This window comes from Echeneis naucrates, chromosome 13 (assembly GCF_900963305.1).
Source record: "Echeneis naucrates chromosome 13, fEcheNa1.1, whole genome shotgun sequence".
Classification (NCBI taxonomy): Eukaryota; Metazoa; Chordata; class Actinopteri; order Carangiformes; family Echeneidae; genus Echeneis; species Echeneis naucrates.
In genome coordinates, this window is record NC_042523.1 from 19,735,183 (window position 1) to 19,807,271 (window position 72,089).

General features: G+C 42.2%; 2 protein-coding genes across 7 annotated transcripts in view; one reads left to right on the top strand and one right to left on the bottom strand.

Annotated features, from left to right (window-relative positions):
• Window positions 1-21,661: 21,661 nt before the first annotated feature.
• Window positions 21,662-54,825, bottom strand: ets1 (v-ets avian erythroblastosis virus E26 oncogene homolog 1). Of its 3 annotated transcripts, none has more exons than XM_029516755.1 (10): window positions 54,738-54,825; window positions 53,362-53,463; window positions 49,695-49,842; window positions 30,384-30,503; window positions 29,498-29,698; window positions 29,133-29,210; window positions 28,442-28,639; window positions 26,852-27,112; window positions 22,700-22,818; window positions 21,662-22,365 (listed from the first exon to the last, which is right to left on the bottom strand). In XM_029516755.1, exons 2-10 carry the CDS (start codon window positions 53,428-53,430, stop codon window positions 22,150-22,152), a joined length of 1,410 nt encoding a protein of 469 aa, XP_029372615.1. In that variant the 5' UTR covers window positions 53,431-53,463; window positions 54,738-54,825; the 3' UTR covers window positions 21,662-22,149. The 3 variants fall into 3 exon arrangements, with proteins under 3 accessions (XP_029372615.1, XP_029372614.1, XP_029372616.1); XM_029516754.1 differs by having other exon boundaries at window positions 28,442-28,687; window positions 54,738-54,805; XM_029516756.1 differs by lacking the exons at window positions 49,695-49,842; window positions 53,362-53,463; window positions 54,738-54,825 and adding an exon at window positions 41,982-42,381 and having other exon boundaries at window positions 28,442-28,687.
• Window positions 54,826-67,911: 13,086 nt separating this feature from the next.
• The window catches only part of fli1 (Fli-1 proto-oncogene, ETS transcription factor), a 30,146-nt gene continuing 25,968 nt past the window's right edge, over window positions 67,912-72,089 (top strand). Inside the window, exons 1-2 of one of the 4 annotated variants that reach the window (XM_029518182.1) lie at window positions 67,912-68,125; window positions 69,969-70,080. In XM_029518182.1, coding sequence (XP_029374042.1) covers window positions 70,015-70,080 — 66 coding nt within the window. In that variant the 5' untranslated portion in view covers window positions 67,912-68,125; window positions 69,969-70,014. The remainder of the gene's footprint in view (window positions 68,126-69,968; window positions 70,081-72,089) is intronic. The other 3 variants (XM_029518186.1, XM_029518181.1, XM_029518183.1) reach the window with 3 other exon arrangements.

Consider the following 72,089-nt stretch of genomic DNA (forward strand, 5'->3'; position numbering starts at 1 on the left):
ATGATTGTAGTGTAGCTATGTTGTCATTTTTTTTTTTTTTGTGATAAAACACTGAGAGCCAGGGATAGAGTTTGTGCAAATGTCACTGCAACCACTTTTGGCAGCTTCTTTTGAAACCTTACTAGGGAAAAGCAATTTTGACAACAAGGAAATATACAGACAAATAGAGTCTGATTCTGAGTGATTGATTGTATATATATATTGGATAGATGCAATACTGTAGACACTGTAGCCTGTCTTGAGTTTTCTATGTAGGGCTGTTATTAATTTTGAGTTATTTCTGGTAAGCATCTATTCCTGGTGAGTTGCAGTGCTCACACCACTGGCACTGATATACATTGACTTTCAAGCAATGGGATCTATTTAATATCCTCTTACGTTTTATTTGAATTACAAGGATCAGAGCATATTTATAGGATGTACTGCCAAGATGTGTGATTCTTTCCAGACCATTTGGCACAAAGCTTTTGAGAGTGCCCTGCAGATGGTTCTTTTATGCACCTTATCTGCCTTTCTTTCTCTTTTTTCCCATTTTTCTTTTATAAAATGCTTCAGCTTAGTCTTTTTTGGAGAAAGAAAGAGGAAATCCATCAGATCTGCTGTGGTGCACCGTACCTCTGGGGTCATAAATTGTACATGCCTCAAAGTAGCAGGAAGTACAGGCCTAATAGGGTGTATCCTCCAGGTTTCCTGTTAGGTTAACCCACTGGGTCTGGGGTATTCTACATTGCTATTGGATGCAGCTACCACTTGCCCTGACACTTAAAATGAATGGAGCCATAATTCAGTCAGGACGCAAAGTCCCCACTGAATAGTTTTTGTACTGAATTGTATTGTATTGTACTTTTGTACCACGCTTTTTATAGAAATATAAAACCCACCACCTCTGCTTTTTTTTTTTAAATGATGTTGTTAGTGTTCATGCTAGTTACAGAGAGCCATCAGTCTGTCAGGTGATTTTTTTTTTTTTTTTTCATCATGTCATGCATCAACGTTTAACTTTCGTAAAAGAATGAACAAATCGCACTTGTTGTCAAAGCGATTGGGTTTCCGTATCGTTACAGGAGTCTCACTCATTCAGATGCACACATGCACACACTTTTTCTCAGCTTGATTCAATCTTCAGCTCTTCACTAAATCTTTGGGGAATTAAGTGTGGCTGGCATTGAAAGGGTTAGATGTGAGCACAGAAACCTCCAGCTCAGAGAGAGAAAGAAATACTGAGAGGTGATCAGGTGCCCCCATCTGGATCCAATCCCACCTGGGTCCAGATAAAAATAGAGTATGGGCAATGTGCAATAGGCATACCAGCCCTTCTTCAAAGGTCTTAGAGGGAGGAGGGCTGTGTGGGCAGCGGTGATACTAACCCTGAATGGTTTCTAAATTTTGAAAATGGATTTTTTTTTTTATGTTAATTTTGTCTTACATGAAGACTTAAATTTAAAAAAGTCTTGTTGTAGGGAACCCTCTCCCCTCTCCCCTGTCTCCCCTTCGGCCTCCTTACCCTCCATTTCTCTCCTGAATGGGTTGCAGGTGTTGGGAGGGCAGTTCTGCATCACAATCCCATTTTTCCAGCATCTGCTTTAGTTGGTTCGGCTGGTGAGGAGACGGCCACGGTTTCGTCACTGAATTGAGTTAGGCCTTTGAACCGCGGGTGTCAACCCCCCTGTGCCTCCTTTCACAGATAAAATGCTCAGATAGGACATGTTGAAAGGATATGTTTCCAATTTGACTCGTGCCACCCTTATCCCTCTCAGCCCCCCTCCTCCCCATCATCTTTCTTCCTATCTCCCTCCCTCTGTCTGGCTCCCTGTCTGCCTCAGTGCATGTGTCAGACAGCTGATTAATTCCCCAGGGGAGAGGTGGAATGAGATAGAGCGGGGAACACAAGAGGTGGATTGATAAATCATCTTTTTCTTCATCCACAGGTAAATAAAAAAACATGGCATAGCTCAGAAATACATAGACACGCCACCCCCCAACCCCGACAACCACAGATGCACTGCATTAATGTCTTCCTGGCTTCAGTGTAAGATGATAATTTATAAACTGCTTTTACATGCAGACCCCAGGGATGACTCTTATCTGTACTGCACTCGGATGCATATGTGTCTAGTTCCTCAAGAGGAATTCTGTGTGTGTGTGTGTGTGTGTGTTCAAACTAACATCTAATTCTAAGGTGGTAGTCCTGTATATTAAGGCAAACTTTGGGCATGTTCAATAAAGCTAAACTCCTCTCCCTTCTCTTCAGTTGTATTTGTTTAAAGCCAAAGGCCCAGAAGAATGAAGCAATATTTGACTAACTAAGCAACGAAAGTCAGTACACCCTTTGTTACATTAAATTATTTTTAATAATTTATATATATATATATATATATATATATATATATATATATATATATATATATATATATATATACACACACACACACACACACACACACACACACACACACACAAAACTTTCTCATTAATATGAATAGGAGTGCCTGTCCAAACTTTTTACTGGTACTGTATATATTTTGTATGCCCACTTTTATCTCTGATGATGGATTAGATCCTCCCAGGTAAGGATGGTACTGTTCTTGCACAAATCTGTGAAGACATGTTCTGCCATTCTGCACAGATGATCCTTTTCAGCTGTTCTCTGCTTAGGGGGATTTGCCTTCTGCCTTAAAATACTCCAAAGGTGTTCTATTGGATTCAAGTTTTTCCTCTTTTAAAATCTTCAGAGATTTTGGGGATTACTGTTATGCTGGAAAATTCCCTTTTTGCAAGGATTCTTGGGCCTGGGAGCGACGCTTTCCTTCAGTCTTTCAGGATTCACACTTACATTCATAGTAAAATCTATAAATGTCATCACCACTATACCCATTGCTTACTTGCAGCCTCTTACCAGCACACTCCCACCTCCATGTTTCACTTCAGTAGTCTTCAGTTGAACTGAAGTCTCATTACAGCCACAAAAGATGCTTGATTCAATACAACAAAGACATGATGGCTGAAACTCAGTCAAAAGGGTACTTTATGAAGGTCCCAGATGAATTTCCATAGAGGACAGATGCTGCAGATGGAGAACGGGTGGGAGTGGCATGAGCATTGTAGGCTCCAAGACCTCAGACTTAAGTGAAATTAAGAAATCATTCAAGTGAATAACTAGATGAGGAAATGGAAATGACACTGAGTTGTCTTAGTTTACATTATTCGCAGACATACAGTTTATATCTAAGTACTTGGTTGTTCATGTTCGCAAGCTAACCAATAATGGAGGCTAAAATATTACAGAAGCAACAATTAAGATCAGTAATCTCACCTGAAAGGATCACTATTTTACTCTACTGAATCACCTCACAGTTAACATTTTCACTCTTTTTAATTTTTATTTTATTTTTTGCCAAACTGTCTGAACAGCACGTTTCACCTGATGGTAACTCCCCTGGGCTGAAAGGGAAATGTGTCAGTCACAGTCTGCACTATTTAAAGCAGTCTAAACTTTATCGCAGTATTCAGGTGGGGTTTTAACACTGTTTAATGTTGTAATGCTTTTATTTATGAGGCTGGAAGGAAGTTTGGTATAGAAGGTAAAAGATGAGAAGAAAGGAAAAGGTGAACGCTTTCATCGGTGTCAGAGTGCAGTTGTGCATCAGTTTCCTGGAGGCAGTGTGTACCACTGTGAACTTGATTCATACTGAAGGTGCTGAAATTCAAGAGAAGATTGGTGTGTTCATTTTGGGCCAGTATTCTGCATCTGTGTTTTGGCTTGAGTTCAACGTGATACTGATGTGCTTGAAGCTCATCCATCTTTTTAAAGACTCTGAATCTGGTTTTTATTTGTTCAGGTAATTCCTTAAAGTGTGGAGCTATTTGGCATTAAACATGAACTGGGTGCTATTGTCATTCAATTCAACATTTTTAAAATCACATTTGTCTTTCATTTAAATCCAGTGGGAAAAATTTCTGTCATCACTGTAAATCTGTTGAGACACATATTGGACAAAGCTCATCTGATGACATCTCATCACAATTAAAAACAAAGTTGTAAGTATTAATTATCACTCAGACAGGTTAAGCCTCAGGTGTCCAATCTGCACACTCTTCAATACTGAAAGCCCTTTTCAGGGGCTGAACTGCTTTCAGCGCAGCAATTACTGTTCATCGCTCTTTTGTAAACATGGACCTGTGGCTTGAATGAATGCATTTCGTGCAGATTTCTTCCTGTAAATGTTTTTCTAATTATATTTAACAAGGTATGAAATATGCAACAGGGTGCGAGTTGTGTTATGTCAGTTAATCGAAACACCCGAGAGGGTTTTGAATTTTCCTCTTGAGCAATGCATTTTTACTCTCACCACCTGCTCTTTGTTCTCTTTCACTCTCTCTCACATTCATTAAGTACAGATCATGTTCATGCTGACTGGTGTGGTCTTTTTTTCACAGAATAGAAGTGATTTGATGATGTTTTTATTCAGGAACATAAAGTATTAAAATCAGTTGTTAAGTAAGTTTGATTTGTTTGACTTGCTATAGAGTTAGCTGGAAGGATTATAGAAATTTGATTTCTGCAGGATTAGGAGGTTGGTTGTCAAAACAAGAAATGATGCAGATCTGATCCAGATTTGACATCCCACCACTTGTTCCATGAAGTGTCAGTCACTCGACTGGACTGTCAGGTCATTATGCTTAAACAGCAGTTTACTAACCCCAACCATAACACTGTTTTGGCTTCACTGACACAAACTAAACCAGAAAACTTTAAGGTTATTATTCAGTCCGAAAGTAGCAATGTCTGTATGCAACCACAACAATAATAACAATGTTATGTTTGTAACCTCTGGGACTGCACCCATCTACTTGAACTTCAACATACAGTAGTGACGGGCAATACCACACTTTTAAAGATTCGATACGTTACCGATGACTGCTCATTACTTATTGGTGAATCTTTTCTCATAATATTAGTACCTTTAAAACTAATCACAAATACTGGCCATGTAACAACTTTAATGTGCACAGTTCAAAATATAAAAGTTACACGAATAATTCACATAAATATTAATTGAATAAAACAAAACACATTTGAACTTTTGCTGAGCAGCATTATGCTCAAAACAATGAAATGGTCCTGACAAAAATGTAAATCAATATATTTACCATCAATACAATACAATAAATAATTAATAGTATAAATATGAACTAAATAAAATTGTTTTAAAAAAACAATTTGAACTTTTTCAAACTGTTTCGGCACAAAACACTGGAGTAAGTTACACAAAAAATATTTGGAGTTGACACATTCACTTTTATTTCACATCTATTAATTAGTAGTCAATACTTTAATGGAGTAGTCAATACCAAAACGGGCAAAGTGCGGGAATCGATATCTCGATACGATGGGATCAATCCGCCCATCGCCATCATACAGCCCCATGCTCCTTCTCAAACAAAGTGTTCCTCTGGCTCAGACTATTCTGTGGTGGCAGAACAAGCTACCGAATACCATCAGATTAGGAACATCTCTCTCTATTTAGAAGAATCTTTTAAAGACCCTTCTCTTCTGACAGTAGTAAGTCACTTTGGATTAAAGTCCAAACTACTGAATGCTAATTTCCCTGTTTATTTACCTTTGACTGATCCAAAACCTTAACCATGTGTTTATCACTGTATCTGTGACGACAAAGATCCACCAACTTTAAGAACTATATTTGGCCCAAACCTTGGAGCAGTTTTCAGAATGTAGGCAGAACATCTTCTATTTTTTCAGCATTCATCATCCATTTTTTTCCAATATTTTGCAAGATTGAAAATCCTATCCTGACCATAATGGCAGTTTTTTAGCAGCCTACAGCTACACCACATTTTGGATGGAGGACCCAGAATTCATTTTCACTTTAAAAGTCCACCCACCACTCTGACCACCTTCCCACGACCTCTGTGACTTTTACAATGGAACATAATAACTTTTGGAAATACAAGACCTGCTTCAAATTAAGAAAATCTAATTTAATAATCAAATTTGGAAATCCAAGTTATTACTATGCCAATTTCTAGAAGACTCGGGTCTAAATAGAAAAAAATAGAGACTTGTAGTAGTTGGTAGTGGAATGAGTAATAAAAAGGAACAATGTAGAGTAACTGAATTTGTCATGTAAATTAATTTTCAAAGAACTAAGCCCAACACTACTTGTCTACCATCAAAATCAAGGTTGTCAGTTACTTTTAATCAAGACTTCTTTGAGTGACATTGTGATTTCTCAAGCTCAAAATCTCAGTCGATGTAGCCGCCCTTATTGCTCTTAAGGCGCCTGCCGGTGTGGCCCAGCCTGTTTTGGCAGGGAATAGATGACTGTGTTGGAACATAATGTTTATACAAGCAGTGTACCATGCTGCTGAACTTACAGTTAATGAATATGCGGCTCTTTGAACTTTTATATTTCCAACAGCAACTGTTTTGTTAAACTTTTGACCAAGGTAGTATAAAAAGGAGAAAAAGGTAATTATCAATTGCCAGTCAAGTGGTCTGAAGGAAGCCAAAAGGAATTTGCCATGCTCTGAAATTACAACCCTTTTCAGTAGATGAGTGTGTAGCAGTGGTAGTATGTTTTTGTCAGTCAAAACTGATGATGTCTCAGTTTTTGTATGTATCTGTCTGTGTGTGTTTGTGTGTGTGTGTGTTTGTTTGTGTGTGTTCTTTTCTGCAGACATGTTGTTTGGAGTAGGGCTGAGGTTTTTAAGGAGGGCTGAGGAGTGCAGCAAAAAAATTACTGGGGTGGAGTTTCTGATAAAGGTGGTTTCCTGTATTTGCTTCTTTTAGCAAGGTTCTCTGTGTGTGTGTGTGTGTGTGTGTGTGTGTGTGTGAGTGTGAGTGTGAGAGAGTGAGCAAGAAAGAGCAGTTAAGAAAAGCAGTTCCAGTTCAAGCTAAACAGAAAGTGTAGAGGATTGTCAAATTAGCAGACTGTATCCTTTTGGCCATTCCACAGTCTCTCAAAGTGTGTGTGTTTCTTTGATTGTGTCTGTGTGTCAGTGCATGGAGGTACATGTGCGTGCTGACGTGCATGTGTAACTACTCCACTTCTAATACACAGTGTTTTCAACTGTGGAGTTAGTTGCTAATGGTTGCCTGGTCAATGACCCTCAAAACAAACCGCCTCCACCCTGCCTCCTCCTGCTCACCAGGCCCTATCTGTGCCACCGCCGCCGCCCACTCACACTCATCTGCAGACATGGAGGGAAGACTGAGTGTGCAGAAACTGAGAGCGCTCTACGTAGATCACACACATTGATTTCTTTAAAGAATTTCAAGAGAAAGACTGTGCTCTTCTTCACTTTAACTTTTGGTTTTACAATTTCTTTAACCATGAGTAACAGTTGGTGAGTGACTTATTGGAAACCATCAACAGAATTCACTTTAGACTCTCTATTTGGCTTATTATAAAAACAGGAAAACCACTTGCACTACTTTATTATTGAAATTTGGTGATGTGATGTAGCAATGATACATTGGTTTTTTGTCTCGTTATGTACGGCTGACAGGGTGCTGATGTTCGTGAAAGGAAGGCTCTACATGAAATTACAAGTTGTCAAAGAGAGGTTGTGTTTCACTGCTGTGTTTTCTGTTTGCTCAGTGGATTAATTTATGTAATTGATATGTATAATCATCATATGCTCCATGAGCAAAGGTGATTGATCGGTGGAACAAAATCAAAATCGGTGATTAATTTAAGAAGTACTTTCAGGACACAGATCATATGCGCAAATGTTAGCAAGAAGTCCACATGTTGTGGAGGCACAGAGTTGTTAATATTGTGCAGTTGTCAGATGAGTCATTTCAAAAGGATGTGTACAGTTTACATTTGATTATGGGAATAGACAAACCCAACTGTTTAGGAAAATGCTGATGTTAATCTAATTTAGCTGCAATCCCGACAAGATCACAATAAACATTTTATTCTAAAATTCAAGAGAAACGCCGCTCTGTTGCAGTTCCCCGTGGTTTATCGCATGACGGTGAGTTCCTTTGCACACATCGGCTGTCCTCTGACTCAGTCCACTGGGCTGACTCCCCGACCACACATTTGCCGAGTCTTTTCCCTCAACTTCGGCCATCTCTCTCTCTCTCTCTCTCTCTCTCTCTCTCTCTCTCTGTGTGCTGGGTTAGGGACTACAGGGGGAGATGGTGAGAACAGAGGGCCATAGCCTTTCCCAGCCACAGCCCAGAAGATTGCCGTGGAGCACCTCTCGCCTCAGCCCCCACCCCCTGGCCCCCAGTGATGTGGGAAAAGCCTGGGTGGGTGTCCCACCGATCATACTTAGGCAGTTGTCCCAGGCTCCAAACCTATCGCTGCAGCCCACTCAGCGGCTGCACCAGTTATCCCAAGCCAAGCTTGTAAAAGGCAACTTGTTTCATGACTGTTTTCTTTGCCATGTTGTTTCACCTTCCCTCAGACCAAACAGAAAGTGCCACACAAGTTGCAGCAAGAGTCAATGGGGTTCAGCTGTACCAGGGAGTCGAAACTTCTCAATACCACTTCGGAAGATATTTTTTAAACATCTGTTTGGCTCTCCTGAAAAAGTCACAAGAAGGCTATTGATTGACATAAAAAAAAATTGAAGTGTAATGACTAGTAGAATAATAGTTGCATGACCAAAGTCTGAGAATTATACGACATCCGTGTGGAACATGAGCACATGATGGCTTGGTGAGTAATCTCTGGCTAGTTCCAGTGTGTTAAACTGATAAAGAGCAGGAGGATCTGTGTAGTGTCAAATCCTATAACAAGGGAAACACACACACACACACACACACATGCAGATAAAACAACTTTACACTACTGCAGAGTACCAAAACATGGGAGAGAAATAAAGAGAGATCATTGACCTTCAGCTGGGTTTAGAAAACAATATAGTTTTAAGATCCTTGCATGTCTCCAGCAGAATTCATTTCCATGGGGATGGAGATGTCGTTCCACATATTACAAATCCTCTGTCATAAAGTTTTCACGTGAGAGGCAGAGCAAAACTCAAAACTGCCCCGAAGTTCCAAGATTTTTTTCCTTTTTTTTTTTTTTTTTACAAAATACATAGAGAATCATAAATCACGAGTGCTGTGTCTTTGCATGCAACACCCACATCTCAGCTGAGAGTTAGCCAACCTATTGCACAAATTCACTGTCCATATGCATGGTGGCAGATCTTGGTATGGGAAACTCTCTGACCTCAGGAGCACTGGTTGCTCCACAGCATGTGAACAGCAACCATCCTCCGTCTGTTTCCCCACGCTCCCCTTCCACCCCTTCTGGATTATGTTTTTCTTTTGTCCTCTTTAGGTTTTATTGTCTCAGAGAAGCGTGACCAGTGGGCATCCTGTGTCTGCTTTACATTAGCCCTGAGTCACCAGAAGACCCCTGTTTACACTGACTGAGACAAGGACACTTGCCAGGGGAGAATCCTCCCCCACCCCTGTCCTTTTTTTCCATCCTGGATCCTGTGAGATACATGCACTGTCACAGACTGGTTGAAAGACTTATTGTGTGTGTGTGTTTTTAACCCGTGTGTGATGGCCGGGTGGGGCAAAGGGGGTGGGGGTGGTTTGTGGTTATGTGAGTTAAAGGTTCTTGGCACATCATCATCTTCTTCATTCTCTCACACAGTGAGAGAAAAAAAAAGGGGATGTGATGTGAGCACACAGGTTGTTTTATTGTGGAGAGGGATCACAGTTGCAGAGTCACAGTAAACACAGGATTACATGGCAACCACAGAGCGTTTTCAGCCAGTTTATGTAAATATAGGTGAGGTGCTATTGACTCTGCGGGTTCGCCAGGATATTTACTGCTCATTTGAAAAATACAGTGATTTCGTTGTCCTGTGGTTGTGGGAGAAATATTCTGCTGATGCCACTTAGGGCATACCTGAACAGCACTTAGAAGGCGGACAAGTCATTCATTCTATGCCTAACATTAATTGGGGAATACCGTTTTTATTTCAAACCAACAAGGACAGCAGATGAATAAATGAAACACAGTTTTGCTAAAACAGGCAAAAGCAGTAGAGAAACTTTAGGCAAGGTCTCTTCTGGTGGGAAAAAAAAACTTAGACTATTAAATCTAGAGAGTAACTATTGTTGATATGCCTAAAATTGAAAGCCAAACACATAGATTATCATGCACCCCAGCCTTTCCAAGATAAGTTCTGCTTAAATTTAATTTAGAAACGTCTTCTACCCAGGATTCCCAGGAGCTCACATTGACCATTTCTGTCCTCCAGACCTCTCTGGTTCCCTCTCAGCTGCCAAGCAAAAACACAGTTCCGGACACGAAAAGCATTAAGTACTGGAAATTCATGTGATATCGATAAATCACATCTTTCCACACTCTGATATAGTTCAGACTGGAAATTGCTGTAAGGAGTTGGTGGTCATTGTGACACAGAGAAAGGTGGAGCTGCACAGGTGAGCTTCGTGACACAGACCACAGTGATATAAGATGAAGTTTAATGTGGTGATGTATGATTTTGTGCTACATTAACTTTGAGTGAACATGAATAAGGCTTTGGAATCATACTGGAACATGATCAGACTGCTTTGGCATAATAAAAATAATTAATCGCAGACATTATCAGCTTGGGAAAGTTGGGCTGTTTTTTTTTTTTTCTGTTCTTTTTACAGTTCAGTAATGATCCAAATGACTAAATGTTTCTATAATTGTAGATAAACTTCCACTAGTGTCCATAAAAGTCTTAGCCAGTATGCACGAAGAAACAATACTTGTAGTGTAGTTAAAACTCTGAGAAGCTGTTTAACACAACAGTTGGTGGTGCTAACATGTTAACATTAGCAGTGTTAACATCTTCATTTCATATAGCACATTTGAAATTTTAGCTCAACATATTAGCAAGTTAACATTTATCAAATTATATTAAAGCCAGTGCAGCTTAGGTTTTGCAGCTATATTTTTTTTCAAGGCAAAATATATTGAACATGTTTAATAAAGGTGCGAACACATTTATTAACACAATTATTAGGATTCATGAAAGGCATATCAGTCCAGCCAATATTTTGTCCACCAGTAGCTGTTAAGATAGTCTAAACTAAGTCTAAACTATGGATCAAAATTGTCCATGAAGCCATGTCACAAAAAATTTTAATATGTATAAGCTGCTCAAAATGTACATTGAATTTTAGATCCTATCTACCTGTGTTATACTCTTTTGGTCATTATTCTGTAAAGACAACAACTCTTTAGCTGTGAAGTCATCTGAGTACTCTTCTGACCTCTGCCTGAGTGCCAGGGGAGCAGCACTCACTTCTGAATATCTTCCTGTCTACGCTATCATGTTTCATCGCTCAGGACTCCGCATATGTACTTACTGCTATTGGAACCAAAATAGTCCATTTATTTTGTATACATGTGCCTTCACACAAACCGCGGGTGATTCTGTCCTTTCCCACAAAACTTTAACCTCTGAAGTGCCAGAGGTTGATACTGCTCATTTCACTCACTGTGATCTTTGCAGAGAAGAGTTTTGCTTAAATTCCTCGTGGGGACAAGACGTTTAGTATCTCTGTAGTTTTTCTAATCAGAGAGCGTTTCACTGGAGTTGAACCAAACCATTCAGTAATAACTTGACTCGTTATTCCCCTGTTTCCAAGCTTTCAATTTATCTTGTAAAAAATCTTAGTCTGAGATCATCTGTATGAAGCAATCACTCAGCCACCTCCTCTATAAATTTAGCCAAAACAGAGCATGCAACATGTCATGAAACACCATCATCAGCCAGTTCTCATGACTCAGAGCAAACAGTGGGACAAGCAGGTGCTGTGATCTGGCCTTTCGCTACCACCTCCTCCACCTCTGCTGTGCATATAAGGGAACCACTGCACTGACCATATTTTAAGGGGTCACTTTCTTTTTCTCCCGTGTGCTCGCTGTGCAGGGCAGACAAGGAAGAAGCAAGTGGATCTAGACAAGTGGCAGTGAAACAGCCAGACTGCAGTAAAGACCAAGGAAAAAGAAATGCAGGTCCAGGAAAGGAAGTTGAAATTGTACCAAAGGGGAAATGACTTTTCTCAAAAGTTAAAAAGGAACGTAATGAATGAATGATCGATGAAAAATTAAATCAAACAAAATGTCTCATGTAGTAATAACAAGTGAGCTCTTTTGGTGAAAAATAATCCATAGATAAGAGACTGACAAAGACAGAAAGGCAACAATATGTAATTCCTATGATTATCTGTTCTTCTATAGAGTATACCGTCAGCTGAGATATGACATTTCCTCTCACCACAACTGTAGTTATTATCTTGGATCATAATTTTTTGCCCATGAATACCATGAATCCATTTTCTATTCGTTTTTTTTTTTTTGATCATGTTGGGGAGAAAAAGAAGTTTCCAAATCAGCCAGTCACTTGTTATAACTTTGTCTCTGGAAGTCGCAGCTGTTTCATTAGTATACTTTTGGTAGTGCGGTTTCTGATGATGAGTAATTTCAAGAGAAAATTTATAAGCAGTTATGGGTATTATAAAATGAAACCTTTCCTGGAAGCTTAGTGGTGTTAACTCAAACATTATAATGTAGGAAGCTCATTATTCTTTCTCGTTGTTCTGTGACATGTGAAAAATGTTTGCATTTTCAGAGCACTGTCCTCAACAGTTTGGTCCAACTGCTGCACAGAACTGTAATAACTTCCAAATTTCACCTGACCAATCTCATAACTTCAGTTATTCCTCCCATGATTATTTCTCTGTGGGGGCCAGAGCCTATTAAGTAGTGTGCTGGCAGAAACAACATAATAAGCATTACTATAGCAAGCTATTGCTACGAACTGGAGTAACCGCTGCTTATATTTAGTGTTTTCTCTTTGGCTGCAGTGAATCATCATGCTTGTTGCCGAATTTCTGTGGAAAGTACCTGCTATAATAAGCAAGGTTTTCTGCAGTTTGTTGACTTGTTGTACTTGAAAGTCACGCAATATGAACAGCAGCGGTGACCACACAGGAGGGGCTGAGCTGTGAATGAAAGACAGAGCACTACAGTAAGGAAGAATGAAAGAATAGCAAAGACTAATGCTCGTGGCCAGAGAAGTTGACCCATGATACTATTTTCTCATGAAAAGGGTGGGATGAAGTGCTGAGGGCAGCAATTGCACAGTTTTGTTCGTTGTGTGTTCCAATGTGTGTACATGTGAAAATAGTTCTCTCTTTACCAATTTCTGCCCTTTTTGCTCCCATTCAGTCCAGTCAGATCTGATTCACAAGCACAATTATGAATAATAATGTATCATTCTGGGATGTCAAATGGTTGACACTTTACGCATGTTAAATCACTCATGTGTAAACATAACAGCTGTTGCAACAAGCTTGAGTTTGTAGTGTGCATATTACATGTTCAATGTCGCTTAAAACAATATGGCAGTTGGAACAAGTAGGTTGTAACAGAAAGGTTGCCTGGAGTGTGTGTGTGTGTGTGTGTGTCTGTGTGTGTCTGTGTGTGTGTGTAACCCAGACAGAGGGGCGAAAGAGAAGCGGTCTTTTCACTAACATTGATTGGAAGCAGATGTTAGCAAAAGCCAAGACGGAGAAGAAAATGTTTCGGAAAATTCTCAGGGCTCAGCCTTCCCTTTCTGGGCCCTGGCCCGGGCAGCCAATCAGTGCACAGAACCCCCTGGTCTTAAGGGTGAACGACGCCGTCTTATTGGACAGAGATTCAAAACGTGGGTGTTGGGAGCAGATGTCCTGGGAAAGTTGCTTAATCCCAGTCGACTCTCAGTAAAAAGAAGAGCGAAAACATTTGCCTGTTCAACTGGACAGTGACCAAAACCTGTTTTAATGTAACCCAACTCCCTCCCTCTCTTTCTGTCTTGTAGCACTTGTGCAAACACTATAACAATGTATCTGAATACCTTTGACTTGTAAAATTCAAATACAAGGTCATTCAAATAGGTATTCAATTGGCTCACAAAAGGAAAGCTAAGAATAATCTTTGGTGAGAAAATAAATTTAACATACAGACCTCTCTCCTTTCTGCTGTCTTCTATCATCTAATGTTGAGATGACGTTTCAAATAAACACACTTAAGAGTTTCCAAGCCTTCGCCATGATCACACTATGTCTTTAAACCCTTTGCCCTTCCTTTTCATACCCTCACCTTCAACCTCCCATATTCAGCCCTCCATTCCATCCCTCATCTCTTTTCATCTCCATCCCCAAACCCCTTCTCCTCTCCTTTCTATTCTCTTCCCCAGCCATCATCAACACCCTGATTCAGTCACACTCTAGTTCACATACAGTGTCACCTACACACAAAGCCCCCATCTTACGCTTTTATTCTGCCAGTCTATTGCTTATTCACAACAACGGCACGGCACAAATCAATCATCTTTCCTAATGGAAAGTCCACATTAACATGAGAGGACGCTCCATTTCCGTCGCAGAATGCCAGGTCGGCTGGTATGAGAGCCTCAGTGAGTGGAGATTGGAGAGCTGGCGGGCGCTCTCATTTCAGGTGGGATAGTAAGGTGATGCCATTGGGTCCAGGGGTGGCTCTGGGAGTCAATGGTGTATTAACTGAGGATGTGACAGTGGCAATAAAAATGCAAATCGCAAGCCAAAGCAGGGGATGGCTTGGTTCTGCCCTTTACAGGCCTGGATAATATAGTCACCACACCTGCCAAGCTGTGTGGTTCAACAAATACTCAGACACAAAAACACAATGAATGAGGGAGGGGGAGGGGAGGAACAGTAGAGTGCATAACAAAACCTCAGATCATAGGTGCCTTGGCTAAGAATGAAGCTTTTTATCCATGTTGGTCATTGTTGGTTTGTTAAATAGCCTTCATTATGTTAATTTCCATTAATTCAATAAGAAAGCTAATATATGGTATTGAAGAGCATGGACCATAAACATCATTTGTAAGTTCTCAAGGTTCAGTGAAAAAATGACTTTAACCACGTTCATTGATTTTGGGTCCTGCGAAACACAGATTGCAGGCATTACATTTCTATGTTGTGTAGAAACCTGCACCCTACCTGAACTACTTGTGCTTCTTAGTCATTTAGTGTTAGTTGATGACAAAGAGCTTTCTGGAAATAAAGAAGCAAAGGATGCGACTGATGGTACGACAGCGGGGCTTCTTTTTGCTGTTGTTATTTTGGAGCGTTCTCATAAAGGGTTGCTGTCTATCAAATGTAGGTCATATGAATGAACAACCGTATAGGTTGTTTCTGATTCAGTGTAACTTACCCACTCATGCTGTGACAGTGCTGTAGTAAAAGTTTGCTTAGGTTTAGGCGCAAAAACAATCTGGTTGGCTGTGAGGAAAAGTCCTGGTTTGGTTTAACTAAGTTTAGAGGGCATTCTTCACCATGGCTGCGGTAATAAACATGTGATCATAGTTATAAAAACAATGTTATCTGGCACAACAAACGGTTCTGTCACATTTATGTCCAATGTTTGGTCCGCTCATCCATCAACAGCAACCACTCAGTGCGGGCTCTGTCACTACATATCAACATAACCTGACTTTTTTTGCTCCCATAATTACTAAAGCCACTGGAGAGCATTGTCACGCCAGCTCACAGCGTGTTTATTTCCAATTTAAATGGTCAGTGAAGTCATGTACAATAACCAAGCACTTTATTAAGAACACCGTACCCTGTGCACTGTACACTGGGTTTCTCTTTCTTCGAAAAAGCTAAATTCTTTGAGTCATGGAATCAAGACTTTTGAAATGCTACCTTGAGGTTGTGATCCAGGATATTTTTCAGCAATTTGAGCAGTGGTTTTATCTTTGTGACATTGCTCATTCTGCTGGAGGAAGATGGTAAATCACTGCCATAAAGGGATGCAGTGGTCAGCAACAATACTCAGACAGGCAGTGAAATTCAAACCACCATTGATTGAAAGTGTTCTAACAAAACATTTTCCACAATATTACATCACAGTCAGCAGCCTGAACTTATTCAGATGTTTAATGCGAATGTAAACTGAAGTGCTTGATCTTTATCTCCAGCATCTCATGTGTTGCAATGCTGCCACACGATTGACCACATGGTAACCCCAGTGGACTGGTTTTCAAAAACCTTAACTTACTGGAAGTAAACCAGATTAGCACAATGTTTCATGAGAAGGGTCATATTTGAGAAAACATGGTTCTTCTGACTCTGCTAATGATAATCCCTGGACACCACTGGAGTCCATACTGGCCAAAGTCAGCCCGGCCATGAAGGACAATAGGACATGACCACATCCCCATGCAACTGTGTCTCTCTTCAGGCCATCAGGGTCCCCAGAGACACATTTGTTATATTTCTCAACTTCTCTGCGTAATGGAACCACTGAGTTGGTCTCTTGTGCGTCACAGGGATTCTCTTTCTATGAAGAGGACAGTAACGACGGACAGTGAGGATAGATAAAGCTGTATTTCATCCTTATTATAGCAGAGGGCACATTAGTTTGAAAATTTGAAGAATCCAGACTCTTACAAAGTTCAAAGCTTTTGCTGTAATGACGTTTGGAGCATGTGATATTCTCAAGATAAAATAGTAAAAATGCCACACGATATTTCCATCATGATTCTGGTCAGAATTTAATTCAGCTACCAGCGGCTGCACTGCTTTTAACAACTTATTTAGATGACACACACACTTAAACATTATCATACAGAGATTTATGGATCAAGCTTTGAGGATTTATAACAAGTAAACACTTCTCACCAGTCTCACCACATACACACTTCAGCACCCCTGATGAGTGTGATTTGTTGAAGAGATACAAGGACAGATTTCTAAATATATAGTAATAATAATAATAATATTAATAATACATATATATATATATATATATATATATATATATATATATATAGTGTTAAATTGAGCTGTCAGCTTAATAAAGGGTTAGTAATTGAAAAAGAAAAGCTAGAACACACAGTCATTCTCCCAGGCCTTCAGTCATAGACACCATTCGGTCATCTGTAGTGGACAATCATCATTTATGAGTCAGTTTCCATTCTCCCTTTCATACTTTCTACTCCCACACAGGCATGTCGAAAAAAGCATACTGCTCAATCTCAGTTCTTCCACTCATTTTGTCATTAACGATACAGAGACGACTTAACTGATACATTAAATTATATACAGCCTTTGACTCCATCTTTGCTGTAGTAGCCTAACCAGTTAGCCAAAAGGAGAGTCCCAAAGACGTAAACGGATTAAACACTCTGCTTTCATTGTAATGTCGCAAACATGGCCAATATTTCCCAACTTTGTGGTAACGCTAGTTCATCATTTAATCTCCCTCCCTGTCCTTCTCAGTCGTGTTAAGACTACGTGCAGGAGACAGATGTAGCTTGGTAAGACCCTTTGGATAAATATTTAGGTTTGAAATCTGACAAACGAACCGCACTCCAGTGTTAGGAGAGCTGTAAGCTGCTGACATAAGAAGGCAGAATTTATCAGACGTCTTTCAGCCTCTGTCGGGTGTGACAGTTCTCACCTTCTGCAGACGCTTCCTCGTCTCTCTGTCTCTCTCATCTGTTTTTCACTTTTAAACGTTCCTTTAAATCAGTGGAAGCTTTTTTTTTTTTTTTTTTGAATGAGGTACAACAGGGAGAAAAAGTGGATAAAGTGTATCTGCATGAGCCAGCTTTGTGTCTAGGTTTGAATGTGGATTAAGCAGGTATGAGTGGTATCATAATGGTTTGGATTTAGTTCCAGGTCTGTCGGAACATGCGCCCGCACAGACAAGTGTTTAAAAAAGTGCCGAGCCATCACGTCTGGTCTGGATCATCGGCTCGGTCAGGGCGGGGGAGGTGGAACAGGAGAGGAACCACCTGGGTAACCTCAGCCTGCCATTTGCCAAGAACACCACCAACAGATCCAGGGGAGGAATATTGGTTTGATTTTTACAGAAGACAGCTCTATCATGTTTGCTTTGGGGTGACGTGAAATGTATGAAATCTATCATCTATGTTCTCTTTTTTTTTTTTTTTTTTTACAAAATGCGGGCCTTATTTGAGCAGCACCCCATTTTCACTTCTTTTATGTCGTTTGTTAGAGACGATCCAAAACTAAATACACATTTCTAAACCTATGTGACGGTGGCCTTCAAACTGGAGGGGCTCCTGCAGGGGTGGGGCGTGTGGATGAATGCGGCGGGAAAAATATGGAGTGAAATTGATGGTGCTGTTTTGTTGTGTTGATCTTCTCTAAAAATCAATGAGAATATTTCTTGTTACTGTCATACCTAATGACTGGTAAAAGCCGTGGGATGGGTGAACCATGAAGGTTTTTTGTTTTTTTTTTTTTTTACATTGTTTTGGCTTCTGAGGGCGGATATGGCAGAAAAACCTTTAGGACCACTGATTTCAGATTTTAGATGCGCTTTGTGTTTCATTCCTACATTCAGACTGTCGTTTGTTTTAAACTGAAAAACAGCTTGATCTGTTGGATCAGCGTGTTGGCTGTAATGCTAGAGTGCTGCAGCAGGACCGAACAGCTGTGCAGTTTAGGGCAGCAGGCCACGGCCCTGTATGTTTTCTATCTGCAGTGGAATTTATATGAGCCCGGGGTTACAAGCACATGAATGGGCCCCAGTGTGCTGGTTCTGTTTTGACGTCACCTCATCAGTGCACATGGGCTTCGTTCATCAAAACTGGGACACACCACGGTCCGTATGCATTTCAAAGGCAACCGCAATCTCCTTTGAAGCAGCACTGTGTTGATTTGAACAATGGATACTCTATCATTTGGACACACAAATGCAATTCCATCAATAATTTCATATATGTGTAAGTGATTACTATCTGCTCTGTGAATGTCTCTAACGCTTAGTGTAAAAGACACATCATATAGAAAGATATATCATATAGAGAGGATGCTTGAATCTGATGACTTAAAATCACATCTCAAACCACAGGAGTTCCTGCAGGTTAGGTGTAAACTAACACCATGTTTCAATATAGGAAACTACCCAAGTAAGATAGCAGTGTATATTAGTATACAATATAATCATAAGAGTGTGTTCATGAATCGAAACAGTAAGACCACACAGAATTATGAAATCTTTTTTCACATATATTTTATAACATTTTGAAGTACATTAAGTACATTTTAGAAATAGAAGCTAAAGTTTATAAAACCTTTCCAGCAGAAATCATTGATGGGCCAGCATCAGCCTTTTTTCTCTAGCAGACAGGTCTATTCTCTATATAAAAAAGGATTAGACGACAAACAGACAAACAAACGAAAATAAATCCAAAATAATAACAAAAAAAAAAATAAATCGCTACATTATTTTGTCCTGCGCTACCTTTAAATTCCCATGAAAGCACCAGCTGTCTGCATCTCTTGTATTTTTATAAAATATAAATTATTGAAAAATATTCAAATGTTTGTGAACTAAATACAATAAAAAATGATCTCATAAAAAAAATACAGACTATAAAATATACAAAAACAATATCCAAAACAAACAAACAAAAAAAACAGTTGTTTTCCTTCTGAATCCACACTGAGATATGAATATGCCACAATCTATTGGTGTGTATACATTTGCTTGACTATGGTTTGTTAATACATAAGATCTGCAGTAATTTCTGACAGTTAAAGACAGTATAATCAAATCACTGAGCATTTAAAGGAACTGAATGTTTTATCACACTGATATCAACCATAGTCAAACATAGAACATCATAACTTTGTGTTGGGGCATTACCAACTGGTACAAATACATAAAAAAACTAAAATCTGTAAAGCTCTCTTTAACATAAAACACTGACATTAGTAAAAAAAAAAAACAAAAAACAGTGTTTTGAAACCTTGACACCAACATGCAGAACAGAATGGAGGTAAAGTGAAGCTTATTACAATTCACTCGCTGAAATTTTCTGTGTCGGACGATGGGCGTGGTGAAGGTTTGTGAGTCAGTGCTAGATGATTGTGGATGCGTTTGTTACCAATTAAACATTAAGGACATAGGCTGCATCTCTTTTCTGCACTCAGTGGGAACCCAGGGTCAGTGGAGGCGCCTCTCTTTGCCCTAAAGCTGTGTGCTTTTCAAAGAAAAGTCAACACTTCTGGTCCCTGTCTTCCAACACTTGTGGACGATACACGAAGCTCTGTTGCCAAAGACCTCACATGGGTTTTGGTTATTATTCCTGCTTTGACTGTTGCTTATTTATTTAATCTGGGTCTCAATAAAGCATTATGAAATACAATCTGTACAAATAGACATCTCAGAAGCTATTTTCATCCATATGGGTAACATTCAGCCACTGTAAACAATAATATTATATTGGAAGATGATTTTTTTCTTTGGCATTTCCCATACGGCCAGTGTACAGCCACTGTTCCCACTGTTGACAGGAAACTGTTGCCAACTTGTTCAAATCTAACCACTGAATCTCTATGCAGATATTGTGAGCAAGCAACACAAATATGGTTGGAATCCTGCATCGGTAAATCGCTATGAACTGAACTTTATTTAGTTCGTAGATAAATAACACAAAAGCCTACAAATTGAAATACAAATGTTTGTCACTGCTCCTTCACATTTCCATTTGTAATCAGGTTGTAGCCGAAAACTGCATCCAAGTTTGGTGGCAGTGGCAAAACTCAATACACAGCCAATGTAACGCAAACCTACAAAGAATGCCAACCCGCATCATTTTTGTCAGTCCTTTTCTTCACAAATGATCATTATCTGCGGGATCCACAGATTTCTTTCAGTCACCTTCATCTACCCCATACACCCTCAAATTCTCTCTAGTCTCTCTCTTTTTTCTATTGCGTGTCTCTTTCTCCAACACCGTATCTTCAGACTACACTGCAGCCACTTCTGTATGGCCAAAATGCCCCACATGACAAAGGAGACAATAATCTGACATTCTTAGGATTGTGTAAAGTCACTCTCTCAACAGCTTCACCGGTGATTGTACAGACATACAGACTACTCAAACACTTCTAAAGCAACGCTATCATGGACAGTGAACTGACAAAACGAATCTGCACATTGAACGACGTTTCTTACCAAAAACTCCTGATTTTCCCCACATCGATTGTCTACATTTTGCTAATACTGGTGGTATATGCAAAAAATGCACAGTTTCAATGCATTTTGCAAGTTTCAGTCACAATATGCATCTCGAACAAAGTGGCAAATATGTACGTAAAGGTGAAAGCATCAGTTTCAAACGCAACGGCTACTTTCAGTTGTCTTGTCTATCAGACACTCTTGGTATGAGTAACTACCACCAGGTCCTCGCACCTCATAAAAAGCACTGGGCCAGTGTCTATAGTGTTGTCTGATAACGACTCAGCACATTTCAGTTAGAGGCTCTGAGAGAAGAGAACAGTATAGACTACTGATGGCATCAAATATTTGGTTCCACTGTGATACCTTCATTGAACTTAAGCAAAAAATTATCTTTCCAATATTTGCCTGCAAAGTAGGTTTATACTGGGTGTTCTCAACATCTATAATAGAATACTGGCACAAGCTTCTGCTGCTTGATCAACAAATTATAAACAACACTTTTTGGTCCGAGCTGAAAACTCTCTCCTTTCTTAAGAGAAACAGTGAAAATAATATCTAAAGAATGACATTAAACCTTCCTTAGCTGTTTGGCTTTTTTTTTTTTTTTTCTTTTTTTTTGGGGGGGGGGGGGGGGTGTCTTTTTTTTCTTTCTTTCTTTTTTTTTTTTTTCCTTTTTTGTTTGTTTGTTTGTTTTTTGTTTTTTTGGCAACCGTTTGTCTTAGCAGGAACTCTCTCCCCATTGCTCGTTTCCCCACCGTGCTACTTAGGCAGAATGGAACCTGAACTCTACCTGACAGCACTTCATCCGCCTCGAGCTGCTAAATAATACCAGTATATATCACACATACAGATGCTCATACACACACACACACACATGCGCGCGCACACATCTCAAATGCAACAGAGTATATAGGCTTGGGTTGTGCCTTTCTTTTGAAAACATGGTCAGGGAGCCAGGAGCTCAAAGTTGACAAAAACCACGGTTAGCCATTTAAAAAAACATTTTGGTCCCCAAGAAATATGGTTTACTGATGCTATCAAACAGTTAAGACCACTTTACGAGCCCCAGTCCATGTGGCTCCTCAATGTTTGTCCTCACTTCCATTTTTCAGCTTCGCTTTCACTCGTCCGTATCGGGCTTTACGTCCAACATCGCGTGCAGCTCCTCGGGAGTGTACCCCAGCAGGCTTTTTAAGTCACAGACAAAGCGGTAGACGTAGCGTTTCCCCGATGTCTTATGGATGATATTCTTGTCGTAGTAGTAGCGCAGGCCACGGCTCAGCTTCTCATAGTTCATTTTGGGCTTGTTTTTCCTCTTGCCCCACCTCCGAGCAACCTAAAACAATACAGGGAACGTGCATGGTCAAGATGTGTCAGAAAGGGTTAGAAAATCATAAAGTTATAGTTTCATATCAGAGTCACTTGAAAAAAAAAAAAAATCTAAATTTTCATACAAGGGAAATACTTGGGTTTGTAGTGTTACTCAGTCAGTTTGAAATGAATCATTACTGACGTGAAGACTGCACGGTATCTCTCAAAGAGGAGAAAAATGCAGGCAAACTAAGCTTTCAGCCCATCTGAAAATGTAAGAAGATATCTTGTTCATCTGCTTAACTACTGAGGACCTCCCAGTGCGTGTGCCGGTGACCAGCAGTGTCGCAACCTCTCACCTCATCTGGGTCAGAGAGCTTGAACTCCCAGCCGTCGCCTGTCCAGCTGATGAAGGACTGGCAGGACTTGTCGGTCAGCAGCTCCAGAAGAAATTGCCACAGCTGGATGGGGCCACTGCCTGCAGAACAGATGTGGGAGAGAGGGAGAGGGAGGTGTTCAGTTAAATAGGAGCTGTTTACACTGTGGAGGACACATAGTTGTTGATTGCTGTGGTAGGTTTAAGTCACAAAGTGTGATATCTGGGCAAAGATATCAAGATTCAGATTCAGGGAAGACTCGGGTTCTTTTGCTGAGTGTTCAAAAGCGCACTTAAAGTTACCAATGATCTATGAAATCTAGATTTTTGCATATGAAAGTGTTACATTTCCATGCAAATTATTCTCTAATGTCTGAAGAGGAGCAAAGTAAACCTCATAATGTGGGTCCTACTGAAGTGCACCAATGGAACCGAATGTCCTCCTACATACAACGGTCCCATTCATTATGTATTCCCTTGTCTGCCAGTTGCCCTGTGCAGTATGTGAATCTAGAGTCTGAGTTCCACACTGATGAAATCACTAGTTTAAAATAAGAGACTTGAATACAGACTGTGTGTGTGTGTGTGTGTGTGCACGCGAGTGTGAAGGAGAGAGGAAGAGTTGCTATTTCATCTATAGAGTTATAACGAAATATATTTTTCAAGATCAAAGTTTAATAAGCAGGTAAAAACCAAACTTTGTGTTTTTGAGTCTCATGGAAAAATGGGGGGAAAACACAAAGAAAGATAACCAAAGAGAGAGAGAGAGAGAGACTCTGTGTATGTTTCTGAACTAGATTCACAGAAGTACACTTTGATCTTGTGGTTTTTCAGCAAGAACACTAACCCACCCACTTTTGAGGCTCGCATGTTGAAATCACACCTGCCTATGCAGTAAACCGCCTCAGCAGTACTGTGGCTCGGCAAAAGTTAGCTCTGTTGCACACCTCACAAGAGCCAAATATACCCTCGTACAACAGACACACACACAAAAAAATCTTTCAGGGGAACTGGTAGTGTGGGCTGAACACTCGAAATGGTGTTTCGCGGGCCTCTTTGCTCCTGATAGGGTTGGAGAAGGTGCATGACAACAGCCACCCCGACTCTGGAAAGGAAAGAAAAAGAGGCTCCAAAACACTGACTCTCTTTCAGTTCAGAGTTTTGACTCACATTCCAAAAGTCTGCTACTGTAACAGCAAGCCCACATAAGGGTAATAGAGTGCCCGTTTACCAGTCCCCAGTGCTCTCACGCGAGAATGCTGACGACTCGCTAACAAAAAAAAAAAAAAGTTTCCAAAAATATGCTTCAAGTCTCTGCACACAATAAGCCTCATTGAAATAGCATACACTGTGGCAAAAGGGGGAGGGTTAGGGTGGGGGCAAGCACTCACAGCAGTGTTAAGCATTCAACCCTTGGCATGCTAATTGAGCCTTGAGCATGATAGCAGTTGTTGTGACTGAGGCTGCCAATGAGGGTAAAGCTATGGTTATGCTTTTTGTCATTTTGAAAGTTTTATTAAAGGTATTCAAACTCATTAATACTATAACCAGCATTTAGTGATGATGCAAATGAAAGGCTTTGTTGTGTTTGTATTTCTGTAGTTGTGAGAAAGAGGAAAGAGGGAGCATGTTGTGATGCTGTTTGAACTCAGTGTACATTGAGGTGTAAAAAGCAAATTATAACAGGAAACCACAAAGATGACAACTGGAGCTTTACTTATCTCTCTGAAGCCTTATCAGGCTCCCTGTCCTCGCTACAAGTGTCACCTGTCACTCCGTGACTGAAACAGGAAGCTGAGCACAACAAGCTGTCGAGTTGTCATAAACATCAATTTGGAATTTTACAAAAGCTTGCCTCTCTATTTTGAGGTTTGATTTTTTATTTTTTTTTGGTTCAGGTTATTCTCTCTCTCTCTGTCGCTTGCTCTCCCTTTCCTCTCCTGTCACTTCCACCCACCCACGCATATGCGCACTGACTTGCTCACACATGTACACTCAAAAAAATTCTTCCCTCTCTCAAGAACTACAATTTTCCTTACACTAATAGCAGCTGACCAGACCAGGCTGCTCAGCGTTTTTCCTCTTCAAGGAAACTTTGAGTGTTTTTTTTTTTTTTTTTACCCCATTTCCACATTGTCTAAAAGCTCAGAGGAGGCTCCCTCTCCTCAGTGGAGAGTCGTTGCTGTGCATTCAGCTGGTGACACGCACACAAGGCTTTCACACGAGTTCTCAAGTGTTGAGGTTTCTGTCTAAATGACTGAGATGTGTCAGACGTCACAATTGAAGTGATAAATCCAGCCAAAATGTTGTGATCTGCATTTGCAAAAGTTTTGGAAGAAGATCTTTCCACATGCATTGGCCCTCATTTTCATTGCACAAAAATCTCTCTGATAATCAAAGTTTTTAGAAAATTAGAAAACACATTTGATGTTATCTGGCCATGAGTCCTGTTTATATCTGTTCTTATCTAATGTGGCATTCCTTGACTGTGTTCTTTTGTTTGTTATTTGATTATATGTAGATTATGATATTGTCCCACGGCATCATCATGGATGAATGACTCATTGATACGTAGCGTTTAAAATAATTTGTGTATACGAACTTTGGGACAGTCTGTTGAGATCTGATGTATGCATTGTTAGTGACGTTGGAGAGCTGCTTGGAGTTCCCCTGTCCCAATGTTGGCTACTTCGCAGCCTTATGACTATAATTTGAACGCGGCTGAAAAAGTCCCAACCACTTCAGCGTTAAGAGACGATTCAGCATCCGCTGTGTAACTTCTCCTCTCTTTACAATCCCATTTTTAAGCAGCAATTTGTGCCATAAAGATTAAATTAAAATTCTTTATTGATGTCCACAAGGATTTTTATGTATGGTCTTATGCAACTCATGATCTGGAAAATCTACTCTGCATGTGCTAAGCATTATGAGTCATTTTACACAATACCAGATAAGTCTACAGTTCATAGAATTGTGGAAGCAGCCTGGTGTAAAAATGCGCATCCTTGTGCTACTACTGTTAAAAGTAGTAGCAGAGGGAGGTGTTTTGTTTTTTTTTTTTTTTTTCCTTTTCATGCACATTTTCAAACCAAAAACCATGACAGATGCTAAAATAGTGCATTTGCTTTTTAGAGAAGCTTGCAAATATCTCCACATCTTAAAGGGAGATGGAGAATGTACTACACATGAACACGCTCTCTAAGTGAGTACGAGAATGAAGAAACACCACGAGATGAAGAGATAATTTCCACTTGGTGTTGTGTGCAGGCGCAGGCACCATTACTGTTTCGCCAGTGTTGCTAGGACGACCCAGAAGAAGAAGAAGAAAAAAAAAAAAAAGGTTAAGATGCAGGCTGCAGATAACAAGGAGGTAGATGATAAGTGAACAAAAAGAGTATGACAGTAAGAGAGATGGAGGGAGAAAAAAGAAGAGAAAGGGAGGTGCAAGCAAAGTCTGTTTTGTTTCCTGTGATGTGCATGACTCTGGCTGCCTTGGTAAAATGTGTTGTCGTTTTTTTGGGGGGGGTTTTTCTGTCTAAAAGAGGTGCATTAAGGATCGGCCTATCTGGGGCTTTTGCAAAGCCTCAACAATTGTGTGTTACATATGCAGTGAATATGGTGAATATCCAGTGTAGGGAATTCTGCAGCGTGTGAAAATATTTCACTCCAAACAAAAGGGTAGAGAAGTATTCACTGCTGAGAGTTCCGATTACAAACTTCAAAAGACAATTTGCTGTTTTTAGTGAGTTGTGTATATTTATGTTTATAAAGATGCATGATTTTTCCTGAGCAAAGTTAGATGCCATTGGATTTTTCTCCCACTACGTACAAGAGTGGCAGTCATAAGAAAAGCAAGACAAGTCTTCTCATGGCATGCAGGTGCTACCAGGAATGGTCATGCCAACCAAGAATTTGTAAACCTCAGTATATGTTTATAACTCCTGTAAATTAGTCCTGGGACTGTTTGGCTAACATGCAGGTCTACATCATGAATGTTATTGGTTACCCTGCACCTTTCCTGTGAAGAACTTTAAACAGACCATTTTTTAGAAAAGGCTCTCTAAAATGAGAACTTTTTGGGGTAGGATTCAACAAAAATTTTATTCCTAAACTCTGACCTCCGGGCATCTCTTACCTGTGTATCCTGCCAGTGCCGCGGCAGGGATGACGGGTTTATCCTTGCTCAGATCGGAGCGATCCCTCACGTAGTCTTTGAAGGTACCCTTGGGCTTGTGGTTGTGCAGGGCCGCGGGGTAGTCTTCCGAGTCGAAGCTGTCGTATGAAGGTACCCGCTGCAGGCTGCTGAATGAAGACTGGCTGCTCCATGACTGGGTCAGCCGGTCACAGCTCTCAAAGCTTTCAATGCTCTCAAAGGAGTCCTGGCCACCAAGCTTACCTGAAAGGAAATTGAAAAAATTGATACTTTTCTAAATTAAAAGGAGAAAACCGGAAATGTTATCCCACATCACATTGTCAGATTGATTACATAGTGTGTATTATTTATTGTTTAGTATTTTCTCAGAAAAAAAATGCACATGTAAACTGCATCTTCTGTGAATGAGCAATGAATGGCCTCAGCAGTAAAGTACATTTCTGCTAACTAAGCTATAGTTTTATGTAAAGTGCCACATCTCTCTCTCCATTTAACACCTCATTTGACTTGCACAACCACCATTTGAGTTTGATTTTAAATGGAAGACAATCGCACAAATTGTGGTGCTATTTTTGGCCCTTGGGAAAGATAAGAGAAGCCTTTCAAATGTGCATCATTAACAAATGACAGATAATGCAGCGCCTCAATTGATGCAGAAATCTTCCAACTGCTGAAATTGAAGCCACATGTAGATGTCAAGTTGCACTGCAAAATACTTTCCCACGTTGGGAAAGCAAAACATAATGCTCAGGAGCTTGGTATGTGTGATGCATGAAGACTCGACCTCATACATTGCAGGAAAATGCATAAAGCACCATGAGGGGCCTTGTATAGTGCACTTGGCACATGCTATTCATTTATACAGCTGGAGATTTGTGAGAAGAAAATCCCAGCTTAGAGACTATAAATGTAAACCATGCTGCTAATTCCTCTGTAAACTATCACTGGGAGAGAAAACAAGCCGTTGTATTCAGAAAGCAAACAGTTTCGTGAGAAAACCCCACACTTGTTAACAGGGGATGACACCTCTATCTCCTTACCCAGAACATTAAAGCTCAGTCAAGAAAAAGAGGCCAACAGCAGCAGGAAAAAAAAATCTCAAAGTTTACACCACTTGAACTGCTTTACATAAAAGACAGGCGGCAAGAAGAGAACTTTGTGGCTTTGGTTCATGCATCGCTCTGACAAAAACAATAGTTTTCTTTTTTTTTCTCTCTCTCTCAAACCAGTCAAGAGTGTATGAGGCAGGTTTCTTTGAACCACAACCACACATAGAGCCTGCTTTTCTTTTCATCTAGCACATCCACACTGATGTGGCACGACAAGATTCTGGTAGCTTCAGCACAATAACACGCACGCATTAACCCACAGAAACATTTAACATTTAGATGTACTTACACAAACAGTCACACATATAGACATATTCTTCATGCAGCTGACCTAAGACGAGTGTTTTGAGTGCGACATAAATTCAGCACATTCTTCACTGCAATGCTCTTCCAGGTTGATACTGCATTCCTGGTGTTTAAATCAAATCACAACTACATTCTCTACATCCAACATATGACTCACCTCTGCTGAGGCGTCCCACACACATGTTGTCGGGGGATACCACCTCCTGCTTGACAGAAAAGTAGTCCCCCTGCAGAGGGTTTAGGGGCGTGTCCCGCAGGATGACAGCAGGGTATTCACTCTCATACTTCAGTGTCAGCAATTCCTCCGAGCTGATGGGATGAAGCGTCTGGTAGGACTCTGTGATGAAACCGGGCTCTGAGTATTCAGAAGGAGGGACACACTGAGCATGCTCAACACCGTAGCCTGGAGGCATGGAGGAAAACAAGTGCAGATAGAAAGCAGGGAGAGAAAGCAATGGGCAAAACAGAGGAAAAAAAAAAAGATCAATCTTAAGAGACTGGGGTTATTATCCCTTCTGTGCTGACCTGCTGCACGAATGCTGAGGATGTGAGACCACAGCCTTGAGTGCATAAGAGGAATGCTGTACATTTTAGGGAAAATAATTGATCGCACTTAAACACAGAAAAACATGAATGCCACATTATTTTCTGTGATATGTGGTCTGTATGCACTGATGGCTGCAAATCTGCACAGTGGATAGCAGTTTTTAGTTTTTTTGTTTTTTTTAACACTAAAAAATCTCAATCCTCTTTCATTCATCCATTATCCCATTTGCATTCAGAATCTAGGCATGCATCTTATACTATCATGCAGAGTGATTAACAATACAAGTGTAATGAGTACTTACTGACAAAGTAGTCTGAGGTATAACGGGATTCCTGGAAGTTGGAGGTCAGTCCATTGATGGGATAATGCTTTGTATCCTCTTCATGAAAAATAGATAAAGAGCGTCAGTGACCTCGTCATTGATTTCATGTATCGTGTAACTGCATCTAGCATTATCAAAAATTTATGACCTGAGCTAAACGGTGTCTTCCTGTTTGGCTCCAGTATAGCAAATGCCAGCAGCATATTAAGCCATTTGGTATGTGTGAGCTTTTCTCACTTAAGCTGTGTGAAGTGATAAGTCTACCAGCCTCTATCATCTCACAATGCCAAAAATAATGTCATAAATAATTAGAAAATCAGTCTTCAGTTGAAATGTGGCCTCACCTTTTTGAAGCATTTCTAAATGTTCCCACAGGATGTCACCCACAAAGTCTGGAGCGAGGTCCAGGAAGCGCTCCTTCCCCATCGCACACAGGCTGGCTCCGTTCATGCGGAATTTGTCAAATTCAACATTCTTCAGAGAGAACTCGTTCACTGTCCACATCAGCCACTCGGCCACATGGTTTTCTGTCCACTGTCTGGGATCTGAAAGAGCAGGTATGGGATTGTCATATCGTTTACACAGCTTTTTGGTGCCACATTATACTCACTGAGTGATCAAACATTGGCCTTATCATGTGGCTGATAGGACAACACAGAAATTTAGACTTTTATTTCCAACTCCATGAGCAGCCATACATCAGATACTAAATTCAGTTCTCTTTTCTCCGCTAGAACACTCAGGCGTCTGGCTATACTGCAAAATTTTACGCTGCACTCGGTGGTAAATAGCAATACGAAATCAATCAGCAGCAAACAGGGAGGCAGCAGTGGTAATGACACGCCAAAAGCATAGTTTGCAGATATAACACCATTCTGAAAGTCCTGCTGTTTCCAAACAGCATGAAGAGGCTCCACCTGAATTTAGGAAGCACACTCGTGTTTTCACTGACTGTTTCGATGTTTACATGCACTGAATGTTGGAATGTCAGTCCGACTGCCTGGACAGAATGCATTTTATAGTATAACACCATTTTTGGAACAGCCAGGTTTGCCCTGCCTTTCAGTGAATCCCTCTAAGACGCACTTTCTAAAGCTGGCTATGACATATGTCTTTGACATTTGATGGGTTAAGGTGATTGCATGGGCTTGTGCTTGTCTGATAAATTGAATTTTCACGATGTAAATGTGTGTTTGAACTAATGAGAGTAAAAGCAGCTGGAATTCTTACCTTTGGGAATACCCAGCCGCTGCTGTTCCTTTGTGAAGCCACTAAAGGTGGCCTTCAGAGCCTGGGACATCATCTCTTTACTTCCTGGCGTGAGCAGGGGGACATCTCCGCACTCTGATTCTGCAAAGAGTTACATTACAAGCAACATTAATAGGATTCATGTTATCCACTTCATTTGGCACTGTAATGACTACCATGATGACTTATGTGCTGTTTTAATTCTTATTGACAACCAAAGCTAAAACACTGCATCCTGTATTGAACAACATGGCAGTAAAGCTTACTGAAGGGAAAAGTGAGAGCGAGAGAAAGAAAAAGGAGAGAGTGAGAAAGAAAGATGCAGTTCGGTTACCTTTTACACAGCAGACACACACATGCTCCCAAACACAAACAAAGTCACAGTACATCTGAGCGTGATCAACAACATGGCTCAACAATTACCTCCTATCTAACCAGACACTGTTGCTATCCAAGATCCAATTTATTGAAACAAGGGCTGTCGCACCACCAGATCTGAGCACTTTAAGGATTGGGGTAACTTTTCATGTGCTTACACATGTGCATGTGTCAGTCGGCTGAAAAGCAGATAGTGGAAGTCAGTGCCATTTATAAATTTCAGTGTGTGGTGAGTTGGGACAGATGTCATGCAAGCCACTTCCAAACATTTTTAGCAACTACACTTTTGCAGTTTAGGGCCGGCTCCTACGTAATACGCACTCCTCTGGCATTAAAAATAAACGCAGAGGTTTATTTGCAAATTCTGCAAGACTTAATTTTTCTCCAATCCACACATCCTGGGTGGGACAGCCATGCCTGCTGCCCATCACTGACACCATGACCCCTGCTAGCCCTCCTGCCATGTGGGCCCTACACAGTAGGCCTACTGTCACTGGGCCGGGGCATGGGGTCAGACACCCTGAGAGGTCAAAGGTCGAAGGATGAGGTGATGATGTCACAGTGGCTGCTGGCGGGTGACTTGGAGAAGGTGGGGGTGGGCAGTCTCAAGGGTCTCAGTCACAACACTAGGCTTTCTGTTCTCTGCTCACAGCCAGTGGGCACCCAGTGGGGAACAGAGCTCTCTTTGATGGCTTTAAACAGTGCCTGATGACTCACACTCATCTAATTAGATTTACAAGGCTGCACAAGTGTGGGATAAGGGGGCAAAACTGATGGAGATGATGAGGGTAGAAGGGGAAAGACCCTTGGGCCACGACGCTGGACTAGACTGCTAAAAACAAACCGAGCCTTCTGCCTTTGTGTCTTTCTCGTTAGCTCGGCCTCCTTATTTGTCTGAACTGCGTGTCGATTAGAATAGTCAAAAAGTCACAAATGGCTTGTGTCAAAGCCAAACTAGTGATGAGGAAAAGTCGTATCACTCTTCTGACAGCAACAGCATTCGCTGAACCCAGATGTTCTGGCATCTCCACCGGCTGGTGGTTTTATCTGCCAGCAGTTCACTGGGGCAACATACAGTTCATTCTTGTTTTCACCGCTCACTGACGTCTCGACCTCGTCTGGAATGTACAGCAGCTGTCCCTCCTTCACCAGTTGTAACCAATGTCTGTCTGGCTTTTTGTAAAATTAGGTCTTCCACTTTCTTTTTTTTCTGTCTTTGATTCTTTTTTCCTTCTGTCTTCTCCCTTAAGAAAGAAACTTCGCAACAAACCCGAGACAAAGGACAGACAAGAAGCTCTTTGCTTCTTCATGTGATTCAATTAGGCCTGTAATAACATAGACTGGTGAAGGAGCACAAAGTTATTCATTCTCGTCAAGAGTAAAAGCACAGACGAAGAGCTGAGAAAAAGCTCTTTTCCAGTCTTGCCTAAGACCTCAGTTAAACTGTTGTCAGGCACACCTCACACATATACATACAGTATTTCACAGTAAAAAATAAGAGCTTAACGAGTTGCTTTTATGCAAGAGGTGGCTCTGATGGCAAGGCTGCCCAGGCCTCTATGGAGCTAATTTTTCTTTTAAGTGTGTCGGTGGCGCGAAAATGTACACGTTGCAAACGGCTGCAAACTGGGATGGGATGGGACCGGGGGCTCAGACAGTCTGCGCTTTGATGTGAAGGCAGAAGGCGAAATGTGGCAGTTTATTTAAGCTGGATCGAGTGGAGTTTGTCTGCACTTTCCAACCATTTACACCCCTCCCTCCCACCCCATGGCTTTTATCAACCCAGCCCCAGTCTGTACTTGCCCACACAGACTTGAACCCACTTTAGCACTAAATCCTCCATCAAAGACATTCAACACCATCTTGCATGAGAACTGCCATTAGGCGCTCTAAAGAGAGAAATATATGAACCATGATTATAGGGCAAAATAAAGTGTCAACTGTGACTTGTGTGAGCAATTTTTAGAATTATTTTTGTTGTAAATTGCTTGTTTTATTGTTTAAAATTGGATTTCTTTTTACTGTCATTTCAAAGCACAACAAATATCTTCTTGGTTTTAACAGCTAGATGACAAAAGCTTTAATGCTTTTACAGTAGGTTACATTTATGTGCAATGCTTTAGTGTATTTTTTTCAACAGTGAAAGGCAAAAAGAAGACTTAAAAGTGCTATGATAATAGAGCAGTCTCCATGGTGAATGATCCATATGAAAGTTATCTGCGGCCGAGCTAATGTACAGTGTGCATCCATTAGTGAGAGAGCTGAGCCTGGATCTAGACGATCACTGGTAAATGGTGAAGTCCTGATAGGATTTCAATGCCTGTGAGTCCCATTAGATACAGAATGGTCAGTACATACTGAGAGTTACAGCATCCACAAGTCATCACTTTCCACATTAGCCCCATCCACTTAGCTCCTGAAATGTGGGAGTGGGTGTAAGTCACAGGCAGCAGAAAGACATTCTGTCTTTCCCTTATAAGACAAGGTTTCAAAACAGCAAAAAGTCTGAAATGACACAGATTTCTTCTCATGACATAGACAAAATAATAAGTCTCTCTGCTCTAAGAATCACTGATGAAGTGAGATTGATGTTTAGCCTGAATGTAAATGTACATTAAAAGGTATTGATCAGCCACTCCCCTCCTGCCATGATATGATTAATGGACAGTCAGCTGAGTGCAACAGCAATATGGCTCCCAGGGAGTATGCACCTTTACCATCCAAGCCCTGACGCAACCTCAGACAGTGTAAAGTTCGCTGTTCGGCACCTTAGGCTGTTAAACTGACACACACACACTCACACACAAACTAAATTAACAGTCTTCTTCGCCTGCGTGCCAGAGCGTGGGCGTGAAATTGGGAATTTTTTGCGGCTGGGGTCAAAGTCTATGGGGCTGGAACAGGCGGGGCAGGGCAGGGCAGGACAGGGCCGGGGGAAGATAACAAGAGAGCATCTCGGTGGGTGAGGGGTAACTATGTACGGGTCTAGGGAATAGGAAAGAAGCGGGGGGTCACTAGCTGAAATATGAGCCCATCACAGGACAAGACCACTCGGGAGGCATAGGAAGAGTGAGACAGAGACAGAGACAGACAGAGAGAGAGAGAGAGAAAGAGAGACAGAAGGATGAATGGGAGGTCTCATAATGCTCCCTCTCTTCTCGTTGTCTCTGGAGTGACATCACAGTGGGATCGTTGCCATCCCCCAGCCTCTGGCAGAGACTCAGTTCATTCATAAAGCCTGGACTGCTGCCTCCACTCAAAATGATGCAATGATACAAGCAGAGCAGGCAACCAGACCCAACAAATAAGGGACAATATGCTTTCTATCATGTGATTGAGCTATAAATAGCCCTATAGAGTTTATCTAATGAGTGGGTGGGTGTGTGTTGGTGAAGGAAAAAAAGGAGAAAGAGGATGACATCTGAAAGACTATTCAAAGCCGAGTGAAACATGCTGGGGTCAGATAATCATTTATTTATATCTGAAGTCAGAGAACGTGGCCCCCCCATTTCTCCCTCTCCTTGCCCCTGTGTGTATAGTGGGCTTTTTTTAAATATGCGAATGAGCCCATTTCCTGTGGCTAAGTTGCCATTTCCTGTGGGAAGTGAGGTGAGTGGTGGGTTCAGGTGAGGGTCAAACATTTGAAATCCACCACTGAGGCCTCACACTCTTCCAGAATATCCCAAGATGCACATGGGTGCATATCAGCAAAGGTCATGATGAGGTGCAGGGAAAAAAAAGAGAAGAGGTCTTGGCCACTTGCCAAGGGCTTATAATCAGGTCTTAAAGTCAGAGCAGTCTACCCACAGCGTACCAGGGGTGACAGTGGTATCTGAGAGAGCGCGCCTTTGAGGGAGATCTGTATCTGGACCCTTGGTCTGAGAACGCGGGGTCATAAACCCAGCGAACATGAAGGGGGCCCATTCAGCACCACAGGGTGATAAAGTGGTGGCTAAGGGCTGCAGTAGAGCAAGAGGAGGAGGGACAGAGTGGCAGTCTGGTTTTTGAGAGGGCTGCTTGTTCAGCCAGCTGCTCCGCTGTTTAGATTTCCATCTCAATGCCAAGGACCAGGAATAGATGCCTAGGCCTGGCTCAAACCAATGTGAAGAGGCCAGACCAGAGTTAGACCTAGGCCTAGTCCAATAAGAACAGGATTAACCTAAAGAGATCCAACTCACTAACCAGGAGCATCCCACCATCACTGGCAGCAGTGCTGAAGCACTAGTTTTATTCTTAGGCCTTCACCGCTGGCTTCTGGCTGCCCCCTGGAAGCACAAACCTGTGGTGGTATAAAGCAGCTGTACAGGACAAAGCCACAACTGCTGACATCTGTCTCTGGCCATGAAACTGGAGTTGTCTGGGACGATCGCTGCCACAGACACACTGGCTACTGAAGCAGACAATAAGTGAGACTAATACCCCATAGCTGCCTTGCCTTGTCTGTTTTTTCTTCCACTCCCTCTATCTCTGAAATCATATTAGCTTATGATGTGAAAGTGCATTAACTCTACTGTTTATTCCAAAGTCTCAGTGCTTTATATGACATTACCTCTGAGCTTGAAATGATCCACACCGTCGCCAACAGACACGGAACATTATTTATTTATTTATTTATTTATTTTACAAAAAGCTTGATGGAAATTCTCTTCTTTCCAGAACAACAGGAGAAAGGGAGACAAGACGGGATCTGGCTCATTGTTGCTTATTTTACCGCCAAGAAGTTTGGTTTCTGTGTTATCCGTGTCAGTGTGAAACAGCCTGGGTTTTAGGTATGCCTCGAGTATTAAAGGTTGAGCAAGAGTAATGTACTTCTCACAACGGCCCATTGCACAACGTTCAAGCCCTCTATTATTTTGACAAGGCAGACAAATAATATTGGGAAAAAGCTAAACCCCACTATGTACTAAAGCAACACACAAACAGTAGATATCTGACAAATCCCACTCAACTGGAATGTTTTCCATGACCTCCATATATGTTAAATATTTATAATGAAAGCACTTATCAGTCCAAAAGTATTTGACTGTCTTTTTTTTTTTTTTTTTTTTTTTTAATCCATCGGTGTTCTACATGCTGGTAGAGGAAAGTGAACTGAAGGGGTGAACACTGTACTTGCGTGAGTGCAGGTGCTGCTAACCTAGCTGCGTCCGGGCTAGCTGCCCTCCCAAGCCCCCGTCCTCTGTTGTAAACAGAGAGGGGATGCTCTGGGGGAACTGTTTAGGCGTTAAACCAAACACATGACACATCTGACAAACAGTTTACTCTCTGTGTTGCATTTTTTCCACAAAACACAGTGACTGCCTCAATTTTTAGTCCAAACTGATACATTCCACAAACCAGTGCCCTCATGTAAGTGTGAATTATGTGGGACAGTGCACAGCCACATATGACCATCTTTTTGGGTGAAATGTATGCACGGGTGTCTTTCTGTGACTGGCTCTAATTGTACATCATACATGTTTAAGAGTTTGTTGCTTGTTTGAAGCCAGGCTATGGGCGACAGATGGATACTAGATAAATAAATTCCCCCAAGACCACAGTGTTTTCATGTTGCATGCCTCGCATTCCACCTCTGTTTTACAATCACTAATGTGCTTCTCACAGCTTTTTTGTTTTCCTCTAATGTGACCAAAAATGACTTGTGGTCTAAGTGGCAAAATGGCTCCAGTCTGGGATGATGAATTAGCCATCTATTTTAAGCTCAGTGCAGGCGCTATCGGTAATAGGAGCGTAAAACATCAAGCATCTGTCCTTATCGTTCATCCGCAATCTTATTTAAGATAGGTTATTTTTCACGAAGGCAAAAACACTTAAAGTTCACTTGACCGTGCCGATTAAGAAGTTGAACCGCAATTTGATAACTGGAAATTTACACCTCAGTGTTTTGCAAGAAAAGACAGAAGTAATTTCTAAAATGTGTGCACATCATTGCTGTTGAGCAAACTCTTTCTGCGCTATCTTCACTCTCTCTCTCTCTCTCTCTCTCTCTCTCTCTCTCTCTCTCTCTCTCTCTCTCTCTAAGGCACACACATAAGCATGGACAAGCTGTGACTCATTTAATAGAAGAATGACTGGACTTTCGAGGTTATCATGCTGCTTTATACGACAGTATGACTGGTCATGATGAAAGCAATGATCATATCTTGTAAAATTCCTTCTGGATGACTCAGCTACCTTGTAACTGTACAACAAACTAATTTTTGAGGCCAAGAGTATAAAATCTCAGTGAGATCATTTTCCATGAACACAGTGGCATCTGTGTCAAAAACATGATGGCGTTCTGAGCATGTGGACCTAAAAGCTGATGACATTTTGTTAAAGTATGGAGGTCAGACTGGGAAAGTCAAAGCTTAGAAATCCAGCTGCTTTTACGTTCATAACCACATCTCCAACAGCAGCCTAAGACCTATTCCTGGAACTCCTCCATGGCTGCAAAAACCCACGTGCTTCACGTTTGAGTGCCACTGAGTCGCACCTACATAAAACAGCCTGCCACCCACACGAACACACCCTTCTTGATCATTCTTTCTTTTGGCAGGCCAAGCCATCAATACAAGTCTGACACAGAAAGTCTGTAACCGTGGCCCACTTGTTCACCTGATTACAAAAACAGCACACAACACACACTGACTCCAAAAACAGGTGACATGCAGCAAAACACAGACAAAAGAGCCAACCGGGGGGGATCTGGAACACAAACTGAAAAGAAATGAATGACTTGGCATCTTTGCGGACAGCTGGGCATCCATGGTGAAACAGACACACTGATTTTTTTCAGGACAGCAGGACTGATTCTCAAAGCAGGCTAAACTAGCCCATTTTCCATTCCGTTAAAAAAGGCAGCGGCTAAATGTAGAGCCACAAAACAGAAACGGCAACAATGCGAGAGGAGAAAAAAAAAAGAGGCTTCAAAGCACCCAGGACGATGTTGAGATGCGTGGGTAGTTGTGGGGCCATTTTGGGGCAGAGTCAGGCCAGTTGGGTTTCACAGTCAAGACTGGTAATGTGGTGAAGGGAGAGGCCTGTGGTAGCTGAAAACAGCGTGCGAGCCAAACAGATGCACAGTCGGACAGTCAGTGGCGTGCGGTGCATAAAGCAGGCGTCTAATGCAATGACTCAGGGATTACAAGCAAGGAATGAGTGGGGATAGCACAAAGTGCACTTCCCAGGAACTCGCTTTACACACTTCACCACATCAAGGTGTCGTGAGAGAAACTCTTGTGGCCAGTAGAAAGACATGGAAACAAGAGGAATAAAGGAAAAGGACGAGGGGAGGGAGAGAGCCGGAGGAGGAAATGTGTGAGTGGGTGGATGAATGATTGAAAAGAGTTGTCTGTTACAAAACAAGCTTGTTAATGCTGTATTTCCCCAGCCAAGGAACATATTTTCCTTTGTTTTGGTAGTTGGCTTTTTGTGGAATGTGAGTAAAAAGAGAAGCTGTTGAAGACTGATTGCTGGGGAGAGGCACTAAAATCATTTTCATCTCAAAATTTTTAGCAAGGAATATTTACCCCCATTACATCAACAGCCGCACCTTGGACGATCTGTCTCTCTCCATCTCTAACCCCCCCCCCTCCCCAACACCCACCCTGTTTCTCTCTTACCATGTGTTTGCTATTTAGCAAAGACGGCTGTATCTTGCGCTAACATGCCACAGTATGACTAAGCTTCATAAGGAAAGATAAAGGTGTGTATTCACCCTGGAGGCACCAAAATAGAACCCATGCAGTTTAATAATTTCATGATTATATGGACAAGACAGCAGAGAATGGGATGATTGAATTAAGTGCAAGCTGATTAGGGGGGTGGGGTTTAGCCCATTTGATGTAACATAGTGGGCATCGCTGAATAGCGCGGGAAGAACAGAAAGACAAGGTCATTGTGGAAACTAACAGACATTCAATTCACCCAGTCTGTTGATAAGTCTGACAAGCACAGAGAGGCCCATTCAACAAGCTGGTATCTGTTGCGTCTGGGCGCAGACGCGACCTGGTCAAACACCACCTAATGACATATGTGTGATGCACTCAACGCTGGCCTGAGTCATCAGGTTTTGATCTGGCACAACATATCGGCCTAAGTCGGACACAAGATGAAAAACTGGCCTGTTTGCTCCGTTTGGCCCAATTCATTGACAAACCACATCAAGAGAGACCTGGATCACCCAAACAGTGTTTGCACAGCTGCCAGCCAGCCACACTCAAACATTGGCATATATTACACTACACTACTGAAGGAGTGCTGACACAAACAAAGTGGATGAGAGAGAGAGAGAGAGGGAAAAAAAAAAAAAAAAAGAACCTGAAGCTTATGTAACTCTCTCTGTTCTGGCACAAGCCACCCGTCTCCACACTGTACCAACATTGGAGGCACCACGGAAAAGAAAGCAAGTGAAGCCTTTTTCAGAGTCATACGTACACTGCGGCCTGTGAGTGCCTGTGTGTGGAAGGAGATGCCATATAAGGGCTCTCGACAGGGACACAAGGCATACCAGTTATTACAAACAGCAGCATTTTGATCAGATTAAAAAAAAAAAAAAAAAAAAAAGAACAAGTCTCCCCCTCAAGCTAAGCTTGGTGGCATGCATGGAAGCTATGCTTCCATGCATGCCACCCAGCAGGGCATGCTCACAAACATTCCTGTCACTCACTGAACCCTGACCTGACAAACACAGCAGGAAAGCAAAAGGAGGGATGACTCACTCCATCTCAGACAGACCTGTACTGTAAATGATTGACAGCTCTCTTGAATATTAAATCACACTTGACCCCGGGACAATGCCAAGTAAATAATCTCTACCACAACCACATAAAGAAAGTCAGCGATAGGCGAATAAAAGAAAGATGAGGCTGTTTTGCTTTCATCTCTGCTATTATTTCACAGCAGAAACACCTTCCCTCTTAAGTAAAACTCACTTTGAAGGGCTGACAGTTTTGTTATGGCTACATGATGCCTTCATTTACAACCTACCGCGATCTGGGTTACATTAAAGTAAGTGTGCTGTGTCAGGAGTTGACTGCTACAAATAGAGAAATAAAAGCTTGGTGGAACGTTAGAAGTCTTGTTTGGGTGCAACTCTGACCCCGGCAGTGTGTGAGTGCTTTGAAGGGAATTACCTCTGGTGGAGAGAGGGAGAGAAAGTGAGAGGACAGGGCTTGGGTAAGCTGACACTGGCTGCACTTCCGTCACAAAGGAAAACAAATAATATGTTAAGGTGGGCTGAAAGCCACTTATGTCTCATAGTTGGGTCTGCACATAGGCACAATACGCGGCTGCAGGTAGACAGTAGGCTCTGTGTGTTGTTCCCACAATTCCATAGCTCTGTGCTTGAAAAGGGCCAAGCAAAATACAACATTCAACAAATGCATTCTGGCTTTCAAAGCAGTGCTTATCTCGATGAGAAAGTTGTAAACAAACAGCCTGTCATGGAGCTTTACATGCAGGCAGCACGGTGTCTTACTTGGATCAAGAGCAGGCTTGGACATGGGCAGCAGCATTTATCCTGGTAAGCATGGCAATATCAAAGAGTGAACATAAAAACCAGCCTGCGTGTTTGTGCGTGCAAGAGAGGTGGAGAAACGATGCGTTTGACTGAAGTTGTGAGCTCAACTTCTCAACTTGACCCGAGTGCACCCAAGTGAGCATAATCAGGAGGAAGAATTGCGAAATGGTTTTGCGAAACAGCACTACGCTCTGGCAACTTAACTGTAGCTGTCAGCATTTTTTATGAGTTTGTGAGATGCATGTGTGAGAATCTATGCTCTGCAGGTAACGACAGTGAAGAGAAGTTGGTAAATGTGGTGTGTCACAGCCCTTCAGTGGGTCAACACTTGCAAGTCGCATCAAATTTCCATGATGCGTCGATGCTGTTTGCTGCTTTTCAGATAGACTTGATGCCACCTGAACTGCAAAAAGCGCTTGGGGATTAGGATGTAAACAGCTGCAAAATGCAAATCATCCGATATGTGGCGCCGTGTGTATACTACTTGGCTCTGTAAAATTAGAAGTGAAACCACACTGAGTTTAAAAAACCCAACACAAATACAGCTTGCAGTCGCAGGCTTCCCCGTCTGTGCCCTGGACTACCCCTGGAGCGAGCCAAGTCTTCCAGGCAGCAGGGTCACAGAGGCAAGCCTCAGCAGTGCAGATTCATCACCTCAGTCTGTCTCGCTTTCCCTCTGGAAAGTCAGTTTGAACCACTAAGGAGGAGGGCGAGGTAAAGAAGAAAGGAGGAGGGGGAGGGGGGGGGTGGACAGTGGGAACAGTGGGGAGGGAGTAATTAGGCACCGCTGCTTGTCTCTGATACCGGCTGGGCAGAATGCCCTGGCTCTCCCAGTACGGCACCGAGTATATGGGTCAGAGGTGGGTGCTGAGATGGGAGAGAGAGGGAGGAGGTGCTGATAGATCCAAAGTGAGATCAAAGCAGGATGAAAGAGAGACGGATATTATTTGTACAACAAACCCACGAAGCATACATCAGTAGCCAATTTGAGCAACACGCGTTCAAATCCAAAAAGGAAGAAAACTGAGCTGACATAAGGACACGTGAGAAAATAAATGTGTTCAAGTAATTGGCTGTAATTGGATTACGATGTGTTTAAAAACATGCACAGCTCCAGAGGATGACAGCTACGAGAAGGAATATTAAAGCACAGGAACTGTCACAACATCCTTTGGTTTTTTTTTTTAAGCCGGTTAAAGATGTTTTCTGCTGTTTGACATTTTATCTGCATCTACGGCATCATTAAGACTTTCTCTTACCACACACTACAGAACTTTTTTTTTTTATATTGGCACCTTGTTTTACAGCAGATATTAGGAAAGGAGGATCAGAGCCTGATTCATTCAGCAGTAACAAGAAACACACAGTTACAGGACAGTCTATTGCATGACACAGGCGCCTCGGGCGTGTATTTTTCCCCTCACAAGTGTTGTCGTGTTGTCTGATATGAAGCAACCGGCCCCGGTTTTTGTTTTTTTTTTGGGGTTTTTTTTTTTTGTCCTTTCGGTGAAACACCGGGACGTCTGGTCTCATCTACCTGCCGAGGATCACCACTGACCGCCACATGAACGCGGCTTGTCAGCCGGCCGCTTCTGACACAACAACAACAACAACAACAACAACAACTGGACAAACACCCGAGGACTCACATCAGTCTGCCGTTCACCGTCAAGCTCAGACAGAAGAGTTGTGTTACTCACCGTCCGTCTTCTCAGCCTTTATGTTTATTAACGTCGGTTTCATATCGACAGCTGCCGTCATGACCATCAGATCAGTGGGATTTAATATCGCCGCGTCCCCTTTTCTCTCTTTCTCTCTTTCCTTTTTTATTCTAACAGCTCCGAGAACGCAATATGAAGGAAAAAAAAATCTCCTCTTCCTTTTGGCGCCCCGGTCAATTCTACCAGGAGATGTTTCTTTATTATTATTATTATTATTATTATTATTATTATTATTATTATTTCTTTAGCTTTCCCAGATTTCGGCTTGTCTGACTCTAAACTTATCTCTCTCTCTCTCTCTCTCTCTCTCTCTCTCTCCTCTCCGGCTACATGTACACACACTCCCTCTTTTCCTCGTTCTTTCTCACTCACTCACTCACACACTCACTCCTTCCTCTCTCTCTAGGTGTGGGCGTTGCATTTGCGAAGAGCCGGAGCGCGACGACAGCTGAAAGGGGCGGTGTTTAAGGAGAAGGAGGAGGAGGAGGAGTGGGGGGGGTGGATGAGGAGGGGGGGCTTGCCAGTTGATTCACAATTCAATTACAATGCCCCCGCCGCCCCACCCGTCTAAACACACACACACACACACACACACACAACCTGATTGTCCCAAGACCCCTTCACGTCACTGGGAGTTTACATGTTCCCGCAAATTACTGCGTGTTCTCTGGGATGAAACGCACTGAGAGCTGCATTGATGTTGAACCAAAGAGCAGAGCCGAACAACATTACCAAAAGATGACAGTAAAAAAAAATAAAAATAAATAAATAAATCTTCCCATCCCGAGAAATTACTGGGAGGTTTTTAAAAAAATGCCACCCAATAACAAAAGGATTTGCAGACTAGTGGGACGGGGTTTTTTTTTAGATTAAAAAAAAAAACAACAATTAATTATAGGGGCAGTGCTGCAGTATTTGAGAGTGAGTCAAAAACAATCTATTAATACATTTGAAGATGGTTTTAGATCTTAAAATAGCTCCAGTTTAAGTGTATCCGAGAAAAGTCACCGACTATGAGCTAAGAAAAGGAGAATCTGTCTCCGTCGTATTTTCTAAAGTTTCTGGCTTCCTCATAACATGTAACTCACTCTCATAAACACCTCAGAGAATTTCCTGTTCACCTTGTCCTGATCAATAAAAAGCAACCGTGTCTTTTTTAACAGCCACATCAGGCAGCCTATTAGTGAAATATATCTGTGCAAATAGAGCGATACTGCAACACTTTCTAAATCCCTCCCGTTTAAAAGAAATACTCAAGTTTTAAAGATAGTTTAGTAGGACAGATGCTAAAATCCATCAAAGCTGATCTCGGCTAGGGCATCGATGAGGACATCTGTTTGGAATAAGGCATTTTGCATATGATCCAACTTACACTTTCTATGCTTTCTTTAGATTTATGTGCTTTCCTATCAACAGTAATCAGACACAGTCACCATGCCTTGCTGAAAAATGAAATTGAAAATTTTCTCCCACTGGAAAAGAACAAAGAAGAATGAAAGATTGGTCTCTTTTAGCCACAGCAAGACTTCACTTTGAGCAAACCACTGCCATCAGGGAACACCTCCCGTGGCAACAAAACAGTAATAACAGATTATAGTAGTAATTCTCACACGAGTTCCAAACCTACTGCTTTAAAGTGAAGAAAAAATAAAAAGCAACCTCGAAAAAGAAGCAGCGGTGCAGACTCAGATAAAGACAACGCCATCCTTTTTATTCAAGAAAAACACAGCGAAGGCTTAATGATTTTCTTTGAGGCACCGACTATCTTTTTTCATATATGCAGGCTCTTCACAACCTTGTTAGGGTGAAGTCATATGGTGCAACCTGTGATGCGCGTCAATATGATACTCCTGGATGTACTGTACTCGTGTATTTCTAAATGGGATGATCTGGATGGAGGCTGGGGAGCCAGGGATATTGATCACACATGGATTTTTAAACCGGTGGTACTTCAATGGCTCCATTAGCAGCCCTGGATCAGGTTTCATTGGCCTGATAGGAGCCTCGTCTGGAAAGAGTGCTGGTGGGTTTTGCGGTGAGAGGAGCTGCCTCACCCGGGGCAAAGTAGTGGGGGGCAATGGAGGAGAGGAACAGAGAAGAGGGTGTGTGGGAAGGGGGTGGGGGGCACCAGCACCTCTCACTTCATCTCAGTCAGTCAGTCTCTCACTCTCTCTGACTGGTCCTCTTTGTTTTCTCTTAATGAACTCCCTCGTATCTGTTCTTAAAAGGCCAGCCTGGGTCCTTTTGTGCCTAAGGGCAGCCATTAGGGCTTTAATGGTGTTGCTGACTAATATCAAGGCTGGCGTCACTGTAACCCATTTCACCTTGGGTTTTCTGCACTCTGTTTTCACTTCATTATATCAGAATAAATAACATTTTGATTGCTGATTGCTAGTCCGTTCCATCAGAATGCATATGCATGTCAAACAGAAGTGGCTGGACACAGAAGCTGTGACACCCTGTGCACTTGTGAAACTGCAATGCAAACAGGGGGCAACTAAGTCACAACAGCGTTGTCGCTTTAAATCCCTGTTGCCAGGAGACATCTGAGTACATCTGTCTCTATCTCAGTACAGTATGTTACTGATTTGTCTCTCAGAGCAATGACCATTTTAATTGCCCTCAAACAGCCTGGTGTACAGTGACCTTGGAGAAAAACACATTTTTATGAGCAATGCGCTGACATGGGGCAAATAGTTTCAACAAAAATGTAATCTTTAAATACCAATCACAGAGTTTATCTTCAAAGAGTTCTTTGTGTCAACTGCTCATGTCAAAGTTTTGCGCAATACGACCCCCCCCCCCCCCAATGCTAAAAAAAGAACTATTGTTGAAACAAATTGTGTCATTTCCTTTTTGAGACAGGGGGGATTGTTAATTGTCTTACTCTTATAAAACAACCAGGCAGCGTATAAACCAGTACGCTTAAGGACACATGTCTCAGATCAAAGAAGTTTTGGTTTCACCGTCTTTTCTCTTCACCTGGCAAATGCTGTTGCCATGGTTTTGACAGTTAGCTGGCTTGACTCATTTGCGTTGCAGACTTGCACTCCTAGCAGCTCTCTCTCTCTCTCTCTCTCTCTCTCTCTCTCTCTCTCACACGCTCTCTTACTCTCCCTCACTTCCAAGCTGCTCTCTCATGCTTGCTGTCTGTCTCTTGCTGGCACATCTGTGTTGTCTGCCTGTCTATAATCCTCAGATGTAACCGTCACACCTGCTACTTTTCGCAGAGTTAACTGAAAGGTTATTTGATTTTAGAGCAATCCATACAGCTGCCAAGAGATGTTTAGTTGGTGGCGTCGGTGGCCTCACAGCAACTCACAAGATCTTTAGTTGCTTTAAGTATTTCGATTCCAACACATTTTTTTGCACATATGTGCAAACATTAAATCTGAAATGAAGATGGTCAAAGCATAAGAAAATCTCAGACGACCAAATGGGCCCTACAGGCTTAGGGCTTGGTATGTTGTGTGAATAGACAGCATTTAGCATGCAATCAATCAGTCACTCATTTACAGGCACTCAAGCAGACACACAGATGGGTGACGGACACGCACAGACACACACAGCAGACAGTGAAACAGTAAAACAGTGGGGTCCTTGTGGCCTCTGTCTACTAGCTCAGTCTCAGCTCTGTCTGTGGTGGATACAGTCTGAAGGTGCCACAGGCTGGATGCACTCCTGCTGAGATCAGAGGGTTAGCTGGGACATGAGCGGTGTATCCCTGTGTGTGTGTGTGTTTGTGTGTGCGCACGTGTGTGTTCTCATGCACATCTCTCTCTTGCGGCTGACATTCCAAAACCTCTTCTGAGAATATTTGTGTGTGTGTGTGTGTATGCTACTAAATTGTGTACTTATAAGTGCACTGGGAAAGTAGCAGGGCCTCCCTGAACAAAGGCTCATCTCTTTTCTGAACAATTAGCTTCGCTAAAAAGGACATCTCTTCCTCCATTAGCGGCACCACGTGCCCCCCATCACTCCATTGTGCAGATAATTCAATTATCCCCACCCCCCTCCGAGTCTCTTTGCCTCCCAGACCTCCCTCTCCTCGTCTTGCCCTCAATCCTCTCTGTTACCAGCACGGTCTCACATAAAGCTCCGCTAGCCCTCACAGCTGAAAGGAAAATACATCAGTCTGCAGATTTCATTTATTTGTCATTCAATAACTGAGGGTTGAAACATAATAGTACCACTCAAAGGAAAGATAGTAATCTGTGAAAATACAGTTGCAATGTTTTCTTAAAACGCGACATAAGCCTTCTTTATTTTGGGTGATTTTTTTTAACTTAAACTATCATAAAATGGCTTCAATGACTACTGTGTTTTGACACTTTTGGCATTCCCAGTGTACACTCATTCCTGATAACATATTACTAGGCTTACGGTATAAACAGTAAAACAATGAGAGGTCTCTCTCGGGATTTATTAAAGCGCCACCTTTCCTGATGAGCTGGCATCTGTTGCATCATCACCCGTCAGTGATTGCATGAGTTTCTAGAACTGTATGTTCTCTGAATGAAGAGCTTTGTAATTAGTCACCACACTATCAAGAGGAACTTACCACACTCCTAAACTCCAGAAATACAACTTGTGGAACTTTGGGAGGAGGGAACTTAAAAAAAAAAAAAAATCCAGGAATTAAATTATGAGGGGCCATTCTTTAGCCAGTAGCTGTTTGTATTTGGGGGGGGGGGGGGGGACTCAAATAAATATTTGAGATGACTTATTTAAGTTCAGCAGAATACTTTGAGTTACGTTACACAGAGGAGTTGTGTAACATGAAGTGATTTTAAATCATAATATGGAAACTCAACAGAACATATCTAACACTTCTGTCCTCAGAGCTATCATCGCACCCGCAGTTCAAACCAAGGACGACAGCAGCAGCGTAGCTCATTCCTCCACAGTTGTCTGTCCCTTTTCCGTGTTTCCACTCTTGTTTTGTTTTATTGTTGGAGGGGGAAGTGTGCGCCGGCCTGATTAGCATCACTGTTTCCTCCTTTCCCATAACCCCCCAGACCCCCACAGGCTGCCTGTTTACTTTTAGAAATAAAAAATGGGCCTGCGCCCGTGAGGACGTGCCCCTCATCAGAAACGAAGCCTCCCCTCCCCGTTGCTTGGCCAAGACTCCAAATCTCCGTTCCTCCTCCTCTCCCTTCATCACTTCTCCTCCCATCAACGCCAGTTCTAGTCCTGTGACTTATCCCTCTCCTTATCCGTCTTCTCTCCTCAAACTGTATTCCGCCCACTCTCCTCTGCCTTCCACCCCGATCCCCTCCTCTTCCAACTGTCCAGCTGTCAAATCACATCAAATAAAACACAGGCCAATGGTCCCTGAGTGCCAGATCACAGCTGTGTCTGTGTACTAAATGGGAGTGCATGTTTAAATGTACAGTGAACCCACGAGTGCCTGGGAGTGGATGTGCGTGTATATGTGTGTATTTCCGTGTGTGTGTGTGTATTTGCCTGATTTACTGAATGGGAGGATGCTGTAATACAATACACACCAGAGTGCAGGGTGTGAATTTAATGAATGAATATGTGGAGTGTGCATCACTGTAGGATGTTGTTGGAGTGTGTATCCATCTTTGTGATACATTATCTGCGCCTGGATTTCAATGAGATCGCACAGAAGAACAGAATGAGATCCCCACAGACACACATACGCGCACACTTGCTCAGTGGATTTCCACAATGGAAGTTTACACCCGGCCCCGTGGTGTGGTGCGAGTTGGATAGTGAAGAGTGGTGCTAGGTTGGTGTAAACATCACAATGGCATGGCTGTTGTCAGGAAGGAGTGTGTGTGACACTGGGCTCTGGGCCAAATATGCGATGGTCCTTTAACATCCAACATCCACGCCTCACATCTGCTCTGTGCTTTTTCGTTCTCACACTAGCACAATTCATTTCAACAGCAAACGATTCCTTCTCATAAAAAAGAAAGGTGACTTTGGTTCTCAAAACCTCAGTTAAATAAAATATCTCACACTAAATACCTACGACAGTGAATTTAGGTCAGAGATTGCTCAACTCTTTGTCCCGTGGTGCTTTAAAAAGTTTCTGATTTACTTTTATGCTGATGGCCATGCTGTGATTTAGAAACAGCTAATTTACTTCATTTTTGTCACCCTACTAGCGAACACCTAATAGTTTGCTATATCCCATGAATCCTCAGTTTGATGCCAGAGATAGAACATTAGTTTAGTTAAACACTTAAAAACTGGCACAACAAAAATGAAGCTGACTTTAAAAGTACTGAGCTCAAAAAACTTTTACCAGGAGGATCCTACTGAGATAGTTTCCAATTTTTAATAATTAACCATGTTGAAATCTGAAGGAAAGAAAGGAAAGAAATAAAAAATGGAGGAGAGCCAGTGTTTCAGTTTGAGAGAAATGAGTCAAAGCAACGGCTGCAGGGTGTGAAGACTGTGTCAGAGGTTACTGAGCTGCTTTTGAGGTTAGCAGAGACTCATAACACCATATGCTGGCAGCACAAAAATCTCATATATATGACACAGGCTACAGGAGCTAAATGACTCTAACGGCATCTCCAGGTGGCTGAAATGCTCTTAGACCTGTAGTCTGCATCATGTAGGATTTAGGAGGAGGACGAGAAAAGAAGAAGAAGATGAAAAAAGGAAAACCGAAAAAGGTCAACGCTCGGTCATTTTTTTCCACTGAGCAATGTTTATGTCAACGGTTTAGCGTTGGGAGCAATGAAGTGAGGGCTCCAAAAGAGTGTGTCTGTGGCAACAAACATCAGCAAATCCCATCAAATCCTGACTCCCTCTCTCCCTCTCTCTCTCACACACACAAACACACACTCAGACCCCTCCACCTCTCCAGGGACCAAACCAGAGGCTTGGGAAAAAGATGGCCGCCCTTTGGCCCCTTGTCTTGCCCCCTGCATCCAGCTCAGGGAGGTGACGGAAGAAAGCTTGTGCCCCTCAGCACCCCTACCCTACTCCCGTGGCGTGCATCCCAGTCCCCTAGCATCAATCACTTTTGAGGACGAGAAGAGGCCAGAGTCAAATGCACTGGAAGGATTTTTTTTCCCCAGTTTGAAGAAAAAGGCATTTGGAAAAAAAAAAAAAAAGGGCAAAGAAAATTAGCAAAAGACGATTACGAGTAAGGTAAAACAAAATAAAATAAAATCTGGGGATTTGGTTGTGGAGCAGAGAGCAACTGAGAGACACAGTGGAAAGCAAATGACAAGGGGTGTCTGCTAAAGGCATTGCCCTCGGGGTCAGCATCATCAACGTCCTTGGTGCAGCAGACACAGAGCAACAGGCACAGTTGAGACTGTGTGTGTGTGTGTGTGTACATGTGCTCATGTGTTTGTGAGGGAGTTGAAACATGTTTGTCAAGATTGTGGACATGAACGCTAGAGTGTGACCGATTGTCTGCTTAGCATTCGTTTGTTCTGACATATTAAGCCACAAGGGACCACAAAGTATTTTTGGTCATTAATATGCTGTAGTGTGGACCGTATGACTGAGTCTTACAGACGTACAATGAAAAAGTTTTTCTAATTAAAGGCTGACCTTGTCAGAAAAGGCTCCACTTTAACGCAATCATATCAACCACCAAATGCAGCATATTTGTAAATATGGGCAGTTACTGATTATGCACTTGGCCTCTTCTTCTCTTCATGTCTTGTTTGGGTTGGACTCTTTATGTTAATTCCTTACCAGTAGGGCACACGTCGTGTCCGTTGGGTACCTCCTGCAGGGGTATATCCTGAGGGTAGAGGGGCTGCGATGGGTAATACTGCTGCTGAGGGTGTACCACACCTGGAAGCTGGGTCTGAGGGCCCAATGCCACCCCTCCGCTCTGCCTCTGGAGACGAATGACAAACGGTAAGGTTTAGCCAAAAAATGAACCGAACACCATTGGCAAAGACACATGCTGTGTACAGAGCTGGTGTTTAAAAAAATAAATAAATATGGAAATAAAATTTATTTTCTCTTCATGTTTTCCAGAGTTCAAACAATAAAATCAATCAAAATCACACATAATAATTGGTGCGACAGTGCAACATCTGTTTTACTGTTTAAACTAAATTACTTTGTTTTCCTGTAATAAATAATTTTGGACAGGGTTTTATTTCTTAACTAATGAAAGACATTTATTTTGTGCCTGGGGATGTGGTGAAAGATTAAGCTGAAAACAGCTGATCAAACTATCAAGTGGCTTTAGCTAACAGTGCAACCTTGGATTTTGAAAACATTTTTTTTTTTTTTATTGTTTTCCCTCCCAGATAACCCCTCGCGGCTAAATTTGACTCATTCAGTTTATCTTTGCACTGTTGTTTTATCCTGCTTATCACAGAGCTGTTCACGGAAGAGGTCGCAACAAAGTGGAGGGAAATCTGAAGTCAGCGCTTGACCGGGGGGGGCAGCGGAGATATGAAATTCTGTGTGGATACAAGAGATAGTAAGGAAGAAGATAGCCGCTTGGCCATTTATAGCATATCAAAATCTTCATTCCAGAACAAAAACAAACTTCAATAGATATTGTTGGAGGTTTCAGACTGATGTGAACGAGATATTTACAGTTTTCTCACAGCGCGCTTAACCTGGAATAGTGTAGTCTTTAACTTTGCTACGGTACATTTTTAATTATTGATATGAAATGTCTTCACATATGGTGCTTGTATTTCATATAATCTGCTTCCAGAGTTTATGCTCATTTCTCATTTCTCATGTCACTCAATGTGGAAGAATGGCTCATTTTGCCTAGGAACATGTCAAAAGGAGAAAAAAAGCAGCACCAGAGTTTGTCTTGCGAATGTAGCTGCCACGAACAGGGATGCTAACCTGCCAGACAGGCTGACGGAGTGATTGCCGATCTGATAAGCAGCCCCTGTTTAAGCACAGCGGCGTTTATCAGCACTCGGCCAGCTTTATGGATGGCTAACATGACCGGAGGATCAGGGAGGCCAGTTTACGAGGCTCCTCTGAGCTGTGCGTGGGACGCTGCCGGCCCCTATCAGGCCAGTCAGCGAGGGGAGAAAGTTACATAAGCATGGAAGGAGCCACAGACAGGTAGCCTGACAGATAACAGTGGAGATACCATCAACACAAGAATATTTATTTCTATTTAAATGTAGAACAACTCAATGGAGAGGTCAGTTTGTGGCTCGGACGACAGCCTTGGGCGGGGCCTTGTATGCCTCCGCAGTTTGAAGACTATACTTCTTAACTTGCCTTCCTGCTTGTTGCGATTATCTCTTAATATTCTAAATAAAAGTTGGCTAGTGTTTCAAAAGAAAGACAAGCGAAAGGCCATAATATAATGTGACTAGAACGGGAGCGTACTGCCACCCATTTTTTCTGACCAGTCACTGCCCCATTTTCAATGATGATAAAATGATGAAATACACATTTTAGCAATATTTCTAATAATAATAAGGCAACATTTGAGTAGTGTTTTCACTCCTGTGAGGCCTGAGTAAACTAGCACAAGGACTAGTGATAATCATCTTCTCACTTGCAAATTCAAACATCTGACAGATTCTGTTGGAAAACAGGCAAAGGCACAGCATTCTTCTGTTTCTATATGCTATAAATAGGTTATTGAATTTGATGTTGTGCCTCCTGTCTGAAACATTTAAAGCTCGTGTAAAAATCCCAGTGTCATCAAAGTAGATGCATCCTTATCAACATTTTCATCACCTGCCTGTTCACCTGCAAAGTATGAATAGAAAAGAATGTATTTTTTGAAATGACACAATGTCTCTTGCAACATGGGAACATGAGGCACAGTTGTAAAAATGACTGAAATTTCCTAATATTTTCCCAATGCTGTGCAATTCCATTCAGGTAAAACTTTTTTTACACAACCTCTCATGCTTAAGCATGCATATTTTTTCATTAATTAATGAATTCTCTGGTCTATCTGCCACCTAGTGGTTTGGGTGCCACACCTCTGCTATTCCTGGAATGGGAAATTTAAATATGTGCATTAGGAAATCCCTTGTGCACCAAATTTTCCCCACTCACCCCTCCCCCACAGAAAAAATGTTCTTTCTCCTACCCGTCCCATGATGCAATCTGTTGCATTTTATAGATGCAAGAATTGCATCGGTGCACCTCTACATCGGCCAGTGGTGATGCAACATGGCAGTGATTCAGAGGGTTGATTTGTGTGAATCCAAACCTGAGCTGAATCAGGAAGACTCCTCTGCTGTGCCATATGTTACATGTTTTTTGTTTTTTTTTAGAAATGAAGATCACCTTGATGCAACAAAAAGGCCACTTGTGTGTTTTAAGCTCATACAGGCAGCTAGCTCATTGTGTTTTGTTTTTTTTTTGTCTTCAGTCTTTGTAATTCCTATAGAGGACACTGACCAAAGTGGAAAAAAGAACACATAACAAATAAACATAACATCAAGCCCGCTGCTTTTTCCTGGTAATTTGTGGAAATGCAAGAGAATAGACAGACCGAGGTGACAGAGTTCACCCTTTGACCAAGTCTGTCCTAGTATACCGTTCACTCAATTTCAAAGGCAAGCCCCGCCACCTGAGCCAATTACGACCCATGGAGCTGTATGCTTCTATGTTTTCTATCAGGTCGGGGTGGGGTTGACATTTGCATATAACCTCACTCTTATCCTAATGTGCCGGCGCTCTGCATACAAATGGAGGCATTTATTTTGTCGCTCCTTGGCCTTCACCCTTGAAATGTTCTCCTGACAGGAATCCCAATGTTCCCAGCTACCACCACCGTCTCTGACTCTGTATTCAGCGCTTTCATTTGGAACTTATTTAGAACTTTTTTTTTTTTTATTTGTTGTTGTTTTTGTTGTTGTTGTTGTTCTTGCAAACAGATTGCTGCAAAGCACTGTGCGGGTGGCTTCACTAAGAAAACTGTTATTCAGTAGTTATGGTCTGACTCCAGTTTGATTGGTTAGTGGCAAAGTTGGAGGCCTACAGGTCTCAATATTTACAATATCACTCGCTAAAGAGAAGTGCATTTTGGCAGCAGCTGGTTACGCAACAGAAAAAGGGTTCAGAAGGGCGATTTCACAGACTTGTAGAAAATCTTCTTGTTCAACAGCTCGGTTTCCCAACTTTTGACGAAATCACAATGAACACCATGTACAGATGGAGACACTGCAACTAAACAGGAAAAATTTTAAGATAGAGCGTGTTCTTGTGAGATGATGGAATCCAGAGTTGCACACACACGAGCGAACCATTCATTCCTGCAGTACCATGTGCCTGAGTGGCTACACATACACACACACACACACACAAACCACGCAAATGCTCATTCCCTTACACTCATTCCTGGCTGTGTGGTAGGTAGCTCCACAAGCCTTAACACAGAGGTAATTTACGAGGGAGGTCTTACCATTGCGCCCAGACGGTCACAGGGGTGAAGGGCCGGGTAGGAAGAAACTGGATCCATGTAGTAACTCATCACGGACGCTGTGGACAGGAGAAGCAGGGCCTGCTGAAGGGATCAACACACAAACAGATGAGGCAGGGTGGAGCGACCTATCTATCACGAGCTGTTTACACTTTGCTGTGCAAGTGTGTGGCATATGCTATGTGTGTGGATGGGTGCAGTGTTTATCTGGGTGTAGAGAGATGGACGGACGGGGGAAAGGGTCAAAAAGAGTGAGGGGAAGAAATTTGAGCCCAGTATGCTGCAACATCAGATGCACAGTGTAGACGGGTGAAACAGGTTTGAGGCTTTTTTTTTAATTATTATTAATTTAAGAAAAACAAAGGAACAAATGTACGTTGTTCTTTTCAACTTTTGTCTGATTCAAGTTTTACAGCTCACAGGATCTTTTTTTATTTGTTATGTGGGAAGATTCAGCAAATCCACCCAGAGGCTTGACCGCCTCACATTTCCATCACTTCTCCCTCACTGTATCCCTCCCTTCTCCGCATGAAAAAAACTGTCTCCTCCTCTCCTCTGCCTCACCTCATCCTCTCCTTCCTCCCCTCCTACACACTTTGCTTATCACTTAACGTTGTTTACCCGAAGCAGCATCAACAAAAAGAGACTAGAGACAGAGCTAAAGGATTACATTAAAAAGAAAAGTGGCATACAAGTCCCATTTTGCTCACATTAATATGTTAAAGGATTTGGACTATCTATTCTGTCACATCTGCTGATAGATGTGTCAATGTTCAATGCTAGCAGATGTTCACCCAATTAAAAAAATAATAATAAAATAAAAATCGGTGCCATCATTCAGATCATGCACTACCTTTAGACTTAGCAAAGAAGAGATCAATGCTAAATAAAATGTAAAAAAAAAAGCAGCACTGACATTCATTAAGCCCTAATTGTGTATTCTGTCATATAAATAGATTCTATTTATGCATAATATCATTTTGAATGCTCCATCTGAAGTCTCAAGTGAATAAAATGGAAAAAAGTTTTAGACATTTTTCCAAACAAAAAAGTCGCCATGAAACAGTCGAAAACATCTCCCTCTTTAAAAAAAAAAAAAAAAAAAAAAAAAATAAGGGCGCTGCAACAAGAATTCCTGCCGGGAAATCAGGATAAAAAAAAAAAAAACTTTGAAGACGACACCTTCACTTTACGCGATCACCGAAAACAGCACACAGCCTCTGAATAGATCAACGTTTTTGTTTGTTGTTATTTTGTTGTTGTTGTTGTTGTTTTTGTTTTTTTGTTGTTGTTTTGTTTTTTTTTTTTTTTTTTTTTTGCTGCACACACATGAAAACAGAAAAAAAGTTATCACTTACCGGCGGCGGTGTGAGAAGTTTGGTGTGAAGTGGACGCGGCTGGCAGCTGAGGCTGGACTGCACAGATGCTGTACCTGCTCGCAGCGAGTCCCGCAGAGGAAGGAATATTATGCACACTTTTTAGTCCCTCCCTCCGTCGCACGGTGATCCTCTCCAAATCCTTTCTCCCCCCCCCCTCCTCCTCCTCTGCATGTTCAGCCTTTGGGGCTTCACGGTGCAGCTGAGGTTCACTGTGCACAGGTGTGAACTTGTGCAGAGTCCGTGGTGCTCACAAATGGGTTTGGTTGGACACAACTTGTCCTTGTGTTTCATTTTTCATTAATGAAGCATCCCCCTAATCTTGTGGGGTTTTTTTTTTTTTTGTTTGTTTTTTTTTTATCCAATGTAAAGTCAGCCATTAAGTTCTTTTGTCTTTTAAGTGTTTTTGTTGAGGAATCTAATCACCCCTTAAACAACCCAGAGGTATATTTCTGCCCTTGCCTTGTGTAAACAGCTCGTTAAATTTGGTTGAAGTCTGTTTGTTTGTTGGTTAGTGTGCTTTCCTTTCGCCAGAGTCTTACTGGGAAAAATAGCAGGAAAGGGGGAGGAAAACGTCACACGGAGACGTCTGTAATGACAACAATAATAGCTGATCTTCCTGTGATGTTGTCATCAGAAAGAAAGATCAGTGTGTGTGTGTGTGTGTATGTGTCATATCAGGCAGAGGTCTATTTAAAGCGCCGAAATGCAGAAATCAAACATGAATAAATATGATAACATATTAAATATGCTGATATATCTCTCCTGGATCCGCCGTTGTCCCGCACGGTGAGCACCTTGAAGTCTGGCATCAAACCTGGTTAAAACGAACCCTTTGAGAAACCATAGCTGTCAAATCAATTTGTCTCTGGTTTGCCAGAATGCACCTGAGAAGCATCAGCCATCAGAATTTATTTACTGTAGATGACTGACTGTCCTATCACCCCCACCACACACACACACACACACACACACACACGCACAAACCTCCTGCCCCTTAACCCCAACCAGCAGCCAGTACATGTGAGACACTGATTAGAGCTGTGACAGAAACGCTGACCACTCTTCTGCGAAATGAGAAGTTCGACAGAAGATCTACATCCACCTGCTCTGATAGGAGTTTGTGATAACCAGGTTTATCTATTTGCTTATTTATCCTTATATTTGTGTATTTATTTCCACGCTGCAAGCTCTCAAGCTTTCTGCTGCGTAGCTGCCTGTATAGCATAGAGCTCTCTCTCTCTCTCTCTCTCTCTCTATCAGCTTAACACTCAACACTTGCGAGTCATCTGAAACACCTTGTGGCTCCATGATAATTCTGTGACCCCAGTGCAGCATTTGTTTGAATTAGAAAGTGCACGGTTCAAACCTCCTGACAGCCACTGCTCTTAACGGTAAATCTTAAAAGTCTCTGGGTAAGGAGGTGTGTGTGTGTGTGTGAGGGAAGAGCAGAGGGGAGGGAGGGGGTCAAGTCCAAGGTGAGAGGCGTGAAGAAGTACCATAAGGGGCTCCATGGCAGGCAGCCTGTATTTTCTCAAGACCTCGTCTGAATCCCTCTGCGTTTTGTGGGCCTCAGCACCAAGGGCCCCCGGGGGACACAGATGGGCAACACGTCGAGGGCAAAAGGCTGGAGTATGACTTATCGCCATGTGGAGAGAAAAGCACGGGGCGCGCCCCCGTGATGAGACCAAATTGAATAAGAGCAAGGATGAATGCGATCCAGATCTTCGGCCGATGCCCTGGCAATGCTGTTTCAATTAGACGGCTCACCAGTTCAAAGGCGAGGCCCCTGGATTCACTTCTGGTCCGCATGAAGCCACTATCATTACGTTGCCCCCTTTGCCTTTCACCTCCCCGTTATGGTGCCACCTTTCCGCGCTCAGAGCCTCCTCCTCTGTGCCTGACGGACTCATGTTTTGCGTTAAACAGATAGTGAACGCCCTGCCATCACCACCAGTAAAAGCTATCAATCAAAAATACCTGCGGGGGTTTATGGCCCTCACCATCACTCTCCTTGTAAAAATCTCTGAGTGTTTTTGCATCTGCGTTGATTCAGAATTTAACTGATATGAAAACGAGGCTTGAGTAATCTGTCATCCACGTGCTCTTTGTACCCCCCCCCCCCCCCCCCCAGTGTTTACAGCATTTAATACCCACTAGTCCCAGCAAAACTCTGAAATAAAGTTGTCATGACACACATGAAGTTGATCATCTCTTGAGGTAAGAAAGCCAAATGTTTGGTAGATTAAACAGAAGTTATAAAATACGGGACTGCTCTCCAGATCTTGTTTTGCCTTCACCTTGGGACATCGATGTCAAACCAGTCCTTTTTTTTTTTTTTTTTATATATATCGGTCCACCAAACCATCCTGCTGTCTGTCCTCCTCTGGTGCCTCGGTCTTGGTGAGCAGCTCCGGACTGCGAATCCTTTTGTCTCATTTTCTCATTTTGGATCTTCCAAAGATAGCGCTGACAGGTGATATTAATGGTCTTTTATTAGCATCATCCTGATTGCTGCAGATTTTGGAAGCAGGAGAAAAGGAGCAAGGAGAGAGGGGAAAAAAAAAATGAAAGAGGGAGAGAGAAAGAATATGGAAGTCCTCCGCCCACTGCTTCTCACAGGAGATCGCCTCTCTCTTTGATAGCCTGCCCAAATCTGTTCCCCCCATAGAAACTGCCCTGCAGATGTTGTTGCTGAATGCCGACTACAAAGAAGGAGCCCTTTATGAGGAGAACATCTATTTTGGGCCTCAGTGTTTCCGAGCTGTGGCGCTCAGTGAGAGAAGTACAGACCTAATCTTTCTGCCGCTGAAAACTCTGTTTTATTCCCTGCCCGTGATATTTTTAGATTAAAGCCCAGTTCTAATGAATAAAGTGAGGATGTAATATTTTATGACAGTATCAATATGCCCTCACTGCAGTGGGCTTGGGCCTGAAAAAGCCTGCGTAGCTGTTGGCATGAGCAAAGAGAGCGAGCGAGAGCGGAGGACCATGGGGAAGTAACCTCAAGAAACATGGAGATGCCTTTGTGTCAGGCCTGACAACATTCATTTAGGAGTGTTTGTGATTGCAACTCTCACCCTCACCCACAGAACCGTGACTTTGTTGCACTGTTGACTGTGAGGCAAAGGTCTTGGGGGCAATATTAGCTCTTGATATTATCTTTAATTAAAGCACCAATCCCTCAGCCAAGTTGTCCAAACACTCCTAAATAGGCTCTGTAAATCAGACAAACATCCTCAATATTTGATGGGTCGAGAGTGCGCACTATGGCCTCCAGATGGTTTGAGTTTCTTAAGCGTTTCACGAGGGATGGTACGGGACAGTGATCTTCTGTTAGAGTATGCCTCTCGACAGAGCGAGTTCTTCCAAATGACACGCTGAGTCGTTGGATTCCTGCCGAGGTCGCTCTCTCTTTCCGTTTCTGTGCTCAGTCTCCTCTGTGTGTGGGTTTCTCTGTAGGTTATATGTGCGCGCTTAATACTGTAACGTTTATTTTTTCTGCTCTACAAATGACATACCCACAACTACCTCAGTCTACAGGCAAAAGTAACACTGCACATGCTGCATAATGGTTATTCAGAACGCAAGGACAGCACATGGTACCGATCATGCATTTGCATGTATTTTACATCATACTTCAAAAGCTCAGATAGTAAGCGTCCCTTTCAAAGCCTTTACCATTCATTCATCTTCTACCACTTATCCGTTTCCAGGTCGCTGGGGGTCCTGGAGCCAATCCCAGCTCACATTGGGCGAGGGAGGGGTCACCCTGGACAGGTCCATCACAGGGCCAACACACAGAGACAGACAGAGACCAACAACCACTCAGACCTAAGGATCAACCTAAACATGATGTCTTTGGACGGTGGGAGGAAACCCACACAGGCACGAGGAGAACATGGAAACGAAAACAGAACTTGCAATCTTCTTGTTGTGGGGCGATTTAATTAAACATATAGTTAATGTTATTGTGTGTAGTGTCACACCCATACACTGACTTTGGCAACTTAAAAAATGTGTGTAAAAAAGATGAAAGGAAAGACCAGGCTGGTGATGAGTCCAACATGGTCTGCTTGATAAGCTGCTGGCGAGGCGCCAGAATACACCCCCCAATGCACACAAACACACAAACACCCCACCCAGTGTCTAGTCTGACCCCCCCCCCCCTTGCATCCCATACACACACACCGCCACCATCACAACTCCAGTGGCGTCTCCAGCTCAGTATTCCTCTCCATTTAGTGTCCCAGAACAAGATGCTTGTCATGTAATTAGCAGAGGAGGTTTTCTGAATGCTTGTGTAACATCCACTCTCATTAGAGACATAAAAGAAGGCTGCAGCGAGAAAACAGAGGTGGAGACACAGGCACATAGACGGCAGAGCGATCAGACAGACAGATGAGGTGAGAGAAAGAAAGAGGGATAGAGAGAACATGCCAGGAGACTCAGGAAAAAGTGTGGAGCATGAGGAGAAAAACTGAAACTTATATGACGAGGTTGTTCTGCACCAACCAATGGCGTGAGTGGGCAAACATTATAATGACGGACCTCAGTCTACTGGTATTCTTGTTAATATTCATAAATTCTTGCAGAGCAATCAAATTTAAATGCGATGTGTGCGAAGAGAGACATATAATATGATACTTGAACTCAGTGCCCCAATGTTTTTCAAGAGTTGTTCCACGTTCAAAGTCTTTTGCTCGCCTTACAGATTGTGGGGGTGGATATCTCCTCTGAAGAGTTACAGATGATATCTTCTTTTATCTGTCTTCACAGTTTTGACCTATCAAAACACATCCTGGAATAATTACAAGATTGCTAATCTGGCGTGAGGTATTTACGGACGCCTCTCTGAGTTAGCCTGTAGATTTCGAATATGCCGGTTGCATATTGTAGGAGAGCAGCGTCGTTACTGCCGCCACGTCCCGATTGTGTTTTCACTGATAACAAAATCAACACCGTCAGCAGCCTTGTCAGCATCGTTCAGTTCTTCCAGTCTGTGATGAGGTGTGGTTCAGGCTGCAGAGGAGGGCTTATCGGGGTGATGAGAGGGAAGAAGGAGCCACTTGTCAATATCCGGCTTTCAATGGAGTCTGTGTTGTGTCCCAGCAAGCAAGAGTCTCATTCACATCTCCTGCACCACGCCACACTTTTTCGAGAGGAGAATATCTTTTGTGCTTTGTTTTATAGCCCACACATGCGGCAGGTGGGCAGCGTACAGAGAAAAGGGCAGTAACTAAAGTGTACTTTTCCGTAATGCACAGCTTTCTTTACTTACTGTTCTGATGCATTGTGGAGCTCCACTGTTGAAACAAATGCCACGAGATATATTCATTTCACTGAAATCTAATCGAAGTTTCCGGTCTATCATCTGGGGAAGCAGAATCCTTACATTAGCTTATCTACAATAGCTTCGTACAACCTTTTTTAATACAACTTGTTTCTTTCTAAAGCGCTAACTGTAAGTCGTGCTATTGGCACTTGGCCAACATTAACAGCTCTTTACTTCACCAGTATTGGTATTGCATTAGGATGACAAGAAGTTACAGTCAAACTTCTAGGTAACAGTACTTCCTGATGGCAAACTGGATGCTAAGTGACACTCTAGGCCAATGGACCTAGCTGGGTGGTAATTTTAAAAGAAGAAAGAAGAAATATCAGCCCTCCATCTATATTTAATTCAGCTGCTATCTGAGTAACGCCACAGAAAATCACACCATTGTTTATGCTTTGTATGAATATGCTAACAGTGAACTCTTCAGAGTCAATGAAATTCATTTTTGATCTTAAATGTGTAACATGAAATAGTGCACTCCGGAAACAAGTTTGCTTCACCGCTGTGCTGAAATACATTGTTGATCTTAAATCCACGGTGGATCCGAGCTGACTGTGACAGACGGATATTTTTACTTAATATCCAGTTACATATGTTCATGTTGTTGACTTGATAATATCATTTCTTCAGGGAAACTTAATGAGAGATTTGCCACAGCCAGCTATTAGTGAGCAGTACGTCCGTTCTCCTCCAATACGGAAAATATGCACAGAAAGAGGCGCAGACAAACTGTCAATCATTCACCCAACACGACACAACGTGTCCTCAGGGAGCTGCTAAACTGGCCGGATTTAGTGAGTTTTGGTTGAGTTCATTCACATCATGTTGATACTTCCAGTCCCTGATGGACTGTGAGAAACGCAGATTGTAACTACAGGTGTCAGATAAATGCCTTGAATGTGGTAAATTTACAGTGGAATAGAAAAAAAGTCAGCAGGTGAACACGCTCCTCTGCTGCATTTGTTTAAGTTTCATTTAAAAAGAAATGCTGTTTCCAGAAGGTGAGCGTGCTTACCAAGTGAAAGTGCTTTGACAGGGAAACTCATGGGAGCCTGATTGAGGTTGCCTCTTTTCTTCTTTGACTCTCTGACACCTACTCTATATTTCTCTCCATTTTTGTCTGGCCTGTGCACGCACACAAACACACACCCAGTCAAACCCATCTCTCAGCACTGCTGTCTGGCAGGGCAGCTTCTCTTTCTTTGTTTCTCTGTAACTCTTCACTCCCATTCTCAAACTGCATATCCCATTTCCAACCGCCAGCCGACCCCACTCACCCGCACCTCGCTCAGCCCTACTCCCACTCCACTCCCACCTCTTACTGTGCAGAAATGAGGTTATTTTTAGAGCTCTCTTGACGGTTTAAGGATGTTAAGTCCACATCGTGCCATGGATTTTCAGTGAGGAAACAGGCTGTTTGCCCCCTCACTTCCATTTAATTTTCTTCCCAGCGTCCTCTCTTTCCTTCTCAAAAGCCCTTTCTCCACAACACCCCCTCGACAACACACTTTCTCTTTCTCCCCCTAGCTTCTCCCTCTCTACAGCTACCCAATTGCCAGCACACGCTCTCACCTCGCTCCTCACACCTACACAGTTCTCTTGTTTTCTCATTCTCTTTCTCGTCTTCGTTCTCTGTCTTCCTAGCAGAGGGCTTTTTTTTTCACCGCCTAAATGCAATCTGGGCCTGTCATCATTCAGACTGTTCACCCACTCTGCTGTCTGCGTATTGATGCTTTCAGTAAGGCACCTCACAATCCTGTGAGTGCTGCCTGTGATGCACAGATTAACCCCCCCCCCACCACCCCCCACCAAAAAGAATCAACCAACCAAACAAACAAACAAAAAAAAGGCAAGTATGCTCACAAAACACACTTTGAATAAACTTCCAGTCTGTAAATCTTACTCCGGTTTTGAATGAAGTTCGAAGTTTTTACCAAGTTAGAGGGATTTTTAGCTGACAACACAAATCACAGACAACATCATTTGACTTAATTGGAAACACTTCTTTGTTTGGCATGAAAAGTGGAGTTACGGTTTGAGCTTCAGAAGTACTGACACGCTGGGGACAAATATGAAAGTGAACAAACAGATGTAATAAAATGTATACAACCTTTTTGCACTGCTGAGCTCAAGGGTATGTCACACTTAAAGAAAGGTTCCTAGCCTAACGATTTTGACGTTAGCCAGTGCTGCTGTCAGTCTTGTTTCACAGCTCAACTCTGCCCTCTATCTGTAATTAACAGAAGTGCAGATACCATATGTGTTAAACTGTGACAAACCAAAAAAAAAAAAAAAAGTCTGCTTAGCTTTGAATAAAAATTCTTTGTGTGTATTTTATTTTATTTTATTTACTTTATGGGATGTTTTACCACTTTCTCCCACTTTGACAAATTATAAAAACATCTCCAAAGCTGTTTTATTTTATTTATTTATTTTTTTACACACTGTCAGGCGGAGCATTTGAGCTGGTGGTAGACTCTGCTGTCAAAGAGCTGGCACGGCCACCTACTGGCTTCTGTGCGTCTCACCAGCCGTCTCAAATAGCCCTCGCCATGTGTTAACACTTTGCTCCCCAAACACCCATGATGACAGCGTCGTTCTGTATCTTTAAGACCTGGCGAGGAATGCTGTGGTTTGCTCAGGCGTTTGGGGTAGTGCCCTCATCCACATGGTAAACACAACCCTAAAAGTGACTGTGACTCACTCTCTTTTTCGTTGTCTCTCTCCACTATCATTCTTAGATGCCTCTCTGAACTTGTCCACCCCGAGTGAGGATGTTTCTTGTGCTTGTTCTGCGGCTTTCAGTCTGCGCTATACTCTGGAGAAACAGAAAACAATGTCCTGACCTCATCTGGCTGGCACCGTGTCAGTGTGCGGCAGCGTCTGTTTCCTGTTTCACATGTTTGTTTGTGCCACAGGTGAATAAGGAGCGTGCCGTTGTCTTTGGCCTGAACAAACATCTTATCTTGCAGATGTTAAGGCTAAGAGGAAGTATCTGTATACAGTGCAGAGTCCCAAGATAAATCACAGGTACATGTGCCACTTTCTCAAACCTGTCAGACTGTTGAGTCCTACTTTAAGTTTCTTTTTCACACAGTTTCCCATCAGATGTTCTGTTGTTTATGTGTAATATCCTAGTCATCAATTACTTTGGCTAACTGACAGAAAAAAAAAATCACTTTTTCTTCATAGTGTCCCCGAGTTTGAACAAAAGGGTACCCAAGTCCCCAATGCCCCACCTCTAGCTTGAGCCAGAGAGCCCTCCAGTGGCGAGAGTTGGTATTACAGCTCCCTATGAATAGGATCAATAGTCAAGCCTCCTTTATTAGATCCAGATTTGACCGTCTGAAGGCACAGATGAATGATTTTTGTAGTCTGGTGAGCAGCCCACATCGAGTTCAGCCTGTCAGACATGTCTGGGGGGACGTGGGGGAGGAAAGGGAGACGCGGGCCTCAAAGTAAAAGCTTTGAGAATGCGGGACAGGGGTAAACCCTAAACCTGAGAGCTCAGACCAGGCTCGCAGCCTTCCAGGGAACAACACTTTTCTTATTGAGCCAGTGGGCCAGACCCAAATGAGAGGTGACAGCATATTCATTTCACTCAGTGTTTTTCTTTAAGGGCTTTTTAAAATGCTGCTGAATGATGAGCGGTCAGTGGATTTATAGTTCAGGGGATGATTTAGGCTTTCTAAATGGCACTGCTTCCCTCCTGTGCTCGCTCACCCTACTTTTTTCCACAAGAACCGTCATTTGCAGGAGCTTTATTTCAGTTTCATGTTGTTCACGTAGGGATGACTCCCCCACTGGCAAACCAGACTGATTTAAAATGTAAAGGGAGCACCTTGGATTCCCATGCCCAGTCTGGACCAGAGGCAGGGTGTGTCCGCCGTTACAACCGAACTGACAGAAGATAAATGGTCTGGGAAATGTACATACGCACGGAGAAGAGAGATTCTTTGTATTTTGTGGTGTTGTGAAGAGTAATTATATGAACATGGAATGTAGAGCCACAAAGCATAGACAGGCACACACACTGGCCCTAACACACGCTCTTTTCTTATGATAATGCGCATACCGCAGCATATTGTATGTAATGACAACATGCGTTTTGTCTCGACACCATATGTCCTTATCCAAACATCCAGTCTCCTGAGCACTCATCTCAGCATTACACCCTGAAGCAAGAATACCAAGACTGAACAGATACAGTCACAGAGTGGACATATCAGCAGTTTGCTCCGGACCTGATGAGTGGCAACACATCAGAGGTGCTGGGAGGTCGTAAATTTATAGGGATGCTATTACCTTCATAAATGCTTGCCTCATAAAATGACTGGCTTGCTTTAATTTAATACTTCCCCTTTCTAATTATCACTGCACACACAAGTGGGCTGCTGTCTGCACCCTGCATTGTATAAACGACTTCAAATAGACAGACGGGGTGTGAGTTATGATCCTTTTTTTTTTGGGGGGGGGTGATTGTTTGTTCAGTTCAGTGTCTTGATGTTAGACTGACATTACAAGCATGATTTCGAATCACTTTCAAAACCAACCCAAGCTTTAGTTTTGACGTTTGCTGCAGTTTGTTTTACGTCGATGTCAGCGTTCAGACAGCATGAACAGGTTAAGGACTTAGTCCAGGAGCTGCAGTTGTCGAAGTTTAACGTTGGAACAAGGAAATCTACATCTACTGCTTCACCAGCAGGCCTCTCCTAAATCTTTTCAAGGTGTTATTCAATACACGAAAAGCATTTCTTGAAAATATTAAGAAAGTGAAGACTTCTACTGTTTTGAGTGTGTGCCCTGCACTTACTGTTGTCTGGCCCATGACTGTCTGAAAGCTTGCATGAAAAGATTTGATATTCTGCCCTGCCTTCCCTGGTGCCACACTGCCATTTTTCCTCTCCCTGAGGAGTGAAAAGAAAGAAAAAGAAAAGGGGGTTGGAATGAGACTGATATCCATCTTCAGATCATCTCTCAGTAGCCCCTTCAACTAAATAAATAACTCATTACAGTTCAGAGTGAGGAGCTTCATTTACTCTAGGCGATGTAATCACAGATGTCTGTAGGTTGCCCACATCATCTCAAATACAAGTGCTTTTGGTGGGATCCCAAGAGAAGGAACTCTGAAATGTTAACATACCAGTGAAGAAAGACTGGCAGTGGACTGCATATGGGAAACTGTTGATGGTAGATTGTTTGGCCGGAGTGCAAAATGGGATTAAGTCTTCTTATTAAAGCACAAGGGGATATTCTGTTTGCAACCATAGTAATGAATATATGCAAGATAAACATTAGAGACCGTCGAGACTGTCAGGAGTCTTGTTTGAGCTCTCCTCAAGAGGCTCGATCACCTCACACATTCCTCATGTAATGTCATTACCATAGCAAAGCACAAAAACAAGAGGTCCTAGATGGAGCAAGATTTGATGAAACAACCAGACAGAGGATTTGAAGGATTTTCAAATATATTCAGCTTTGTTCAGCTCCTTCACCAACACATGTGAGGGTTGTTACAAAGCAAGCAGTGTCAGAAGATTGCAGTCACAAATAGAGCAGATCGATTCAGCAACCTCTCATATGACACGATGCCGTTTTACTGTCATCTGAGGTCAGTTAAAGGAATGAATCAATGCAGTGTAGAAGGACAGGGCGGCAGAAGTCAATTTGAACGTGACTGTTCTGTCCCGTCGTTGTGTTTTCAGTGCTGATGATTCCAGATTTAACTTCAAATGTTTTCAAAATGCCAACAAACTCGACAGAGAGTCCCAACAAAAGGTGTTTTAGGTTCAATTTGAACAGCTTGATAGAGTGATATCGGCCTTTCTTAATACTTCATCAACATTAACACAAAATCCCATGCTTTTTTTTTTTGGTTTTGTTTTGTTTTTTTTTTTTGCTTTTTGAGAATTTAATAGTTGCTGTTCAAATGTGTTAGAAAACTTCTTCTACTGTATCCTGAGGAAGGCAAAACAGCGGGCGCTTGAATGCCGTTTTTCAGTAAAACGGATGTTGGGATTTCCGTCCATTGTTTTGTGCTGGGAACACTATTATCAATGTTGTTGTTCTTAATCATTGCATTAGGAAACGGTGCAACAAACAGAAGGTCTAGCCGGTGATGAAAGATGACCTTTTTACCAGATGACCCCCCAACAGCACCAACACTTTTTAATTTCTTTTTTTAAATCAATGAAACCAGTCAGAAAACTGTGACATCCAAGCGTAAGAGCCAAATGGCTCAGGTCGGGTTATTCTGTTGCCTTGTTATTTTTGCTCTTTGTATATGTTGAAACGTGCTGATGTTATGGTTATTCTCCATTATTTGCTGTCAAGTGTATTTACACGGTTGCACTTTACGGCAGGTGATTATGTCGTAAAACCGGTGTTGGTCCTTTTGGGTCAGGCAGAGCCGGTCGGCGGTGACCGGGGCGGAATTTGGATCAAAATTACTTTTAGACCGTGTGAAATGTGAAGGATTTAACACGTGTTGAACATCGAGTCGGTAATGGACCAAGTCGAGGGGTAAAAATGAAATGAAATGAAATCAGGTAATACAAAGTGTCTGAATGTCAGTGGGCGACTTTGGCTTGTCACAGTAAGTTTGAATGAAACAAAACCGGTCTGCACTCTGAGCTGCTTTTATTTTTCTTTGTTTTATTTAATAAGCGACTAATTTGCTCAAAAGAGACTATCGTTATTGAAATTCTCTTCACAATAAATCAACCAGAAAGTGGAATAATTACATCACCGTTTGGCACCATGCAGTCCATTATATGTTGTCAAATAATCGGCACTAAGAATAAAATGTGTTTTTTTTTTTTATTCTTCGCCCATAACAGATGCATGTTGCAATGATCACATAAAAAAAACAGGTCCAATTTAATTTACAGCAGATTAGCCGACCATGTTTTGTCTCATAGGCTCCGTAATGTTAATAAAAATACAAAATAAAAGAAGTTACAGGCGACTTCTCTGTTTGACTCTGGTTGGCCTGCGTGAAATAGCGACCTTGATGAGGCTATAAAATGGCATGGTTGGGCGACTTTCCTCGCCGTGAATTGCCCCACATCCTTTGGTGGGACTCTTTGGTCGAAGCTGAGGCCAAGCAGAGTGAAGGAAATGAAGTTAGTGAAGTGAGTGGGGTCAACTGGGCAGGAAAAGACAAACCCGCTGCGGAGGAACTCGTGTTGCTGTTGTATTCCTCCGGGAGCAGGAACATGAGTCCCGTCCATTACCGACCATTCATCTGAACCTCAATCTTTGCATCAGAGCTCATATCTGTGAGGTTTTTTTTTTTTTAAACTGGAGGTTTAGAAAGGTGACGACACAGAGGCTGTGTGATCATCCAGAAACACATCTCACTTTTTTAAGTTTGCTCGGTTTTGTCTCACATTTTAGGATAATTTGTTGTTAAATCACTGAGCTTAGATTCAGCATGAATACATATTGTCCACCATTTAATGTGCAAAAGGGGACATAAACTACGATCTGTTTGTTTTTTTTAATTATTATTATTATTTTTATTTGTGTTTGTCCGTTGCATTTTTTTTCTTGCAGGGATGCTTGTTGTGTGTCTGAAGTTGTCTGCCTGTTCACACAGCAGCTCACCTCAGACGCGCCTCTGCTGCTGGGACGCATCACAGAACAGATGAAATAAATAAAACAAGCACAAACAGAAAGAGAAACATTCATATCCACTGCATATTTATCCACACGTTTTCTGCAGCAGAAGACTTTGTAAAGCAGATTTATGACGCTCTTTCTCTCTCTGCTTTTCCCTTATTTCATGGTTCAGTGGCCTCACACGGCAGGCGAGGGGAGGTTTTCTCTCGCTGCTCATTGGTCGCGGCTCTCTCCGTCTCACCAACATTTCCATTCATGCACCCGGCGCTCCTTTTCAGCCCCTTTCAAAATAACTCACTGTCATCATAATCGGGAAAACGGCTTTGCCTGGACGGGACTAATTATTCAGAGTCGGAGGAGGAGTGAGCCGATCGAAAGCGATCAAGCCACCGACGCAGTTAAACGGCAGGTGAGTGAAAAAATACACTTAGATTTTAATTTTTTTTATTTTTTAGATTTGATTTTGTTTCTTTATTCTGCGTTTGCTGCACAACCGTGTGCGGCAAATCGTCTCCGCTCGTTTCATTTCTTGTTTGAAGAAAAAAAAATAGATATATATATATATTTAAAAAGTGCCTGAACTCACTTTTTCTTTGAAAAGTAATGGACGCTGAAGAAATTAGTGCAAAAGGCAAAACACTCCTGCAGCTTCCATCTCAAAATATCGACAGTATGTTTCACTCTTATGGCGATGAGACGCGTAATTAGAAGTTTCACCTTATTCGACATTTGAGTTCAGTCTGACTTTTGCAATCGAAAAACAGCACTGAGCTCCTGCCAGATCTAGTCGTGTGCAAGTCTCACTTTTTTTTAAGGGGGGAGTCTATGGGTTAAAAAAAAAAAGGCTTGGGGGGGGGCGGAATGCGTATTAGTTGAAAATCAGTTGGCCCTCGTTTATGATGGATAACAGCAAGGTAAGATGCTTAAAATGTAACACTAGAGGGGTCCCGGCCCACGGGGCTGTCTCGGAGGAAGGTTCACGCCGTTATTCACCAGTCCTCCTCTGCCTAATTGGCTGCAGATGCGGTATCCTATGCTCTTTTTACCGCGTAGAAATTGGATGCATTTGGGGAACTTTATGAGGCGAGCCCTGCGTTTGCCTGCAGGAGCTGAGGAGACAAAAAAAAAAAAACAAAAAAAAACAAAAAACGGTCCCTTACAACTATTTGAACCGTGCCACGTTCATGTGTTACCCTCCTGCGCCCCCCCCACCACCCCCATCTCACCCACCCAACCCCTCTTTTGCTTTGGCTAATTTATCATGAGGCAGGAATTCAATGGAAAAAAAAAAAAAAAAAACTTTTGCAGAAACGTGAAATTGCGCAGTAAAAAAAAAAAAAAAGAAAGAAATTGAGGTGTTATTAAACTTCTAATCGTGTGCAGTAAAGTGTAAGTAGTTTTTTTTTTTTTTTTTGTTAAATTTTCCTTTCAGGTATTGGCTTATGATCACAAGGCTTCTGTGATCTGCATATCCACCACTAATTGTTCTGAAATGATTGCATATGTGTAATCCTGACAGGTGAAGGCAAACGGGCCCACTGAACAGAAGAAAGATGTCCCATAGGCCTTGTTTAGATGGGTTGGACTTTAATGGTGCGTCCTGGACGCCATTGTTGAGGTCCATATGCGTTAATTTGCTTTATCACACAGTCCATATAACAGTCGTTTGTGATGGTATATGCCACTGCCTTTCCTAATAATTGCGCAGGGAGGGTAGGGCTAAAGACACCGTCCTCTAAGTGCCCTTTCACCCTAGACTTTGTAAGCTGCACTTATTAAAGCGAAAAGTGTTTCAATATGTGGTAAGCTTTAGGGGGAAAACGTGATGGGGGTTGGGATGAGGCCCTCTTTTTCTTCCTGCTGCCCAGCTCCCATTGGGCGACTCGGAGCACTTCATTTGTGTTACCAGTGTTTTCAGTGGTGCAGTTTCCATTTGTTGGTGTTTTTTAAATGTATGGGCAGCTGTAATTAAAACCTGCCCATATCTAATACCGCTGACCACTGCTGAGAGAAGTGTAGAAAAGAAACAACACTGAATGAATGAAGGCATTATGTGTGCAGTTGCACATACAGGGGGCCATTAAGCAAATCTGACTCTTTGACTCCCTCTCTATTTTTGTGGAAATGGTAACCCCTGAGTGCCCCGATGTGGAGGTTCACAAAAACAACTAATGGTAATAATGACGATAAATAATAAGAAGAAAGGAAACTTATTAAATAATGATTGATTGGATGTGTGTTGTTTTTCTCAGGGCCCACTGGACACTGAGCACCCTTGGGCCTGTCTGTCAAGTAGACATGTTTCAAACTGTCCCTGACACGTCGTCTTACGTCAAGGTAAGACACCACCGTCTCTTCGATCAGGTAATGTTGGGGGGGACAAAGTGGGGTCGTTTCCTTTCTTATGACTAAGCATGTGTAACCACACCCCCTGTAATAATATTATCTATGCAATGCAAGAGAAAAAAAAAGACTTAGCAATTAGAATCAAGCCTTTAGACTGCATTTTGTCCTGATTTCGTGTGAATAGAATTAAAAAAAGAAAAAAAAAGGTTTCCAACATGAAATAAGTTTAACACCTGCAGCTTCACCATTGTGCACATGTATCTGACCTGTTCCATGTGACTGGTTATTTCTCTCTGTGCTTGAAAATGTCTGCATGCTGGCTCTCCTGTCATCCATCCAATATCGATTTGATTGTCTCTCTTTGGTTTTTTTTATTGAAAATGTGCTGCTGTAATGGCTCATTATGATCGCTTCTTGACGTCATGAATCTCTCTCTCTCTCTCTCCCTCTCTCTCTCTGCCACAGTCCTGAGAATGTAAATAAAGCAAACTGCGCACATCTGGTTTTCACATAAAAAAAAAAAAAAAACTGCTATCGTGCCACATATGGCGCAGACTCTGCGTTTCTGCTACATTTCTGAGGCGCTCCGAGCATCAAGCCTTTCTTTTTGATATAAAACCATGTATGACCCCGCTCACTGAGGCCCAACAACACGGTGTTCACCGCGCACTTTGCCTGCGGTTGTCTCTGTGAGTCCTGGCTTCTTGCGTGACCACGTTTGCATCACATCATAATAATACACCGAGGGTGACTGCGTGGATTGTACCTCATTAAAACGAGCCATTATGCTGTGGCCAGCTCCGTGATATCTCCATAATCAACATTTTTTTCCCCTCCAAGGGCGACTTACTAATGTTTTGAAGACTTATTCCCCTTTTGAATAAGGGCTCTTTTCATCCAGGCGCAGCGTTTGTGCCCCAGCGCAGAAACGCAGTTTGGGCCGCAGAACAATTCCTGATTTGTTTGTGAGGGAGTTGAATGGAGAGGAATGAATATGCTTTTAAAATGAGTCTCCCCGTTCCCTAAAATAAAGAATACAGGAGGCCAGTGAAGGAGGGAAAGAAGTTTGGGGGGGGGGGGGGGGCTGAGTTAACTTCCAAATTTACCGTACTGGCATCTCGTAGTTTCTTTGATTTGCTGTGAAAATGCAATGCAGGCAGCCGAGATTGTTTGTTCTGATTCAAATAATGCAAGGCCCATTTATTTTATTCTTTTTTTCTTTATTCTGTCCTGAATCCGGGCTGGCGTGTATTTCTTCTTCTTCTTTTTTTTTTTTTTTTTTTTTTTTTTTGCGTGCAAGTGCTGCATTCACTTACTCACCCACATTCAGGGAGATATTGGTCAGAATGTGGCACGCCTCAATACAAAATTTAAAAGAAATATCCCTCATTCAAGCGAATCCACGGCCCAGCATTTGGTTTTGTTTGGTTAAGGCCAGGCGAGACTGGAACTCTCCAATAAAAATAAATCTCAAATTAATTATGGCCTGGAGCTAGGGGCCAGACAGTTCGTACTTATATGCGTTGCAGACTCCACTCTTTTTGCCTTCAGTATTTTGACTTGGGCTGTCTTTTAGCCCGAGAGAAGGAATGATTTGAATAAAAGTCTGCAGTCTAATAAACAGCAACTTTACCAGGCTCACATGAAACTGGAGTATTTGTTCATTGAAATAACAGTCTGCCAAAAAACTTTCTCACAACAGCCAGAAAATAATAATAATAAAACAAAAACATCCAAATACACGGCTGGTTTAATATGTGTTATGCAAAGACAAAAACAATTTGTTTGAAAATAATAATAATAATTTATTTGTAATAAATTCACATGCATGAGCAGAACTTACTTTGCACCCTGTGCAGAAAAAGCAGCTACCTTAAATCACCCCCCCCAGTTTATTCCCCTTTATATCTCCCCTTCGACAGACTGTTTTCACTTGTTGAGCCTGTGTGACAAATAAAAGCTGAAGTGCCCACTTTTTTTTTCTCTTCTGTTTGACCTATAACTCCATATACTCTAAATCTCAGTAG

What these genes read in the sequence shown, in the direction of transcription:
- ets1 (XM_029516754.1), bottom strand. Translation starts at nt 53,430, where the DNA reads ATGAGTTACTACATGGATCCAGTTTCTTCCTACCCGGCCCTTCACCCC. An exon ending in GCGGCTGGGTATTCCCAAAG is followed by an intron (nt 29,699 to 30,383) that starts GTAAGAATTCCA and finishes CTGCTCTTTCAG; the next exon opens with ATCCCAGACAGTGGACAGAA. An exon ending in GGCACTGGCAGGATACACAG is followed by an intron (nt 22,819 to 26,851) that starts GTAAGAGATGCC and finishes TCTGTTCTGCAG; the next exon opens with GCAGTGGCCCCATCCAGCTG.